The 72,089-nt window shown below is 32.6% G+C and overlaps 5 protein-coding genes across 5 annotated transcripts; 2 read left to right on the top strand and 3 right to left on the bottom strand.

Moving 5' to 3' along the window:
- Positions 1-1,552: 1,552 nt before the first annotated feature.
- Positions 1,553-2,822, bottom strand: LOC124921628 (60S ribosomal protein L10). The gene is made up of 4 exons (XM_047462301.1): positions 2,727-2,822; positions 2,010-2,511; positions 1,839-1,920; positions 1,553-1,750 (listed from the first exon to the last, which is right to left on the bottom strand). The coding sequence occupies exons 1-4, from the start codon at positions 2,734-2,736 to the stop codon at positions 1,682-1,684; spliced, it is 663 nt and encodes a 220-aa protein (XP_047318257.1). The 5' UTR covers positions 2,737-2,822; the 3' UTR covers positions 1,553-1,681.
- A 9,440-nt stretch (positions 2,823-12,262) lies between these two features.
- LOC124936999 (aspartic proteinase 36-like) lies at positions 12,263-14,269 on the top strand. The gene is made up of 7 exons (XM_047477550.1): positions 12,263-12,459; positions 12,538-12,586; positions 13,163-13,404; positions 13,479-13,728; positions 13,825-13,941; positions 14,017-14,052; positions 14,159-14,269. Exons 1-7 carry the CDS (start codon positions 12,263-12,265, stop codon positions 14,267-14,269), a joined length of 1,002 nt encoding a protein of 333 aa, XP_047333506.1.
- A 486-nt stretch (positions 14,270-14,755) lies between these two features.
- Positions 14,756-18,784, bottom strand: LOC124921776 (phosphatidylinositol/phosphatidylcholine transfer protein SFH2-like). The gene is made up of 11 exons (XM_047462478.1): positions 18,516-18,784; positions 18,346-18,374; positions 17,888-17,971; positions 17,737-17,790; positions 17,153-17,230; positions 16,785-16,838; positions 16,490-16,549; positions 16,306-16,401; positions 16,086-16,187; positions 15,923-16,003; positions 14,756-15,277 (listed from the first exon to the last, which is right to left on the bottom strand). The coding sequence occupies exons 1-11, from the start codon at positions 18,568-18,570 to the stop codon at positions 14,993-14,995; spliced, it is 978 nt and encodes a 325-aa protein (XP_047318434.1). The 5' UTR covers positions 18,571-18,784; the 3' UTR covers positions 14,756-14,992.
- A 1,569-nt stretch (positions 18,785-20,353) lies between these two features.
- On the bottom strand, positions 20,354-23,220 carry LOC124920051 (heat shock cognate protein 80-like). Its single transcript, XM_047460449.1, has 3 exons — positions 23,021-23,220; positions 22,505-22,646; positions 20,354-22,405 (listed from the first exon to the last, which is right to left on the bottom strand). Exons 1-3 carry the CDS (start codon positions 23,141-23,143, stop codon positions 20,565-20,567), a joined length of 2,106 nt encoding a protein of 701 aa, XP_047316405.1. The 5' UTR covers positions 23,144-23,220; the 3' UTR covers positions 20,354-20,564.
- A 20,292-nt stretch (positions 23,221-43,512) lies between these two features.
- LOC124922693 (uridine kinase-like protein 3) lies at positions 43,513-49,587 on the top strand. The gene is made up of 15 exons (XM_047463410.1): positions 43,513-43,740; positions 44,255-44,438; positions 44,727-44,818; positions 45,005-45,074; positions 45,433-45,551; positions 45,945-46,041; positions 47,398-47,477; positions 47,825-48,019; positions 48,191-48,274; positions 48,370-48,430; positions 48,574-48,634; positions 48,702-48,795; positions 48,901-48,973; positions 49,064-49,146; positions 49,265-49,587. The coding sequence occupies exons 2-15, from the start codon at positions 44,279-44,281 to the stop codon at positions 49,412-49,414; spliced, it is 1,419 nt and encodes a 472-aa protein (XP_047319366.1). The 5' UTR covers positions 43,513-43,740; positions 44,255-44,278; the 3' UTR covers positions 49,415-49,587.
- Positions 49,588-72,089: the final 22,502 nt, after the last annotated feature.

The raw sequence follows: 72,089 nt of genomic DNA on the forward strand, positions 1-72,089 counted from the left end.
TTTGCCTACTACACCTTCAAGCACATTCTCAAGAAACATAACATGCCCAACTCTTGCAGTAGTCTTAAGCACATCAAAATGAGTTGACCAACCATGTCTGACTTTTAAGACTGCAGCAAGACCACTTCTTATTATCATCAGCTGGTTCCAATTTTCCAAATGCGGAGAAGAGATGCTATTATCATTTTTTAACAAAGGGTGATGCTACAATGCAGAATATCCATGGAGATGGAGAAACACTTGTCCCAGGAAGAGTGATATACCATTTTGCATACATATAATACCCCAGGCAAACAAATGCAAGTGAAATAAAATACTAGTTTACCCACTAGTACAATAGACTGAGAAATATAGGAATAATAGTTTCATATGTATATATAGTTAATTAAAAGAATGACCTGTAAAGAGTAAAGACTGATCAAGTCCCTCATCAGTTCACCAACTAGTGAAAGCTTCAAACTGTTGAGTAACAAGATTACCTTCACCTATATATATATAGATAAAAGAGTAGTACAATCTAAAGGAAGGCAATGCACCATGCAAGAAGCTGCTTCAGGATGATCATATTAGGGAACTCTTCTCGAGTACAAGCCTAGAATTTGTGAAACTTGATAATTTGCATTATTTGATGGATGAATTGATTGATGGTAGGTTTAGTGGTCATTTGGATTCAATCAAAATGACCCTTCAATAAACAAGGCCGAAATTAAGCTTTGACATATAAGATAACTAGTTTGACCAAGTTTCAGAACTAACTATTGCATGTCCATAAGCGAGTACTAAACTCAAGACAAATGCAGTAGAGAAACTCTAACCTGTTATGCAGATAATGGAAAGTGTCATTTACAAGACCAGGGTCTTCCAGAACAATGACAAGAACATCATATACTCAAATTTTCAAAATTTCACATGACAATAGTTCCTGAAATTCAACATAATAGTCCATCTCGAAACATATTTAATTAGTGGACATATTAAGAGAGACTGATAGAGAATTCTAAAAACCATCAAAAGAAAAGTGAGCATACAAAGCTTTAGGATAAGAAAATTGAAACATATTCTCAGACACATATTCAGCAATTGTAACAGCACCTAATCCTTTACAACCATATTGTAACAGCACCTTATTCTCAAACACTGCATCTCCTCTCTTCACAACCAAAAGCAAAAATATCAGCAAATTTCTGTTGAATCAGGGAGAAGAAGCTGCATGACCAGAAAAGACTAGAGTTTTCCCTATCAGGAATTGGACCCCCCACATCATAAATAAGTAGGGAGAAAGAGTACTCAATGATACTAAAACAATCACAACCCTATTAAACAACTAGAGAAGATATTTTCTTTTACTAAACACAAAATTTAACTACAAACATTTTGACTAGTTAAAACACAACTATTATTGTGCAAAACTAACCCTCAAAAATATTAACAATAAAAAGAATATTCAAAATTTCAAAAAATTGTGATTTTGGAATCAAAGATACCAAGCAACTTTAAGATTGAATCACAATAGCTATAAAAAACTATCAAATACCAAAATTTATAATGACCATTGATAAACAGCATAAAAAGTCTAAATAAATAAAGATAGAATGTCGAAGACAATATTAAATCACTCAAATATCCATGATAAAGCACAGTTATGAACTGAAAATAAACATAATAAAACGTTTCAATCATCTTATGCAACTGCATCTATGAAGGCCTGTCCCGGTTTCCTTAAAGCAAGTCTTCCATGGCATCCAAGCAGCTGTATGATGTTCAAAATAATCAATTCAATTAGTATGGTTGAACAAATCCCTCAAATCAAAATCTTACAAATGCAGAAATGAACAAACCTTAGCATTAACACCATCGGCAACAATGCGGTTCTCAGACTTCCACTTCAGATAATCAGTGCGGTTATACTTGGTGAATCCCCTAAAAAGATGATAGTCAAAATGGTTGATTAGAAAAAAAACAACCAACAAAAACCTAATCTTTTCAACTGAGAGAACAAAAAAACGTACCACTTTCGGCTGACAATGATCTTTTGACGACCAGGGAACTTGAACTTAGCACGACGAAGAGCTTCCTGAGCATTATGGCTGTTGGAATCTTTGCAACGAACAGACAACAAAACTTGACCAATAGCAACCCTAGCACAGACACCTTGTGGCTTACCAAAAGCACCACGCATACCAGTTTGAAGCCTATCAGCTCCAGCACACGACAACATCTTGTTGATACGAAGAACGTGGAATGGATGAACCCTAACACGCAAATGGAAAGCATCCTTTCCAGCAAACTTGGTCATGTACTTGTTGCAGGCAATACGCGCAGCCTCAAGTGCTTCACTGGAGACGTTTTCCTTCTCCCAACTGACAAGATGAACACAGAAGGGGAACTCATCGACACCTTTCTTCTTCATGCCTACATCGTAGATCCTGATCTTAGGATCTGGCACACCACGGCAAAACCTTGACTTAGGGTAAGGCTTGTTCTTGATCTGACGGTAACACCTTGCTGGTCCTGTATAAGTAAAAAGAATTGACTATAAAACCTAAAATCGATTGAACTGAATCGCCATCAATAGATCAAGACATATATATATTGTACGAACGATAATCAAGAAGAATTAAACCCTAGATTAGAGATTTGAGAAAATTCTTCAACCAGATGCATAATAAACAAATTGACATACATTGTGATGAAGAAAAGAAAACGCTAAACGAGAGAAAACTTACTTCTCCCCATCTTTAAGCAGCGGCAAGAACAAGAACAGAGAATGAGAGAAAATGAGAGAATGAAAACCTAAATATGGGAGAGGAGAAGAAAGGTTTAGGGTTTACTAATGGGCGTAAGAGAGGCCCAATAGAATATGCGGATTGGGCTTATGAATTAATAAGCCTACAGCCGGTTTCGATTGGGCCTTTGAATTTGTAAGTATCAATTTTTTTAACTTGATTCAGTCCGAATTATGGACCAGCCCTTTTATTTTATTTATAATATATTATATACATTTTTTTTATTCTCTTTGCATTATAAGTTCTTTTTGTCACTTCATGTTTGGTTCTGAATTAAATATCTATTTTTTTTAATACAAATAATTTAGAAAAACATATTATATATATTTAAATAATAATTTTTAATTTTATTCTGGTTGACACTTTAAATAATTAAGTGATAAAAAATACAATTATTTCACAAGGTTTATCGTTTGAGTTATCTATTGGTTTGATTTCTTCACTTTTATATATTTATAAGGAATGATTTTTAATATATTTTTTATATTATATCAATATTTAAATTTGATAATAAAAATGAAAAAGATTATGAAGTTGATAAATGTGTGAAATTTACTTATCAACTAAATATTTTATTTATATATATTAATTTAATAAAAATAGGTCATATTTATTTAATTAATAAAAAAATTAAATACCAAATATAATCACCTCTAAATCATCACAATTCAATTCAAATACAACTATTACAATATAACTACATTTATATATAACCAAAAAACCACATCCAAATCATCAAAATACAACTATTACAATAACAATTTAAACTTCGTAAACATATCTCATTTATTAATTTAAAACTAACAATGTTATTGATTTTTCCTCCAAAAGTTTTACAATTTACAACTCCTTCTCAGTAAATTTTTTCAATTCATTAATTTTTATTGGTAACTTTATCTCTTGAGATTATTAATAATTTGCTTAGTTCTAACAATTTTGAATCATGCCATAAGAAAAACATTCATCTTCCTATATATCGAAATCAAAAAATGTCTAATAATTAAAAAAAAAAAATCAAAGTATTTTGTTTTAAAACAAATTTGCATAAAAAAATAAGTTTCATGCCACTCTTAACCCAAAAGAACATGTTATACTTGGAGTTTTACCTTATTCCTCATTTTCAATTTAAAAATGATGTGAAGAAAAACTCAAATTCATAAAATCTACATGTGTTTTAAATTGTACATTCAATTAAATTTTTAAACAACCAAAATATAATGATATTTCAGAATATCAAACATTCTCTATAATTTCTCATAGATTAAACTCATAATTGATGATAGAACTAGAATATATATATATTTTTATTTCTAAATACCGAGATTTTGTAATATTTACACAATTCTGTATATTTCATTTCCTATAGAAGTTCTTACGGAATGTTTTCAATAAAAAAATGTTATGAATTCATGAAAAAACGTCATTCTATTTCTAGTAATTAACAATTCTATGGTAGCAAGTAAAGAAATGAATTTCTAGGATGAAAGATGGAATGACATTTGTAGAATTCTCTAAACAGACTACCCAACAACAATATTATGGAGGAAGAAGTAGATTACAATCAAACAAATAACCAATTGTAAACATTTTTATTTTCTTGTAAGATATCTTATTTCAAATAAAATACAGAGACAAGAAGCTTCAAAATTACAAAGACAGTAGTGGCAAAGAAGAGACCTCGGAGATAAGAAACGGCGCTACTAAGGTGAGACCAAAGTCTGGCGAAGGCGAACAAAACATGCTTAACTGCTTCAGTTAAGTAAGTTGGATGATCCATAATTTTCCTATGGCAGAAGTTATCAGTTGTTGGTAGATCACATTCCACATAAATTTCAATCCAAATAACATTTTTTTTATTTATAGATTATACTTCTAAATTATAATGAACTCCCTTTGGTAAGTTTCTTTTGTCATGATCGGTTGAATTGCTCCATTTTTTAATTGTTTGTGTGTTTTTTTGTTCTTATCATGTAATTTTTTAATGTTTTTTTCTCCATGTAGTTTGATCATTGCCTTACTGTCCTTTTGTAATTGAAATAGTCAAATGCCTGATTATAATAAAATTTTGGTTTTATTCATTAGAAACAATTTGGACTAAAATGTGTAAAATAAGAAACAGAAATTCAATTAAAGAAGCATTATGATGAATGAGAGAAGTTTAAAAAAAGAAATGTGTTTTTGTTTCAAATTCAATAGTAACAAATAAACTAAATTTACATATGTTGTCTAAGAGAATATTAGTTTTGGTTGATTTTCTTTTGTTCAAAAGATATATTTATAAAAATAGTAGATCAGCCCAGTAGAGCAGACCAAAAAAGAAAAGAAATTGAGAAAAAAAAAAACCTAATTAACCCAAATTAAAGAACATCAATGGTTATATATGTTGGGAATTTTGAAATGAAGATTACTTTTATACTGTAATCTAGCAATGTGAGATGGGTAAATGCACAGGTTATCCAAGTCTAAAATAGAAGATCAAACACAGAACAAAACAACACCAGATTTACGTGGAAAACCCTCTCAACCTGGAGGGTAAAAAACCACGGGGCCAACCAACAAATTTCACTATAAGCAAGAAACAGATACACATGTTCTTCTCAACTTTAAACCCAAAGTTGAGGCATACAAACAGAGAAAACCAGATTCATTCAGACTTAAGCTAGTCTAGATATAAGATAACAAGAGATTGAAACCTGAAGGTGAAAATGTAAGAGATCTACTGCCTCCTTCTCTTATTCTTCCTCTATTTCTTCTCTTCTTTGCAGAATGGCTTCTCTCTCTAGAAGTGATAGAATGAGCAGCATTCTTAGGGTTTTGCTTGTTTTATTAAATGCCTAATTGGGTTGGACCCAAAGGCCCAACAATCTCCCCCTCCAGCCCACGGAGAGAGGTACACCGATCTTCAAGTCATCACTTGGTATTCATGCCGACAAGCCGACAACAGAGCTCGAGCTTGTCTTTTGGAACAATCTTCGTAAACATGTCTGACGGGTTCTTATCCGTGTGGATTTTCTTCAACTTCATCTGTTGGTTTTCTATTACATCTCTTAACCAATGAAACCTCACATCAATATGCTTAGTTCTGGAATGATATGTAGCATTCTTGCTCAAATCTATGGCACTCTGGCTATCACAGAAAACAATTGCATCTTCTTGTTGCATACCAAGCTCTAAGAGAAATCTAATCATCCACAATAACTCCTTACCAGCTTCAGTTGCTGCAATGTATTCTGTTTCTGTTGTTGATAAAGCCACACATTTCTGCAATTTGGATTGCAATGACACGGCTCCCCCTGCAAAAGTAAACACATAACCCGAAGTGGATTTTCTATGATCTAGATCTCCAGCCATATCAGCATCTGTGTAACCTTCTAACACAGCTTCACCATTTCCAAAACTCAAACACAATTTGGAAGTGCCTCTTAGATATCTAAGAATCCACTTCACTGCTTCCCAATGTTGTTTTCCTGGATTAGAGAGGAACCTACTTACCACACCGACTGCATGCGCTATATCTGGCCTAGTGCAAACCATTGCATACATCAAACTCCCTACAGCCGAGGAATATGGAACACTTGACATTTCATCATTTTCTTTCTCTGTTGATGGACACATCTTCTTGCTCAATTTAAAATGGCTAGGAAGTGGACAACTTACTTCCTTTGCTCCTTGCATGTTGAATCTTTCAAGCACCCTTTCAATGTACTTCTCTTGTGACAACCAAAGTCTCTTAGCTTTTTTGTCACGAGTAATCTGCATTCCCAATATCTGACGTGCTTGGCCCATGTCCTTCATGTCAAATGTCTTGGACATCTCCTTCTTCAACATTGCTATTTTCTCAGCATCATGTCCTACAATCAACATATCATCAACATAAAGTAAAAGGATCAGAAACTTTCCATTAGAAAATCTTTTGAAGTAAACACACGGATCTGCCTTGGTTCTCTGGTACCCATGACTCATCATAAAAGAGTCAAATTTCTTGTACCACTGTCTCGGAGCTTGTTTCAACCCGTATAGACTCTTCTTCAATTTGCAAACCATGTTCTCCTTTTCTTTCACTTCAAAACCCTCTGGTTGCACCATGTAGATCTCTTCTTTCAAGTTACCATGAAGAAATGTAGTTTTTACATCAAGTTCTCAAGCTCAAGGTCTAAGTTAGTTACTAGACCTAACATTGTACGAATGGAAGTCATCTTTACCACTAGTGAGAAAATCTCCTCAAAGTCGATGCCCTGTTTCTGTCCAAAACCCTTTACAACAAGTCGAGCTTTGTACTTCATAATTTCTCCATTTTCATCTCTCTTTAGCTTGAACACCCATTTGTTTCTCAATGCCTTTCGGCCCTTAGGAAGTTCCACCAACTCATATGTGCCCATCTCTTGCAATGACTTCATCTCATATTTCATTGCATTCTGCCACTTAGCTTTGTCTTTATGAACTTGTGCCTTCTGAAAACTTTTTGGCTCTCCTTCTTCTGTCAATAATATATACTCTGAAGAAGGGTACCTTTTAGAAGGTTGGTGCTCTCTCTCAGACCTTCTTAATGGGGGCTCTTCTGGCTCCTCTTGACGATGTTGCTCCCCCTGCTCAGGAACACCATAAACAGTCTCATCATCATTACTACCATTCATGTCAGAGGTTTCCTCAGTGGCTTCTTCATTTTGTTCATCTTCATCTGTAACTGTTGATTGTACATGTGAAGGAATTGGTATGAGTTCTATGGACTCATCAACCCTCTCTGACTTCTCAATGATTTCTGGATTTATCCCATTCTGACCCTCGAAGAACACAACATCTTTGCATCTAACAATTCTCTTCTTTTCTGGGTCCCATAATCTGTACCCAAATTCCTCATTTCCATACCCAAGGAAAATACATGGAATTGCTTTATCATCCAACTTGGATCTTTGCTCCTTTGAAATATGCACATATGCTTTGCATCCAAACACCCTTAGATGCGAGTATGAAATATTCTTCTTAGACCATACACTTTCTGGCATTTCAAACTTCAAAGGAACAGAGGGTGACCTGTTTATGCGATAACAGGCTGTGCGAACTGCTTCTCCCCAAAACTGTTTTGGCAACTTTGCCATCTTCAGCATGCATCTCACCTTTTCTACAATGGTGCGATTCATTCTCTCAGCCACACCATTGTGCTGCGGAGTTCCAGGCACTGTCTTCTCATGTCGAATACCATATTTGGTACAGTATGCTTTAAATTCTTTGGAGGTATACTCTCCCCCGTTATCAGAGCGAAAACATTTCAGCTTACTGGCTGTCTCTCTTTCTACCATGACATGGAACTCTTGAAAGTAATTGAATATCTTGTCTTTTATTCTCATAAAATAAACCCACACCTTTCTAGACGCATCATCAATAAATATTAAAAAATATCGATTGCCACCCAATGACTCCACTTCAAAAGGACCACACACATCAGAATAAATCAAGTCTAACACATTATGTTTTCTTTCTGATGTTTGACTAAAAGAGACTCGATGTTGCTTACCAAATGGGCAGTAGTCGCATAGATCCAGAACCTCATCTTTGGTTGAGGGGATGTGCAGCTTCCTCACCAGAATTCGCAGCCCTTTCTCACTCATGTGGCCAAGGCGTTGATGCCACAGAGTTAGAGAGCTTTCAGCTTGTACTGCATTCAGATCATCTTTGAGTACCTTCACATGTGTTCTGTACAATGAGTGCCACGACTTCCCTTTTGCTACAATCATTGATCCTTTGCTGAGTTTCCATTCACCACCACCAAGATAATGCTTGAATCCATCTTTGTCCAATGCATCACCTTATATCAAATTTAGACGCAAATCAGGAATATGCCGCACATCTTTCAGTGTTAACCGATGCCCCTGTTCTGTCTGCAAATAAATGTCACCAATACCCACAATGCTTGAGTGACTAGTATTACCCATCTTCACTGTACCAAGATCTCCAGCCTTGTACGTGGTGAAGAACTCTTTATTCGGTGTAGCATGATAGCAAGCACCTGTATCAACTATCCACTCAACTTCTTGGTGATCTTCTACATGTAGATATTGTTCATTTTCACAAGAAAGAATAACTACATCCTCTGCAGTTACTGTGGCTGTGGTATTTCTGTTTTCATCATCTTTCTTCTGATTTTTGTCTTCATTCTGTAGTCTTTTCCAGGCTCTACAATTTTTCTTCATGTGACCTTCTTTACCACAGTGATAACATTCTCTTCCCTTAGATTTTGATCTGCCTATGGACTTTCTATGGCCTCTTGATTGTTGTCGGTATTCAGCTCTTCCCCTGTTCTCTGTGACAAGGGCCTGTGCACTATTTGTATTAGTTGACTTCCTTCTTGTCTCTCATTGAACAAGCTGCTAGTAACTATACTCATAGTAAGAACACCATTCGGAGCTGCATTACTGACTGTCACAACCAATGTCTCCCAACTGTCGGGCAATGATCCCAAGAGCAATAAAGCTTGCAACTCATCTTCTAAGATCATCTCCATCACTGACAATTGATTAATCAAGCTCTGGAAATCATTTAAATGCTCAGCAACACCTGCACCTTCTCTGAATTTCAGATTTATTAACTTTCGAATTAGAAACGCTTTGTTACCTGCTGTTTTCTGCTCATACAATGACTCCAGCTTCTTCCACAACTCATGTGCACTCTTTTCACTTGCTACATGGTGGTACACGCTATCATCAAGCCACTGTCTGATTGTGTCAACTGCTTTCCTGTTCAATTTTGTCCAATCACTGTCAGACATATCTTTTGGCTTCGCACTATCTTCTTCAACCGGCTCATACAAGTCTTTACAGTAAAGGATATCCTCCATCTTGGATTTCCAAATCTGCCAGTTATTATTTGTCAACCTGATCATTGTGCTATTGTCTTCCATCTCAACCTACAAAAGCACTCTTCAAAATAAACCTAACAGCTCTGATACCACTTGTTGGGAATTTTGAAATGAAGATTACTTTTATACTGTAATCTAGCAATGTGAGATGGGTAAATGCACAGGTTATCCAAGTCTAAAATAGAAGATCAAACACAGAACAAAACAACACCAGATTTACGTGGAAAACCCTTTCAACCTGGAGGGTAAAAACCACGGGGCCAACCAACAAATTTCACTATAACCCAAATTAAAGAACATCAATTGTTATACATCAAACGTTTTAAAGTGAAATTCATTGCTAGACATGAGGTTTGTTTTTTTGGTAGTGTTGTTTGTGTCAACTCCTGAACAAATTATCCTATGAATGATACCTTATATATACATTATGCAAATTATAGCAAATGAAACAAATTTTGTAGTGATCCTTAACGTTTATTGTACACCCCTCTTTTATTAAGTTTTTTACGTCTTCAATCCTATAAATGATAAACAAACTTTGTTAATCTAAATAAAAATGAAAATTCATAACATATTTTGACCAATAAATGTAATGGTCTACGACTTAATTAGAGTTTTAGGTAATTATTTGTTTAGTAAAATACAATAAAGAAATTAAACTTGTAATAATTTAGGGGAAAAAAATAAGGTGAGGCCTAACCTTTATAATGTTCAGCTCCAAAGCCATCTGGAGTCTGAACAAAATCTTTTTTAAATATATATATATTAAAAACTATATGTTGGGACCCTTGGGGAAGGGCTTACCAACTATGGGAAATTTGACAAAATAATCCTAATAATGGCGGCAGACTTGATAAAGTTTAAAAAAAAAAACTTTTCGATCAAAATACAATTTCGTGTTACGCGACGACGCATACATTCTCGTGACACGGCGCAAATGTCGCCTTTAATATTTATTATATTTTCCCTATTTTTTTCTTTCTTTCTTCTGCTCTTCTTCCTATTCTCTCTTCTCTCTAAACTTTAAGAGGTGAACGAAAACGACGAGCACAGCGATACACAACAACGAAAGACAATCATGAGCGATGAATCTTTGGTGCTCATTTTCGTGAAACTTCCCAGATCCGGGAGCGATGGAGTCTTTGGTGCCATAGGTGCCTCCATTGGAAGATAAACATGCTTCAAGTTGGCGAAGAGAAACTATACTCATATGCTTTCAAACGTTGGCTTAGACCCGAGGTTTGATCTCTTTTTCCTTCTATCTATCTCAATCTACCATGATTGCGTGTTTTCAGCTACCTTGACATATACAATTCCAATACCAATACGTAGGTTTGTTAATACTTTTCGCTATTTGACTTTTATTATTAGCCTTTCTTTGTTTTCTAAAGAGATTTTCACATTAATACGTTTTTGTGTTACCATAATATAGGTTTATCCATTATTTCCAAGCTTCGCGTCAAGCAAAAGTTGGTTGGGATAGTTCCATGATAGAGTAGGCTCATCATGTAGGAGTAACATGGCTTTCTTGGACCTCTTCTATTCAGAAGCTGGTGTCTGGTGAATGTGATAATACTGTGAAAATATGAAAGCTAACATCATCTAGATTATGGGAGATAGATTGCTTTCCTGCCTTGAAGATGCATGATGATTGGGTGAGAGATGTTTTGTGAGCGCCTAATTTGGGGCTTGTTAAGTCTAGCATTGCTAGTGCTTGAGTGGCAAGAAAGCAATGTCAATGCTACTGGTGATCAATAGTTTTTAAGGTTCATATTTGTCTTTAAAACTCTATGAATTCTTCAATTTTCGAGTTTGAATACTTTTGTTTGTTGAATTTTTCTTGACAAATTTATTGGGCTCGAATTTAGGTTATTGTTGACCAGGTTTGTTCAGTTATTTGGCTATATATCGAGACAGTTCTTAATAGACCATTTTATTTTATAATATATCAATCAATTGCATCATATATAATAAGGTTGATTTGTCAATTCTTTATCTAATTTTGAAAATGTAAATACAAAATCAATTACATATAACCCAATACAAAGAATGTATTAAAAGACATAAAGGTCTTATAATTGAGAACACAATTGAATTGTGGATAAATGCAACATATCACAATATTAAAGAACAATATCAAGCCTAAAATAATAACAAATGAACATGCTTCAATCATTTTGAGCTACTTTATATTTGAAAAAAGAAATAATTCCATCCCAAAACTAATATATCTCCAATGCAGTCAATTTTGAGTTCATACGGGGAAAGATGCTTAAACCTAGGCTTAAGGACAATTTTGTTTTATTATGGTAAGCATAAAACATTGATTTTGATCTATCATTAAAATGCAATTACAAATGTAGAGGTACATGCATATAGCTAGGTTGTTGATATCAACTTAAATACAATCAACAAACCCAATCTCATATATTAAAATAACCAATCTCACCTTGAACACAATATTAACATCTTAGTAGTTAAACAAGATGTTGTCATTTTATATAAGAGTCATTACATGACACCATTAATGCATAACTGAACAAATGTAAAGTTTCTCTTATTCTTTAATTACAATCTTATCTAGGCAGTTCAACCACCTTAGATCCTAAGGTTGACTAACATAATGTCAACAACCATGATTACAACATTAACTTTTCTTATAGTCATTTATTCAACTGCCCTAGTAGTTTCACACAAGATTATGATTCTCGAACGAGTAGTTTTAAAGACAAACGATGTGGAGAAACAAGACCGCGCAAGGCATGCAAAGATGGGCATAGTTAATTTTACTGTTGTTGTCTATGATCCAGCCAAGCAAGGGTAAGTATATGTAGTTAATTAATTTCTACATTACTTAAAACACTCCATTTAGTCATTTACTAATTAATGTTCCTTCAGGTTGTATTACACGACGATAAAACTAGGCTCTCCCGCTAAAGAATTTCATGTACAAATTGACACGGGGGAGTGACGCGTTGTGGGTGAGCTGCCCCGTAAAATCTAAAGTGGGTGTAAGTTTCTATGTATTTTTATTTTTTTACTAACCAGAAAATTAATTTTTAAGTTAGACTTAATTTAAGTAATTAAACTAGCCCATGCATGCCCCAATTAATACTAAATTTAACTAGAGGTAAATAACAGTATATATTTATTTATTTATTAGAGAGTTTGAATTGTGGGTATTTTCTTTTTGTTAAAATCAAACTTAAATAATAATACAAAAATAAAATATTTCATGAAAGTATAACGACTGTTTTAAATAATGTAGAAAACTAAGAGGTTACAATTAGAATTATGTTTAGTATATAAAAGAAATAAAATTCAAATCCAGCCCTAGTTTATGCTATTCCCAAATCTTGTAAATCAAAATTCTTGTTCTTCTCCATTGTTTCCAATCAAATCAATGGGGGTGAATCGATTTTACTATTAGATTATATGTATGATTTTTTACTATTTGTTAGCTCAATTCAAACGGTGATATGGGCGAAACTCTTTACTAAGTTTAATCAAGGTGAATTTGCAGTTTGAGCCTAATTTCTATGATATTGCAACTTCATCTTCTGCTTCAACCATCTCTTGTTACGACCCATTATGCATTCCCGCCGGCGTTCAATGTGCCAATGAGAGTAATCCATGTCCGTTTGGGATTAAATATGAAGACGGGAATGTGGCGTTTGGTTACTATGTAACCGACTTGTTGCATTTCGATGCAATTAATCCACATTCTTTGGCGGTGGAAAACTCTTCTGCTAGAATTCTTTTTGCGTAAGAAGATTAATATGATTTTCACTTATGGGTTTATCTTCTTCTTCTCTTTACTGAATGTTTGTGGTTTACAGGTGTAGCACATTTCTGAAGGGCATGTTAACTAGGGAAAACCGAGCTGTGGATGGGATATTGGGACTTAGTTACGCTCATCCATCCACTATTTCACAACTGGAAAATAAAGGGATTATCCCAAGAAAGTTCTCACATTGTTTTGGAAGAGATAACCGAGGGGTGCTGATTATGGATGGAAACTTTAAGGAGACAACAGGAATTGTCTATACTCCCCTAATGCCATCCTCGTATGTAATCCTTCCTGTCTTTGTAATTAATATGTTTTGGTATCTGCTATTTACTTCTTGGTTAAATAACAAGAGCCACTGCCATTTCTATCTAGAACACATCACCGTGAATGGGCAGCCTTTACCCATCAATCCAAGTGTCTATAATGCATTAAGTGGTGTAAGAACCATAATGGACACTGGAACAGTTCTGGCATATCTTATTCCAGAAACCTACGATGCCTTGATAAATGCTGTAAGTTAACTTGTAAGATGTTCAATCATTTACATTGTTGGATGCTTACTTCATATTGTAATTTGAATTTTACAGATAGATGCCACAGTTACACAGCAAGAAAATGATGTGGTCTATAATTCTGTTGGAACCCGGTGTTATAATAGGTAGTCTGATCATTTCATCGCTCTATTATTGGGACCAAATTATTATTGACTCATTCTCATTTTTTATGTAGCGGATTGACATATTGCCACAAGTTTCATTCAACTTTGCCGGCAACGCTTCTTTGGTTTTGACGCCGCTTGACTACATTACAGATTTCCATCCCATTATTGTGAGATCTTGAATAGCAAATATGCAATACTCTTTTAACTTTTTCTCTCTTTTTTTGGTTGAAAAAATGCAATACCTAACTTATTATGTGGTTATCTTCATGGATATTTGTTTGTCAATGGACGGTGTCCCAACAATTTGCATTGGATTTCAGAAGCTTGTAGATGCAAAGTTGATCATCTTAGGAGGTTTGTTTAGAAACAATAGAATGTCATGAACAATTTAATTGTTTTTTCTTAAGTTTTGGTAGTATCATTTCTTGAGTTGTTGTATGTTTTACTTTCAGATCTTGTTAAAATTTGTTATTTGTACTTTTAATTACATTATCATGTTCACACCATCATAGTAAAAATCTAAGATTGTTTGCCATCTTTAGTGTCTTCATTAACTCATTTGATTATATTTTCACCACAGTTAATGGAAAATTACGTGCATATTAAACACCTTTTATGCTATCAAATTAAACCCTAAACTTTTTAGTTTCCAGTTTCTAAGGCTATCAATAACCCAACTGGTTGAAATGATATAAAATATTAATCGCAAGTCATAGAGTCGGATATGGTACATTATAGATACTTCTTCTTGGGTGAAAGGGGTGGTGGTGATGGTTAGATAAAAATGAATTGTTTATAACTTACAACAACTATATAGGTTATTTTCCGATTCGTGATATTCCATAAGAACTTGAGTAGGAAGGGTTTTCTCTCGCGGATATTCATACCATCTGCATTTTCACTTAGAAACCATTCTGGTGCCCTAGCCTTTGAAACTCCGACTCTATGACTTTGGCTATCTTTTTGTCGTCTGAATTGGGTTCTGGAAACTCCACGTGAATGGACCCTTGCTTGACGATGGGTGCTGTGGATTCAATTAGTTGGGCTTCATGTTTCAAATAGCTATACATCTGCTGCTGAAAGGGGTGATCCAGTGAAAAACAACTGACTGTGCCATTTTGTGAATGGCGTGCCGATCCAGAGCCTTCTTTTTTACAAAAATGTGGGAGAGATTCATAATCCATTATCTGCACTCATTAAATAAACAACAATAAGATCTAGTTATATATCTGATTTTGTAAAAATAATTAAAAATGATTCAAGAACATATTTCTTTCCTACACCTAACTTTTTTACTCAATCAATGCCTCATTATTTGGCATAAGCTGTCAATCAATCAGCCAAAAAGAAATACTGAACTTTTGTATTTTGACTAATGAAAAGGGTATATGATTCTCCAATATCACTAACTAATAATCCTATGCTTTATGTAAAATAATAATTTTGGGACTTGGGTTATTTTCTTTAAGAGCTTGTTTAATCTTGGGTTATTTAAAAAAAAAACTGTTATCACATCATTAATCTTTTCAATCATTAAATGATCAAAAGCCCCAGCTTTTCATCAAACAAGATTTTGATTTTATAACCTAATTCCTTTTCAAATAAACTCATATCAAACAAGCTCCAAGGAGGGTAACCCAACGTTACACCAGCAAGTACCTTTTTTTTTAAAATTGTCAACTTCTCAAGTACTAATATCTAGTCACATATAAAAATGAGAACCTGGAGAAAGTCACATATCTGGACAGGCAATCATATTCTATATGGAAAAGAAAGCTCGCTAAAGAATGCAGGCTTAAAAACTAACTTAGAGAATATTTTAAAAGAAGTACCTTCAATAAATCTTCTGTCCCACAGCCTTGCAGCACCTGGACTCTATTTCTTGTTCTTTCTTGCAAAAGTGGCTTAACAACCTGCGCCAAAATTTTAAGGTGTTGTAGGAAACTATCTAATAAATCAATCTTCAATTCTTAATCAAACAAAACACAAGTGAACCTTCCAGCATGCTGAAAATATGTAAGGTGCATTCACTATATAGTATATCTCTGTCTTCTCTGGATAGTTCAGGTCATCAATGGTAGAAACAACAGTTAACAGCTGAAAGGAAATGAAGAGGTAAATATAGGTTAACAGCTGAAAGGAAATGAAAAGGTAATTTCCAGAGCAAGCCATCTAACGTCCAATATTATATCAACAAATGTGTATAGCTTGGTACCTTAATTTGGTTTAGTGCAGAAAGCTTTAAACCAGTCATATCAAGAATCTTAACGCACGTGCCAATATATCGTCCAAATTTAATTGTTGCAGATGGCTATAAGACAAACAAAAAAACAATATGTTAGGAATGAGATATGCCAATAGGAAAATCAATAGAAAAATTTATGCAAAGGCATACTAACCAAGATAACACGATCCCTGTATTCATTCATTTGAATGTGTGATTGAACATAATAGTTCACCTAAAAGTAAGACATGAAAATAGGTCAGTTAAATCTTGTAAAACAAACATGGTTTACTAAAATTTCCCATTTATTTTCCTTAATCAAATTACACATCATTGTGTAGAAAACATAGAGAAATGGAAAGATTGAGGTGAAAGTTAGAATATTTGGAAAATAAACAATGATCCAGACATATCAGATGAGATTCAGGAAATTTAACCAGGCTAAGAAAATAGGTTGGTAGTCTTCTTACAGATGCTTTGTCGTATGTGCTGAGCCCTACACCAACAGCAATAACAGGAAGACCCTGCATACAAGTTAGAAAATGAGAAAAATTAAGAAAAACAAATATTGCATGCGGGAATAAATGGAGAGTTGGCTGTTTGTGATTGATTCTTGATGATGAGATATAGATATGGGTGTGCTTGAATTCGAATTATAGAATCAGTTTGTGCAAATGATGTAAACAGATATAATAGTTTTAATTCAAAAACGAGAGAATTGGTCTCAAGTTGGGTTCATGCCAAATAGAGCAGCTTGATTCAAGTGAATATACAAAAAAAAATTGGAAATGGACAATAATGACTGCCGTAAACAATCCATGCAATGAACAATAGTCACCTGCTTTGAGTAACCCGACACTCCCATTAGCTGAGAATCACGAATCGATCTGTACAATTGGGTAGGAACAATGGGTTTCTGTTGACATTAAGTACAAATTAGACTTAATAGCAAAACAAAAAATAGTACAAAATAAACATGAATTAGTAGGAATAAAAGGTCTCTGCATGAAGTACAGATAACTAGGAAAATGTACAGATATTCATGTAAACTTGAGCTAGCTTGCAAAGATCAAGAATAATACAAAAGTTTCAAAAGAAGGGTCATAGTCTGTCACATTTATTAAAAAATAATATTTAATGATAAAAATGAACTCCACTGACCAACTGGCAACACCATTAAGTCATTTTCTCTCTTTTTACAACCCATCATCTTTACAACCCTCCATTATAAAGCATCAATCAGATCAACAAATGCAAGAATTTCATTAAGTTTTGGCAATAGTTTTTTCTGAACTAGGTCAATAATAGAATCCCACTAGTTTGGAGAATATTTTCTTCCAATTTAGTTCAATCAACATGTTGCAAATACGCCAAATGTCATAAATAATGATACATGAATAGATCAGGGAAACAAGACCTCACCGACAATATACTGTCAACCTCACTCTGTATCCTCCAGTTTAAACAGTCAACCAGCTGTTAAAAAATAAGAAAACAAAAAAGAAAGACGTCCATAGGTTAATAATTAATTACCCAAAGCCAAAGACTAGTTGGAAGACAAATTAAAACTGACCATTTTGTGGGCTTTAACGACATTTCCGTCTCTTGCTAGAAGAAACCTCTTTAGGGTTTCAGATGGATATCCTTGCTGCAAGATCTGCAAAATCAGTCAAACATTCCATGAGCTGTTTTAATTAAAGCAAAGAGATTTAGGAGATATGACAAGATTATGATAACCAAGTATGTGCATTTTAGAAATCAATGTATTTATACCACATACGCTCCTACTAAACAAGTATAATAGACAAATTCCACATCTCAACCGGCGATTAAGCGAAATCGTTTTATCTTCCGCAAAGATCAGCTCGATTTAACGCGGCACAAAGAGAAAACAGACAATTATTAACTAAAGACAGCCGGATCAGTAAAACGGCTGTTCTCTGACTAATTTCTATGTGAAGATCCGTCGAGTAAGAGTGCAAAAAGTAGAGAGAGAGAGAGAGAGAGAGAGAGAGAGAGAATAAGAGGAACCTTGAAAGTGTTCTTCTGATCCTCGTCGACTGCAATGAGAAAGAAGAAAGTAACGAAACATAAGATCATCAGAATTAACGATCGAAGAAGAAATGAAGAAGAAATCGAGAAAAGTAAAATAAAGCATTGGAGTATGATCTAGTAGATGATAATCTATGAGCACTAATTACCTCCTTCCATTAGCTTGCATAACTGCTTGATCATATCTTCGGTGATCATATCCATTCTCTCTCTCTATCTCTCTAGTGAGTAGATTCGTACGCAGATTTGAAGAAGAGAGGGAGAGAATGGAAAGAGTCGAGAATGGAAGAAAGTGTGCGGTTGTGGCTTCAACTGGAAAATGTGAGCAGGGGTCCCTTTTTTCCTCCCTCCTCTTGACGAAGAAGAAGAGCTCTTTTTCTGATTCCTTTTGCCCCCAACCGCCTCTTCGATTCTCTCTCTATGAGATGTAATTTTATGGAGAAATTTGATGAAATGACCCTAATTATTATTTAAGTGTGCCGCGAACTTAATAAAAATTGCGTAAATGATCGCTTTATATTTTTTAACGGTGACCATTTAGGTAAGTTTTAGGTTGGAGGGTTCGGGTAGACAAGTTAAGGGGTTCGACGATTCTAACATAAACCTGACCTGTTTAATAATTCGGGTCAAAAATCTCTAACATAAACCTGACCTGGTTATTTGTGTTTAACCTGAACCTGACCCATTTGACCTATTTAACCAGATTTACCTAATTCAACTCGAATCAAACCCAATGTAATTAATTCATATCTCTATTTCAAATTAAAATGACATCACTACAAAATAAAAATGAAGTTAAATCACAAATTCACTTATACAAAATTTTACAAAAGAAAATGAGTGAGTGACTAAGAAAAAATAACACAAAACTCAACAAAAGAAACTTGTAAACGGGTTATCGGATCTACTTTGTGTCATGTTAGGTCGCCCCGATTTTGACCTATTTATTAATCATGTTATACATATCGACCTGATTTTGACCCGAACAAAAAAATACATAACCCTAACCTGATTTTTTCGTATTCGGTCCGGGTCGTGTTTTCGTGTCGTGTCTAAAATTGTCAGCCCTGCTATTTTTTGGACAAAAAATATCATCGTCGCGTACGCAACGGAACGAACGCATCACGAGCATGCCGTCGCGAGACGATGTATTTTTGTCTAAAAAATAGAAAGTGGTCATTTACTTAATTTTTGTTTGGCGCTAGTAATATGCAAATTAAGACAATTGTGAGTGTTATTTCATCCAATTTCCAATTTTAAAGATGTTTTAAATTTTATTATTTGGTCCATTTGATGGTAAATAAAATCAATGTGTAAAAATATTTAAATAATATTATTTGAAAAGGTTCATCAAAGACCAACTACAAGGGTAGGTCAATAATGATAGGTTTGACATTAAAGTATTTTCCATAAATGTAAATAAATACATTCTCCTCATGAAAAAAAATATTTAATTTTTATTATTTGCTGTCCTAATCTAATATAAAAAAATATGTAAATGAATAGTAAATTTTATTAAAATATAAGTAAATTTGTAATATTATTATTATTTGTCGGTATTATGTTTATAACATTATTGGAAATGATGCCACGTGAAACTTGTCCCTACACGTGATATACGGTGGAGTGGGGTTTGTTTGAATGCAAATGACGCAATTTGGGGGGAATATTTATTGGATATTATTAAAGTTTCTCTTCTAAATAAATATCTTAACCCAAATCCATATGAAAAAAAAGATTTATAATATTGTTTAGTTTGAAGCTGCTTTATTTGAATTTAAATTGAATCATTCATAAAAGAATAAAAGTATTAATGATTAATAAAAAAAAATTGATCAGACTTAAATAATTTAATATAAATGGTAGAGATCTGATCTCTGAATGTGCATTTTGGATCCACTAACCACGTTGTTCAATGTAAACTCCTCAAATAAAAAGCAAAAAAATAAGAAAAGATAAATTTGAATAAGGTTAAGCAAAGTAGGTCTTCAGTCAAAAAGTTTCCATTAACCCAAAAAAGCAGAGATCTTTCTCCAAAGTTGAAACAAAGATAGGTCACAAAACACAATAAAAATATATCAGTTCTCCACTAGTGCTAGTAAGAACACACTTAACCATTACCGGCAAAAAGTAAATAAAAACTCAAGTTTATAACCAAAACAGAACATATAGATAATGCAACGACGATGTTCGTCAAGTTAGTCTACCTCCTCCATCTTGCTGCCATCGGCATCAGCGTCGATATCTTCCAATGCAGGCATGTCAACCTCAGCATCAGCAGATTCATCATCATCAATGTTCAAACCAAGTTTCAGCATCCTGTGAATCCTGTTCCCGAAAGTGTTGGGCTCATCGAGGCTAAAACCAGACGTGAGAAGTGAAGTCTCGAACAACAATAGAACCAAATCCTTCACAGATTTGTCGTTCTTATCCACCTCAGCCCTCTTCCTCAGTTCCACCATGATAGTGTTCTCCGGGTTAATCTCCATAGTCTTCTTGCTCGACATGTAACCAGCTGAGCTAGAGTCCCTTAGAGCTTGAGCCTTCATGATCCTCTCCATGTTAGCCGTCCAACCATATTCACCAGTCACCAAACAGCAGGGTGAGTCCACAACACGGTCAGATACAATAACCTTCTCCACCTTATCGCCCAACACGTCCTTCATCACCTTACAAAGTCCTTCAAATTTCTCCTTTAATTCTTCCTTCTTCTTTTTCTCATCATCGCTCTCTTCCAGCTTTAGACCTTCCTTAGTTGCTGATACCAACTTCTTGTCCTCAAACTCCTTCAACTGACCCACTGCATACTCATCAATGGCGTCCACCATGAATAGCACCTCGTATCCCTTCTTCTTCAGCCTCTCCAGGAAGGGAGAGTTTTCAACAGCCTTCTTGCTTTCACCGGTTATGTAATAGATTTCGCTCTGTCCTTCCTTCATCCTGGTTACGTAATCCTTCAAGCTGGTCATCTCGTCACCACTCTTTGTCGAGTGGTATCTAAGTAATTCAGCAATCTTAGCCTTGTTCTGTGCATCTTCGTGGATACCCAGTTTGAGATTCTTTGAGAATGACTCGTAAAACTTGTTGTAGTCTTCCTTGTTCTCAGCAATCTCGAAGACTAGCTCAAGGCATTTCTTCACTAAGTTCTTGCGGATAACCTTGAGGATCTTATTCTGCTGTAATGTCTCTCTTGAAATGTTGAGCGGGAGGTCCTCTGAATCTACGATACCCTTAACAAACCCGAGGTATTCGGGCATCAGATCCTCGCAGTTGTCCATGATGAAGACTCTTCGAACGTAGAGTTTGATGTTGTTGGCCTTCTTCTTGTTATCAAAGAGGTCAAAAGGTGCTCTCTTTGGAACAAACAGAACAGCCTTAAACTCCAATTGACCTTCCACAGAGAAATGCTTAACTGCAAGATGCTCCTCCCAGTCATTGGTTAAGCTCTTGTAGAAGGCGCCATACTCTTCCTTAGTGATCTCTTCTGGCTTCCTCATCCAGATAGGCTTCTGCTTGTTAACCAAAGACCATTCGTGAGAGACCTCCTTGATCGTCTTCTTCTTTTTATCATCCTTCTCCTTTTCTTCATCAACTTCCTCTACTTTTCCTTCCTCGTCCTTCTTCTCCTCATCTTCATCCTCGTCATCAGAGATCTCCTTCTCAATAGTCTTCTCAGTCCAAAGAGAGATTGGATAACTAATAAACTCGGAATGTTTCTTGACCAAGTCCTTCAGTCTGCTCTCCTCAAGATATTCAAGTTGATCTTCTTTAAGATACAACGTAATCTTGGTACCCCTGCCTAGGTTCTCACCAGAAGTATCTCTAGTAACTGTGAAAGAACCACCAGCATGAGATTCCCACACGTACTGCTCATCATCGTTGTGCTTGGTAGTAACAATAGTCTTCTCAGCAACCAAGTAAGCCGAATAGAACCCAACACCAAATTGCCCAATCATACTCACATCAGCACCAGCAGAAAGAGCTTCCATGAACTCTTTAGTACCCGACCTTGCTATAGTTCCAAGGTTGTTTACCAAATCTGATATCATTTGTAAAACAAGTAAAAACAAAATTAATACACAATAGTTGAACGACCAACACTAATTCAGAATCATAACCTGCATATTATATTACATACCAGCCTTTGTCATTCCAATTCCACTGTCAATGATAGTTAAGGTTTTGTTGACTTTGTCAGGGACAAGGTGAACGAAAAGCTCAGGTTGACCATCTAGCTTGGTCTTGTCAGTCAAGCTCTCGAAACGGATTTTGTCTAGAGCCTACATGAAGCAAGTTGACAAACTATTACTCATATGTCCTTTACAGATCCAGGTAATGAACACAGTCGAATGAAAATACTTCATATTGACATCTAAACAAGAAACATTCAAGTAACTAGAATAACACTCTACATCGATCTACAATCCAATTAGAAAACAACCAAAGATAAGATGAACGGTTTATACGTGATTATATAAGCTACGCCATGATATAGGTCTGCACAACGACTGAACTAAACATAAACGAAGGATGTCGATAAAACAACATGAAATAGCATCGTATAACTAGTAAAGGTGCTAAAATGTGTATAGAAACGGAGATCGGTGGAAATAAAACTGAGTTACAGTCAAAATGAAAGAGAGAGGTGACTTACATCAGAAGCATTACTGATAAGTTCACGGAGAAAGATCTCCTTGTTGCTGTAGAAAGTGTTGATGATAAGACTCAAAAGCTGGTTGATTTCAGCCTGGAAGGCGAACGTCTCGATTTCCGCCATAGCTGATCTAGAACTGATGAAAATAGGGCAGATGAAACGATATGCGGGAGGGAATGGAGAATGAATAGAAGAGAAAGGCTTCTCTTATAAGGGAGACGAGTAGGGTTTCTCCTACTGTATCTTCTAAAGTTCTAGATCCTTCTTCTCTTCACAAATAACAACGCGGGTTTTTAGTAGGATTTGATTTCGGACAAAAATATATAAAAAAGCCCATCAACTTTTATTAGATTGTAATAAGGCTTCTTAATTTAAAATAGGCCCAATTGCTTATTTGGTGCTCGAACTTTGATAGTTTTCACTAAATGGAACTCAAACTTTAAATTGTTCCGTATAAAGATCTAACTATTAAAATTTAGTGATTTGAGGTTTTCATAAATGGACAAAACTCCTACATTTTATTATATTGTGTCAATTTAATTTTTTAATTAATTTATCACTTTTTTTAAAATCAAATTATATTTAGAGACGTTTTGGATGGGATGTGGAAAATTAGCGATATTATAAGTATATCGAAAATACCGTACCGCAATATATCGAAAATATCGATTTTTAAGTTATACCGAAAAAAATATAAGGTATGGTACCGATACCAAAATTATGTTTACGATAAATGTATGAGATTTTTAAAATTTTGATATATCTTGGTATATTGAGATATATAGAAATACCGAAATAATATTTATAAATTAAAATATATATAATACTTTTAAGTAAATAAATAAATTTAATATTAATTTCATTATAGATGAGTAATTTTTGAAAATCAAAAAAATATATAATTATATTGTAATATTAATCAATATATGTTATCTCTAAATTGAGAAAAGTTCCAACCAAACTTTCAATCTTTTGTGGTGATGAAAAATAATTGAAACTAGGTATCCGATCCTTTCAATTATTTTCAATAATATATTTTTGCAATCTTATCCTCAATGATTTCTACTATATCGACCCAAATATCGTCAAGAGACTCGACATTTAGTATAAAATTATTCTTAAAGGAACATGTAGGTTTGGTAAATATTACTTGTAAAAAAATGATTTTGAAACTTTCTTGTTCTTGTCATATCTCTTCACTCTTATCTTCTAATTTTCTCAAGGAGAAAAGTAAAAACATTCAAACTTCCCATAAATTATACTTTTAATTGCTTTACAACTTCCCCACAACATAACATAGCGAGATTGTATATTTTCTTACAAAATTTAATCCCAAAATATCTTTATCTAGTTGTCAATTACTATGACAATTACCAAAATACTTTGTTTGACGTATTCTACAGGTCTATAAGCCTTGCCAAGCACAAAATCACCACACGATCACTTATCTTTGACTGCACTTAAACATTAGAATACGATTTAGCATCCCCGCCTACATCAAAAGTTGAACTATTAGCATAAAGTTAAGTAAGCGATATAAAATACAAATATATACTTGCACATAATGAATCATGATAGCATCTTTTTATTTACTTACTTTTTACTTAACATATGTTAAGGGGTTTTAAAAAAAGTAGGCAATACATAACATAACGTGCATCCGACTAACGGAAGAAACATAACATGCATCCACTAAGTGGAAGGAACCCAACATGCATCAACTAAATCTTACCCCACACTTAATGGTTTTTACACATACTAATATAACTTGTCTTTCTTCACATTACATAGCCACAACATAAGAATCACCTAACGTTAAAACTACTCGCCACTTACCTCGACCAAATCAGCCTTAGTACTTTTGAATGTAGAGCCCTAAAGGCCAAATATATATACATTCACTTACCTGAAAATTCTTTTAACGATGTTGGGTGCTTCCTCCCGTTGTAACTCACCTTGTAGACTTCAACTTTGAAGAAGATAGAAAAAATTCAATTGAAATGGAGATGGAGAGGGTTGTTGGTTAAAGAACAAGAAAAATAGATGAGAAGATAATCCTAACAAAAGAGAGAAAAATGGGTGAAAGATTATGCATGCATCTTATTTTTGCATGATTGCCAAGTGGCACATAAATATTGTCACCCCTAATTCCTACTTAATATTAGGGGCTCAGATCATATGTTCTAAGTTTTGTTTCACTCTGTTCTAAAATCCAAAACGACATCGTTTTAATTAACGTGAAACTTTTAACTTTGCTTCTTTTAACTTTACTTTTTACTGTTTTCTTTTTATTTTATTTTTGTCTCTCATTTTTTGATCTATCAGCCCCATTAGCATCTCTCTCTTTTGTTGATCTATCAGCCCAATAGAAGACCAAGATCCCATCTTCAAAATTTCTAGCAAAGCCTCATGAAGTTCAAAATTTCCAGGTTAATGGATCTGAAATCCTAAAGTATCTTGTGTTTAATACGTCTTTACGAGTTCAAGTAAATCTTATTTTCAAAAAAAAGTTTAATAGGTTAAAATTAGGGTTTATCATCTTAGACGAAATTTAATAGGTTAAAATTAGGAACTCTGAATACTATTGTCCAAAAAGAATCTGATTATTCCAATTTTTTACATTTGTTCGGTGATAATTCCAATTTTTTTTATTGTTATTTTCATTTGGTGAGCCTTGTCATATTTATAACATTTATATATTGGGAAGACTAGAAACTTACTAATTATAAAATGTAGGGACTATAAATTTACTGTTGTAAAGAGTTTTTTTTATTAATTTTGTTAATGTTAATAATGAGTTCAAGTTCAAAACATTATTCATTTAACTAACTGTTCTAAATAAATATAAAGTATGTAACAATAAAGTATTTTTTTCAGGATTGTAGTAATATAATGGAAGGTGAATCTACGAGCTATCGGCGTTTAAATTTTGAAGAAAATGAAGACCGTACATAAAATGATGTTAATGTTATCAACAAAGGTTAGATTATAATAATGAGATTTATCCTTAATGTATGAATGATAATATTGTTTTTTATTTGATATAGATTTGGATAAAAATGATTCATTTATCATAAAAGACTTTGTACCACAATTAGGAATGGAGTTTGAGACTGAAGAAAAAGCGTATGACTTTTATTTGGCATATGTTAAGAGGGAAAGTTTTGGAATAAAAAAATCCCATAGTCATAGTGATAATTTGGGTAAAATATTGGATAAAGTCTTTTGTTGTAGTGCTCAAGGTAAGAGGGAAAAGGATAAATAATCGGTTTATGTGAATAACAGTCAGCCTGAAACAAGATTGAGTTGTAAAGCTAAAATGAAGATCTGTAACCGAACAAGTGGCGTGTTTATTGTGGTGCAATTTGTAAAAGAGCATAATCATCATCTTTAAAGTTCAAACAAGACTCACCTACATAAAAGTCGTAGAAGAATATCTTCTTTAGCTAAAATACAGATTGAAATGGCAAGTGACGTCAGAATCCCTCCAAAAGCATCTCATGATCTCATTGCAAGACAAATGGGAGGGAAACAATTTGTAGGTTTTATTCCTGAAGATTACAGAAATTACTTGCGTTCGAAAAGAACAAGAAGTATGATGGTTGGAGACACATGAGGTGTTTTAGAATATTTGCAAAAACAACAATCTAGTGATAGTAGCTTTTATTATGCTCTTCAAGTTGACGAGGATGATTTGATAACAAATATTTTTTGGACTGATGTAAAAATGAAAGATGGTTATTATAATTTTGGAGATGTTGTTTGTTTTGATACAACATATAGGAAGAACAATGAGGGTTATTCACTTGCATTATTTGTATGTATTAATCATCATAAGCAATCAATAGTTTTTGGTGATGTTTTATTGTATGATGAAAGTTCATTGACGTTTGAATGATTGTTCGATACATTTGTTGAGACTATGGGTGGGAGAAAACCCACAACAATTTTTACAGATCAAGATGCAGCAATGACAAAGGCCTTAGCTTCTACATGGCCAACAACACATCATCGATTGTGTATTTGGCATATTTATCAGAATGTCGCTATACATTTGAGTGGTGTTTTTTCTGTGTTTAAAGAGTTTGCTAAGGATTTTGCCACATGTGTATATGAATTCGATGAAGAGAAAGTTTTTTTTGAAGCATGGTCCATGATGTTGAACAAGTATTCACTAGAAAATAATGATTGGTTGAAGCGTATGTTTCAGATCAGAGAGAAATGGGCTTTGGTGTATGGACGAAACATGTTTTCTGAAGATATGACTACAACCCAAATAGTTGAAAGTTTGAATAGCCTTGTGAAAAAGTATGTCTCTTATAAACACAAGTTTTCAGTATTCTTTCATCATTTTGAAAGGCTTCTTGAAGATGGTCGATATATGGAGTTAAAAGCTGATTTCAAATCAAATCATACTGTTCCTTATTTACGACATCCTATTGAAATTTTAAAACAAGCAAGAAAGATTTACACTTCCGAGGTATTCAAGTGGTTTGAAAATGAATGATTCAAATGTCATGATTATAGCGTCGAAACTTGTGTTGAGTATGTTGGTTCATTGGTGAAATATAAAGTTATTCCTCGAGGTAAGGGATATCATCATATAGTTACACTTCATCCATCATGTGAAAGAGTTGAGTGTGATTGTAGAAAATTTGAGTTTGCGGGAATCTTGTGTTCTCATATTTTGAAAATATATACATTCATCAATGTCTATGACATTCCCAATGAGTACATATTGAAAAGATAGACACAAGGTGCTAAGGTTGGATATGTTGGAGTAAAAGATTCAAATGTTGATGAACAGTCTTTGGAGCCTAAAATACTTCAGAGTATCCGATATAAAGAACTGTGTGGGTTGTTTGTTCAGTTAAGTATCAAGGCAGATTTCGACATCTTTTTCATTCACACACCATAACAAACCAGGTATAATACTTTTAGCTCTTTGACAAATTTCTGGATCATACCATTGAAAAAAATCGACATTGAGAATCCTGCCCAAATAATTCATACAAAAATAAAGATTTACTAACTTACAAGATAAGAATCAACATATATTGAATACATGTACCGACCAATTAGGACATGACCAAAATCTCCTTCCTGGATTAGTATCCTTCCATGAAGTCACCAATATTGTTCTTTTTCTACATAAGCACATGAACTCCATTATACTATATAACACAAACCAAAAATATGATTATACAGTAAGTTTCATTTTACCTAATCACAAAAATATGATTTACAGTAAGTTTCAATATACCTAATCACAAAAAGTATTTTTGTTACAAGTTTTGCAAATCATTACAACAAATAAGGTGTGGAATAATCAGACTATTTAAAAATGTTATAAATATGACAAGGCCTCACCAAATGAAGGTAACAATAAAAAAAATTGGAAAATGGTAGGTTATCACCGGACAAATGTAAAAAATTGGAATAACTAGATTATTTTTGGACAATAGTATTCAGAGTTCCTAATTTTAACCTATCAAATTTCGTCTAAGATGATAAACCCTAATTTTTTAAAACAAATAAACCCTAAATTTTCTGAAAATAAGATTTACCTGAACTTGTGAAGACGTATTAAACTCAAAATACTTTAGGATTTCACATCCATTAATCTGAAAATCTTGAACTTCTTTGAAAATGAAATCTTTGTCTTTTGATATCTCTGTTGGGGCTAATAGATCAACAAGAGAGATGTTAATCGGAGCTGATGGGCTGATAGATCAAGAAGAGTGAGAGACGGAAATAAAATAAAAAGATAACAGTGAAAGGTAAAGTAAAAAGTAAAGTTAAAAGAGATAGAGTTTAAAGTTTCACGTTAATTAAAACGATGTTGCTTTGGAAAATAGTGAAACAAAACTTGGAACAGATGATCTGAGCCCTAATATTAGTATTCAAACCCCATTTTTATCCCAATTCAACTTTTACTCCAAAATCATAATTTTTCATTCACAATTTAATAATACTAAATCTTGATTATTACATTCTACCCCTCTTAAATAAAATTTTGTCCCCAAAATTACTTACTTGAAAAGCTTTGGATACTTGTCCATCATATCTGGTTGTCGTTCCCACGTTACTTCGTTAATGCCATGACTCTTCCATAAGACTTTTACTAGAGAAATTGACTTGCTGCGTAAGAATTTAATAGAAGATTCTAAAATTTGTACCGGTTATTCCTTATAACTCAAAGCTAGTTGAACTTCGATATTTCTTGGTTCCACAACATGAGTCAGATCACGCATAAATTTGCGTAACATGGACACATAGAAAATATTATGGAATCCTTCCATTGACACGAGAAATTGAAGTTTGTAGGCCGCAACACCTATCCTTTCCAAAATTACAAACGGTCCTACGAACCTTGGATTCAACTTTCCCTTTTTCCAAAATGCATGACACCTTAAATGGTGATATTTGTAAGAATACTTCATCTCCAATAGTGAACTTTATATTCCTTCTTCTTTTATCCGCATAACTCTTTTGGCGACTTTGTGTTGTTAGTATTATTTTTTTAATAATTGCAACCTTCTTTGTTAACTGTTGTATAATCTCTGGTCCAACTAGCTTAGCTTCTCCAACTTCATCCCAATACCAAGGCGACATGCACCTTCTACCATATAATGCCTTATATGGAGCCATTCCAATCGTAGTTTGATAGTTGTTGTTATAAGAAAACTCCACCAATAGTAGATACTATTCCACGAGCCTTGAAATTCTAATACACATGCTCTCAACATGTTTTCTAATATTTGAATTGTCCGCTCGGATTGCCCATCAGTCTGAGGATGTAATGTCGTGCTAAAAGTCAATTTCGTACCCATAGCATTTTGCAGACTCTTCCAAAATCTAGAAGTGAATCTAGGGTCCCGATCCGATACGATTGTAATAGAAATCCTATGAAGTTTAATGATCTCTTGAAAATATAAATCTGCCAACTGACTCATTGTGTAAGTCATTTTTACGGGCAATAAATGAGTTGACTTCGTCAATCGATCAACTATCACCCAAATATTATCATGGCCCTTGGTTGTTCTTGGTAAACCTACCACAAAACTCATCCCAATGTTCTCCCATTACCATTCTGGAATCGGTAAGGCCTGTAAATTTTCAACTGGCCTTTGGTGTTCTACTTTTACTTGTTGGCAAACTTGGCACGATTTAACATATTTGTCACTTCATTTTTCATATTCGGCCACCAATAAAGTTGTTTCAAATATCGGTACATCTTGGTATTACCCGGATGTATAGAGAAAAAAAAAAGAATGCGCCTCTACTAAAATTAACTTTCTTAATTCTTCATCCTTTGGAACATACCATCTTTGTCTAAACTTTAAAACTCCATCATTTGAGTATGTTAAGTCAATTAAATTGCCACTCATATTCTTGAGTATACTATTATTCTCCTCAAAATCCTTCTGTTGAGCTTCTTTAATCTAATCCATAATGGTTGGTCATAGAGATAGTTTTGCAAGTACGATCGACAACTCTGAAACGATTTTAAGTTCAAATATTTGTATCTCTTTCCTTAAATACAATGACATACAAGAAACCATATAATTCATCGTTTTTGGCACTGACATTCGCTTTACCTAGACGATACTTTATCTCGAAATCATAATCCTTCACAAATTTTAGCCAACGTCTTTGTCTCATGTTCAATTCAATAGGTATTTCAAACTTTTATGATCCGAGAATATTTCACATTGTCCCCTATACAAGTAGTACCTCCATATTTTTAATGCATACCCCACTGCTCCAACTCTAAATCGTGTATGGGGTAGTTTTGTTCATACTTTTTCAATTGTCTAGAAGCATAAGCAACCACCATTCCCTCCTGCATCAGTACACATCCTAAACCAATCTTGGAAGCATCGCAATAAATATTAAATCTTCGTTATCCACTAGAAGTATTAAAAGAGGAGCTTTGGTTAATTTTTGCTTTAAAGTTTGAAAGTTTTCTTCACATCTCGTTGTCCACTCATACCTCACTTCTTTCTTTGTCAAATTAGTTAGAGGTTGTGCAACAGTTGAAAATCCTTCAATAAATCTTTTGTAATAACCAGCTAGACCCGTAAAAATTCGTACTTCGCTAGCATTCTTTGGTTGTGGCCAATCTTTTATAGCTTGGATCTTGCTTGGATCAATTGAAATATCGTCTTTCGAAATCACATGACCCAAAATGTCAATTCGATCCAACCAAAATTCACATTTTGAGAGTTTGGCATATAATTGGTGTTGTTTTAAAACGGAAATAACTAACTTTAAATGCTCAACATGTTCTTATCTATTCTGGGAATACACTAAAATATCATCAATAAACACAATTATGAACTTGTCTAGAAAAGTTTTGAATACTCTGTTCATCAAGTCCATAAAAGTTGTATAAGCATTTGTTAACCTAAAAGACATTACTAAAAACTCGTAATGTCCGTAACGAGTTCTAAATGTTGTCTTAGGTATATCCTCAACTTTAACTCTCAATTGGTGATAGCTTGAGCGTAAATCAATCTTCGAAAATACTTGAGCTCCTTGCAATTGATCAAATAAGTCATCAATTCTTGGTGGTTACCTTATTTAACTCTCTATAGTCAATGCACATACGTAAGGAACCGTCCTTCTTGACAAATAATATCGATGCACCCCAAGGAGAGAAACTTGGTCGTATAAAACTCTTGTTTACTAGTTCTTCCAATTAAAATTTTATTTTTTTCAACTCTATTGGTGGATTTGGTGCCATTCTATATGGATTCGTTGATACTGATTTTGTACCAGGGTAAACATCAATTGCAAAATCCTTCTCTCTACTTGGAGGTAATCATAGATCATCGAAGAATACTTCTGAAAATTATTGAATGATATGAATGTCTACCCGTTTTCTCTCATTTTGCCAATGTGTATCGAATATGCTAGCTAGAAAATAGACGCAACTTAATTTTAGCATATATTGAGTCTCCATGGAGGAAACAAACTCAATCTTGTAGTCGCTTGATATGAATATTCCTTCTCTTTCGGAGGTCTAAAATTTACTACCCCATTTCTATAATTTATAGTTGCGTAATGCCTAAACAAACAATCCATCCCCAAAATCACATTATATCCCTTGATACCGACTATGATTAAACTTGAATATAGCTTTCGACCGCTAATGCATACTATATCTCCTTGTACTACTTGATTGGAATGTACCTACAAGGGAGCATGACACTATAATTTCTATGGGATGATTCAAACTCCAAGTTCCACTTTGTCACATAATTACTTGCCACAAATGAATGAGTGGCTCATGTATCTATCAATGTATAAACAAAGAATTTCAGATAAGAATATTACTAAAGACAACTGATGGATGTGCTTCATCTTTGTCTTTAGTTAGGGCAAAGATAGGGGTAGCTAATGGTGCCTTCGATCTAACGTTGCACAGTCCTTAACCTGATGCCCTTCCTTATTGCACCTAAAGCATCGGCCAGTAAATAGTATACACTCCCCTGAATGTGGCCTCTTACAAATAGGACATATAGGAGCAGAAGGGGCTCTTTGTGACTACTTGCTTTTATCCTAGTCATTCACCACCTCACTTAGTCTTCTTACTCCTTTGTGTGGCTTCCACCCTTGGTTTAGTTGTTGTGATTTTACTTCTCTAAAAAACTTCTTTGGTGAATCTTGTTTTCGTTGCATCTTTATCTCAATATCATCCAGCTCTAAGGCCTTAGCAATAACAATCTAATATGGAATATGAGCAATTACAACAATCATCACCCCTTTATAGATTTCTAGCTTTAGTCCTTGGACAAATTGATACACTTTGTTTTCTTCTTTATCTACTAAGTTACATGCAAACCGAGATAATGACTCAAATTGTCGAATATAGTCTGTCACTAATTCAGTTTGGCGCAGTTAGGTAAACTCTAACATCTTGTTAATCTTGACTATTCGGCTAAAATAGTTATCATAAAATGCTGTCTTGAATTTCTTTCACGTCATTCCCTCTGTATTAGTTGTAGGCTTAACTGATTCCCACAAGAAACTAGTGTCTTTCTCTAGGTGAAATATTGCACAAGGAACCTTCTGAGTTTCCTCCATTTGAGCATAGTCAAACATATTCTCAATCTTCTGGATCCACTCCTCAGCATGAGTAGGATCCGAAGATTGTCCACCAAAAGTAAGAGGCCTTAATCGCCTAAATCTTTCCCCACATGAATCAGGTAGAGCATTCCCTTGTCCGTTTCCTCCTCTGTTTATAAATTCCGTCAATAGTTGGGATTGAATCTCTATCAGTGATGTTAGTAGCTGAATATAATCATCTCTAAGTTTCATACCTCGTCTAAGTTGTTAGGGCAATTCCTTTTATTCCTGGGCATAATTAAATAATAATTGAACTTCTAGAAATTAAAGTTAAACGTATATACTTAAAGTCGATGAAGAGTTCTCGTGCGGCTATTTTGTGTTGGCTGACAGTCTACATAATTGTTTTTAAAACTCGGGCGCTCTAATACCATAATTGTAACGACCCAAAGATCGTCACGAGACTCGACATTTAGTATAAAAATATTCTTAAAGAACATGTAGGTTTGGTAAATATTACTTGTAAAAGAAATGATTTTGAAACTTTCTTGTTCTTATCATATCTCTTCACTCTTATCTTCTAATTTTCTCAAGAAGAAAAATAAAAACATTCAAACTTCCCATAAACCTTATAATTTTTCCACAACATAACATTGCGAGATTGTCTATTTTCTTACAAAATCTAATCCCAAAATATCTTTACTTCATCTAGTTGTCAATCACTATGACAACTACCAAAATACTTTACTTGACATATTCTACATGTCTATAAGCCTTGTCAAGAACAAAATCACATCACGATCACTTATCTTCGACTGCACTTAAACATCAGAATGTGATTTAGCATCCTCACCTACATCAAAAGTTGAACTATTAGCCTAATGCCAAGTAAGCGTTGTAAAATACAACTATATACTTGTGTATAATGAATCATGATAACATCTTGTTATTACTTTACTTTTTACTTAACATAGGTTAAGGAGTTTTAGCAAAAGTAAGCAATACATAACATAACGTGCATCCGACTAACGGAAGAAATATAACATGCATCCACTAAATTTCTTAGTGGAAGAAACATAACATGCATCCACTAAGTGGAAGGAACCTAACATGCATCAACTAAATCTTACCCACACTTAATGGTTTTACACATGCTAATATAACTTGTCTTTCTTCACATTACATAGCCACAACATAAGAATCACCTAATGTTAAAACTACTCGCCACTTACCTCGACCAAATCAACCTTAGTACTTTTGCATGTAGAGCCCTAAAGGCCAAATATATATACATTCGCTTACCTGAATTCCCTTAGTGATGTTGGGTGCTTCCTCCCGTTGTAACTCACCTTGTAGACTTCAACTTTGAAAAAGATATAAAAAAATTCAATTGAAATGGAGATTAAGAGTGTTGTTGGTTGAAGAACAAGAAAAATAGATGAGAAGATAATCCTAATAAAAGAGAGAGACATGGGTGAAAGACCATGCACGCGTCTTTCTTTGCATGATTGTCAAGTGGCACATAAATATTGCCACACCCTAATTCCTACTTAATATTAGTATTCAACCCCCATTTTTATCCCAACTTTAACTTTTAATCCAAAATCATAATTCCTCATTCACAATTTAATAATACTAAATCTTGGTTATTACAGTTATTGAGTTTGTTTTTAGCTTGGTAAAAGGATAAAAGATCCTTTTAGAAGTAATTTAAGTTCTAAAATGGTGGAGGCATTGGTGTGCACAAGTAATTGGCTAAAAAGATAAGAATTTAACTTATGAAAAGATCATACAAATGATGAACTTGAATTGTTTAAGAAAAATGAACAAATTAAAAAGAGTGAGAGTTTTTTTATTAATTAAGTCTAAGGCTGTGTTTGATAACTTGACTTATCACTTAATTTAATATATTAAGAACTTATTAAAACAAGTAGGTTTGATAACACATATTTATAATCACTTATTACTGTAGATGTTAGGATCTAGGTAGCCGCTGGAGGACCGGGGGTTGGACCGGTTAGCGGTTCTCACTCGAAGGGTGGTGATTAATCCGGTTAGAGATTAACACCGGGGTTTCAATACCACACAACCTGTCACAAACCCTTGAACTAGGTTCAAGTGCGGAAGGGGTTTGCTTTCATGTTGAAGCAGCACACTTGTATAATAGGCAAGGCCGGTTTCGGATGATGAAGGTTTGAAGAATTGTGGGTCGGTTTAGGTAACTTGGTGGTTCGGTATGGATAATATAGAGTCAGTTTAGAGCAGTGTAGTTAAGTTAGTGTAAATCGGTTAGACAATGGAGCCGGCAGAAAGTAAATAACAAGACCGATGTTATGGATGTTCGGAGATAAAGCTCCTACGTCACCCCTTCCTCTCGAAACCGCGAGAAGGATATTCACTAAGGAATACAAATACAATCCGATCGAGACTTATTTCCTGCTCGATAACACTCTTACAATTTGTACCGGAATTGTAAATTAACCACTTCAACTTTAACACTAGGCTTTCCAGAGAGAGCACACTGTTTTCACTTGTAAATTAAATGTTCGCTATATGTCACACTTGTCCCGCATTTACTCTTCTTCAACTACCCCTTTTATAGGTGAAATATGTCAACGGTCATATTTCACTGCCTTGAATCTGATTGGTTGAGCAGGGGTGCAGATGTTCAGTGATTCAGGGATTCAGATCTGCGGTCGTTTCCTCAGACCTGATGGTCAACCTCAGACTTGGCAGTCTGTTCTTCCGGTATGTAAGACAGACCTGCTAGGTTTGTCTTTTACTCAATGTAGGCACTGTCTGTTGGACAGTTGTCTGTACTTGGAAGATCTTCTTTCTGACTTATCCCGAAGTGGAAAGATCCAGTAGTACTGTCTTCTGCAGCCTGCAGACTTTCCTCAGACTTGTATGGATATGGAAGTGTTCAGTCTGTTCCTTTGGTATCATTCTCAACAGATACCCGAATTGTCTTCTTGTACTGGTCGGTCATTTGACTTAACCGGATTGCTTCTGGTATGGGTGATATAACCGGACTTCTTCCGGTTATTCCTCTGCCTTGTGGCTAATCGGCTGTTTGATGATTCCGGTTTTAAGCTTTGGCCGATCCTTTCTTTGTGCGGTCACGTTCCAAGTATTCTTGGTCGGTTTACTAACTCGATCGGCTAGTTATCTTTAGCCGGTTCTTTTGTTTATCCGATCCGGTTCTTTGTTCCTGCATGGAAAGTTTATTTAAGTTAGGTTTATTTGAACCGGTCTGATTTTATCTAACTTAGACTTAAGTGAAAACAAGTTAAAAATAATAATCTCAAATATGAAACTTATTTTAAAAGATGAGAAAAGTTTAACGCGCTACTCTAAAAAAAATCATCAAAAACCACTATATCCTTTTAAATTTAATAAAATTACTGTCATATATTATAAAATTGTATTACATTCTCTATTTTTTTTTTCTCCTTTTCTTTTCTTTGATGACAATTCATTTAATTATTTTTACAAAATTATTTTTAAATATCAAAAAAATAAAAATATGATTACATTTAAACTAATTGTTAAATAAAAAATTATATATATATATATATATATATATATATATATATATCATTAACTCATATTTAATGCTATATATACAAATTCATATTATTTCCTTCTTTTCCATATTATAAGAACAAGAAATTTCTTCTTTTCTTTATCATAATTTATTTAATTATTTTTTACGAAATTATTTTCAAATATTATCAAATAAAAATAGAATTATATCTAAACTAATTATAAAATAAAAAATAAGAGAAATATATATATATATATAATAATGATTAGACGAGGGAATTTGGTGAGAGAATTTGGTGAGGGAATGACTTAGCATAATTATTCGCTGAAAAAATTAAATAATTTCTCTCTTTTTTCTCTTTCCTCTCACTTCTACATTTTACAACATGAAGGTGATGTCAAGTCATTCCCTCACCAAATTCCCTCTCTCTATCACTCCTATATATATTTTCAACTTTTTCTCGTATACAAACTTCCTTCTTTTTCTGAAATAAATATGTATATTTTTTATTATCTCTTTTATTATTTTATTATATATATATCACGTTAAAAAGTTATAATTTAATTTATATACTATAGTTAACAAAATATAATATTAATTTTAATTTTTTTTATTTAATATATTAAACTATATACTTCAATATATTATATTAAGTTTATTAACTAATATAAGTAATATATAAGGATATAATAGTCTAGATGTATTTATTAATATATTGATTTTAGATATTATTAAATTTATTGAAATATTGAATACTTAAATTTAAGATGTTCCTATTTGTTAATTTAATTTTTTATCTCTTGATATTTAAGTTATTAAATACTTAAAATTTAGTATTCAGTGTTCAGATCTTAATTTTCAGTTTTATAAAACACCGTCTAAATTAACTGTTACTTATTATTATTATTATTATTATTATTATTATTATTATTATATAACATGAATTATATTATTAATTTATAAATTATTTTCCCATTTTTTTTCTCCCACGGATCATCGAAGGAAAAAAGCACTCCCATCGCGTCTCACTGATCCTCTCCCTCGGATCGAGCGTCTTGGAGATCCTTGACGAATAAAATAAAATAAAAAAGGATTTAGGTGCCAGCTCTTTCGTCGATTGCGCGGTCATGACAAGACTCGAGGAAGAAGCCCCAGGTAACTCAATGACAGTCGCGGTATGAAGAGGGCAAGTGTTCTTCGGAATGACTAAGCGTAAAGGGCACTACAGTGGTGAATTGGGTTTCAAGTTCAAGTCGTCAAAAATAGTATTTTGTGTAACGTTTATGTATTAACTATATTAAATTGTTTTTTTTTAAGTTAATATGTTTTTTAGGTATGAAAGGTATAATACTAATACCGTACCAAAATTAAAGTATATCGAAATTAAAGTAAGGTAAATGTGTGAATTTTTCTATACCGAAACTTTTGTTGAGGTATAAAGTATGGATAAAAAATTAAGGTATACTATATCGATCCACCCTTATTTTTGGACGTATTTTTTTAAATTGAATATTATTTTTGAAATTTGCACATTTTAATTTTTCGAAATTGGTTTGGGTGGCCAAACAAATATGTAATCTCAATAAAGATTTGATAAAATTTGAATAAAGATAGTTTTTCAAAACGAAATAACTTTGTGTCCGGTTTACCAATTTAAATGTATTTGTGTTTTAAATTAAGTATTTTTCAAGATATATATTTCAAAACTGCTGAATACGGTTTGAAATGTCTTCATGCCTTAAAATATTGATTGTGCAAGAATAATTGGAAAAAAAAAAAAAAGAATATTATTTTATTTTTATAAATATGATAAATTAATTGAGAACATGAAAATATTATGTTAAAACAATGAGATATACGTTCATTTATGATAAAACTTTAAATGATTAAAATTGTGATAGTCGAAGACTCATTTAACCTAATTCAAAGTTTGAACCAATTTAGTAAAAAAAAAAATGACTAAGTTTGATTCACAAATAACCATACAAAATAATTTAAATTTTTGTATACATGACTATAATTTTTTTTTCATGCCTATTCCTACTTTAATTTTATATTATTGCATTGCATTAGTCAATATCTACCAAATATCAAAATTATGCTTACAATATTACACAAAACCTTATAAGTTAAATTTAAAAATTAAATAATAATAATGAAATTATATAATTTAATTTTGACTCAAAATGTCTAGATTGAAGTTAGAGTGACGGTTAATTTTTAAAATTAAATTATAATAATAAAAAAAATAAACTTTGTTATAAAAACAATTATTACAAAAGCACTATAAAATTAAATATTTTATATTTGTAGTATAATAATTATATCTAAATCGTGGGGGACCACCCCACCCTGATCTTGGGCCATGCCTGTTTGGCTAAAGTCATTGCGCAGTCTGGTCAACTAACGCCTGTTTGGTTCACCTATGAATATTCAAATTTGAACTTATCCTCCAAGGCTCTCGAATATCGTGTCCTTGAAAATAAATATAAAGTCTCTCCTTTGAACTCAACTTTTATATTTAAACACTAATCTAAATAAATCTTTAATTTAATTTATATAAAAAAAAATGTTCTTATAATTAGATATATTGAAGAATAAACACGGGTTTAGCGAAAATATAACCACTAGTTATATATATATATTTTGTTTTAGAGAAACAAAACAATTATTATGACTTTTTGTAATAAAAAAAATTATAAAGGAAAATAATAGCATTAGGGATATAATTGAGCAAATCAAGACGAAAAATACATTTATCATATACATCTGGTTTTATTTTGAAATTTTTTTATTATTATTGATTCTGAGGAATTATCACGGACACGTTTATTTATATTTTTTATATAATAAAATTATATAAACGAAATTTTTATATAATATATATTTTAATATATTGAAAATTCATATTATTACAAAGAAGAAATAGCTTTAAATTTTTTATAAAATATAAATAAATATATTAGTGATTTTATATATTTAATTGTGTTTAGTGTTCATGACAGAATTTAAGTGAAATCGGGACGAAAACACAAATATCATATTCGTTTCATCCATGTCTACTGTTAAACTAGGAAAATTCTCGTGCGATACATACAGATAAAAATATAAATAAAATAAATTTATTAAAAAATTAATAATATGTATTCAATGTTTAAATTTTTTAATAAATCACGAATAATAGATTATAATAAAAAGTAGAACGCTCTCATTCCACGTTTTATTCACTTCGGTAAAATAACTTATATTCTCACAAATCTCATCACATATTTTTTCCGAATGAACCTCTCATCTCGTAACCTTACACTTTCACTTTGGTCAATCAAATATTCAAATCATATTTTTTAATATTTAACATCGTGATCTTACACTTTGGTCAATCAAATATTTGATTCATATTTTTTTAACCACTTTCAATTGATACTGACCTATTATTCCTCAAAAAACCACATTCCAATCAAACTTGGTTAAAGAGTTATACTTGTTTTATTAGATTGCAAGTTTAAAACATACATATAACGTTTTTAATTTTATCTTTAACCGTTTTAAGTTTATGGGTGGGTCAACCCACAATCCGACTCAAGTGTGCATTTAGTCTCACATATATATCCAAATTAATCATAACTCTCGACCCGGCAATCCGGACACTTTAAAAATTAAGCATCATTATATATATATATATATATATATTAGTTAGTCAAAAAATGAAACTTATATTATTAAAATGTCCCGCGTTCATCAAATTTTGTGTTGAATTTAAAATATAAATTGTTATTAACCTAGTTAGTTAAAGGTTGTACTTGTTTTGTTAGGTTGCAAGTTCGAAATATACCTATAGTATTTTAAATTTAATTTTAACCGTTTTAAGTTTATGGGCGAGTCAACTCATAATCCGACACAAGTATTAATTTATTCTCACATATATATCTAAATTAATCACATTTCTCGACCCAACAATCCGGATACTTTACAAAATATATATATATATATATATATATATATATATATATATATATATATATATATATATATATATATATATATAACGCTCCCTAAATACAATAACTACTAACAATCTCTTTAATAATATATTTAATATTTTAAACTTAAATAATTAAATTAAAATATTAAATATATATTATAAAAATATTTAAAATTACAATAATGGATTGATAGTATTTTAGAAATATGGATGACAGTGAGTTAAATTGGAGTGGAAAATGTGTTTATCTGTCTCATTATATATTTGGGATGTTGTTTTATTAACATTACTACCCGAGTTTGATGTCGTCATTATATTACATTATCTAAAATAAAAAAATTATTTGATAAAATTATATAAATAATTTTTAATATTATATATATTAAAAATTTATATTATTATAAATAAAATTAAAACACTTAAAAATAAATACATTAGTTATGTTATATATTCTATTGTGTTTATTAATATTTAGGGCATCTCCAACCTTACACAATTCTCATACCCATAATGTATGGGTTTCAACTTCAACCATGCACCAAAGCAAACCCATTATGCGTTTTTCCTCATTTTCTCCCTCCCAAAAACGCATATTTCTACTATTCACATACCCATAATATTAATTAAAAATTAAAAAGTTCCTTGAAGTTTAAACATGTTTTAATTTGAAAATTTAACTTTTTTATATAATTTATTTTAAACATTTAATTTGGTCCTTTCATTTTAAATTAAAATGAATTATTATATTTAGTTTTTTATATATAATTTATTTATATGTTTAATTTTTATTTATCCTATATATTTTTATTAATATTTTTACATATCATAAATTTATAATAATAAATAATATTAATAAAAAATAAAAATAATAAAATACAATAATTATATTTCTTAAAAATATTTAAAAATAAAAATTAAATTTCTTATTATAAGTATGTATAAGTTATTGATATATAATTAATTTTATCATAAATATTAGAGGTAAGTTTGAAAATGTATTAGGGTTTAATTTGTAAAGTTGATAAATATATAGGTAATTATTGAATAAATAAAAAAGATGGTATAAAATGGAATATTCATAGAATATTCTTTTGAGTTTGAAAATGAGTTTTTGGGTTGGAGATTAATTACTATTTGATATGACATTTATTGCATTTTGGGTTTGAGAATGGATATATGGGTTGGAGATGGTCTTAGGGTAGAATCGGGGTGATCAGGGCGAATGACACAAATATCATTCCGGTCAATAGGGGACGGACCCAAAATTTGGTGGTGGGGTGGACTTAAAAAAAAATTATGGTTGGCTTAAATAAATAACGAGAAAATTTTGAATAAAACAAATAAATAAAGGTAAGTTTTACTATTTTTTTAATAATAAAATAAACAAAGAATTCTATTGAATTTTTTTTAAAAAAAAAAGATAATGTCACCATTTAACCATAAAAAAATGTTTTTTTTTTCGGGAATGATTCAGCCCACCCGAGCCCCATCCGTCCCTGCCCGTCAAACCCGAAAAATATCCACCCTACCTGAGCAATTTGGATAAAAAAACCTTGAAAGTTTAATATTGTTATCCCTCTCTGAATGTTAAGTAGTTGAATATACCTTTATTAGATTTGGAATAAAAAACTTAATAGGTCAAATATGATATTATTTATCAAAATTATATTTATATTTAATATGATTATGAATTTATGATCAAATAAGACCCAATGATACTATGTTTTTTTTGTGAACTTCTTTATTTGTTAAGAATGTGATTGATTGTTCCACTTACAACAAAATAATAATTACTTAATATTTTATTGACAAGGATGATCTATCTAGAATTGCAAGTCCAACCACCTATTGAAGATAACATCAAATTGACTATTTTACCCTCCATTGAAATCCTAGTTAGGTAGGTACATAATCATATATAAGTCTGAATTCATTCAAATTAATTTTATTTAGCATACATAATAAAATTCAATAACCATCCTAGATATTGCAATGATAAAAAACTTAAGAAAAAAACATTATTCTTATGTCTCTTTTTAAATATTATATTGAACTTTGAAGCCTCAGAATTAAAAAAAAAAATTGATATCACGATGGTGGCCTTAGTGGGTTATTGTGAATCCATGTGAGTCTTATATTTTATTATAATTTTCAATCTTGTGTTTGTTATTGTTGTACTTTTTTTATTTATAAAATTAAGTCTACTATTTAATTTTTAAAAATTAGACACCACTATCAAGACTTTTTATATGGTCTATTTCTATGCTTCTAGATAAAATTGTTGAAAAAATGTCCTTAAATTTAGAAAATAGAGAAACAATTCTAATTTTTCAATGAGAATTTTTATTTATATATATATATATTATAAAAAGTTAGTATCAAATCTCACTGTTACAGTCTTTTATTCAAAATTTTCAAATAATTAAATCATGTCTAAAAACTATCTGACGTGAACTTAAGTTCACCCCAAAAATAATTTACGGTAGAATAATGGCTTGACGTCTTAATTTTTAATTTAGTTCACTATTTTTTTTTCTTAATTTTAAAAAAAATGTTAATTCATTCCTTCATTAATTTTCATTTATTTCATTTAAGTTTATTATATATATTTTTTTAAGTTCAACCTAAATATAGCCTGACTATAATTAATTTAAGACATACATACCCAAGTTATATTTTGATAAAAAAAAATTACTATAAAACTAAAACTAATAGAAAGTGATATTAATTAATTTGATATATATCTATCAAATTATATATAAAATTAATTTGAATGTAATTAGAGATTATTATTTAGATATAAGTTGATAATAATAGGTTTATTTGAAAATAATGTATAAAAGTGAGTTGAAGCATTAAATAGATATGGGTGCCAGCCATTGGTGCAAGGTCCCAATAAGTGGAACCCAGAACACAATCAAGCGCCCAAGGTTCTATACTCTTCTCGAGTCTCTCTCTCTCACACACAAACACTGACTATATATTGGATTGATATATATGTAGATGAAGCCATACATGCAAACCTCAAGATTATAGAATAGTGGAGGCCGCCGCGAGCGTTTAAAGTGTTCTAAAAGGAATCACTTTTTTCCAGACTGAATCGAGAAAGCCGCAAAGGTATATACTGAAGAATCGGCATTCATGTTTTGTGATCTCGCTACATTGTCGTTCATCATTAGTATATTGGAGGATTGTTGATTGATCTTGAAAGTTGTGAACTTTAGGGTAGATATTTAGATCTTGATTAAAACTGTAGTTAGATCCGCTTATCGGTTGTTGTCGGTGATGTTCTCATTGGAGAAGATGTAATATTTTCCTTATTTTTAATTTTATCAGATTTATTTCGTTTTCTTCTTTCAATCCTGTAATTGCCGATAACCTTTCTCAGATTTCTAGTGCAGAAGCCGATCGAGAAGTAGGATTGTTTTAGTAGGATCGGGAGATGTTTTATATATATGCAATTTAGTCAATTGAGATAACTAAGTAGATCTTGTGTTGATTTGTGAATATAGTGAGTTTAGAATCATACATTGGCTGACTTGGGATTGACATCACTTATGAATATTTAAATACCCTGGTTTTTCTTACTTATTATAAATTCATGTGGGTTGTCTTTGCTTTGAACTTACAGGGTACACATTGCACAATCATTTATATGGGTTCTCATCCTGGACCAGTTGTTGGTATGCTTGAAGCTGCCTCAGGAGTTCATTTTTCAGGGTTGTATTTAGATGGACTTGCGACAAGAAAATCAAAGGTTGAGGAACCCACAACATCTACTACTGAATATGTGCATAATCAGCCTTTTGTAATTGGTGAGGGTTGATATAAAGGCTTGCAATTTTCTTACGAGGCCATGTTCTTTTAAGTCGAATAATTCATTTCAAGTAGAATTATTGAAGGATTACTGTTTTTTTAGGATCAATTCAATGAGTTCAAAATGAATTGCATTCCTTAAATCAAATAGTTCGAATTAGAATCGTAGAAATCTCATTATCCTACTCCCTAAACGAATCAATTAGGAAATTAAAATTCTATTTTGGTTTGGATCTTGTTTACACTTACAAATTTAAACATATTCCTTGCAAAATGCTGTCTTGTAGGAGTTGCTGGAGGGGCTGCGGCTGGAAAGACTACTGTTTGTGATATGATTATTGATCAGCTTCATGATCAACGTGTTGTTCTTGTTAATCAGGTATAAAATTAGAGAACCCTCATGATGATCGGAGAAATCCATTGTTTATATCTTTTCCAATGAGAATCATTTTCCACCCAAAGAAAATAATAATAACAAAATGAGTTTTGCTGTCCCTATAGTTTGAAAATTGTGGGAATATTATTCTGTGTCTTTCTTTTCTTAGAATTTAGTGTCCATTTTCAGGATTCTTTCTATTATTGTTTGACACCAGAGGAACTTACAAGGGTTCAGGATTACAATTTTGATCACCCTGGTAAGATCCTTGTCTAGAAGTATTCAATTCCATGTGCTTCTTAGCATTTTCTGTTAAGAAAGCAAGTTCTGTTTTATATGTTTATCTTTTTGATAAATGAAAATGAGAATTATGTGCAGGTGCAGTGTTTCTTACCCATAGTCTTTTCACATCTCGTAATATTATAATGATCATCTTCAATCATCCCTAAAAGGAGAAAAGCTACTTTGATAAATTTTTTAGACCTCGACAGTTAACAACTTAATTGTTGGATTGAACATGGAAGAAGTGGTGACTTTTTGTATTGTCTTCTAGTTTGGGAATTCTTTCACAATGAGATAGATTATTGCATATTTGATAAGTTACTTTACATGATCAGATGCATTCGACACTCAGCAGCTACTGTCTGCTATGGAGAAATTGAAGTCTGGGCAGTCGGTAGACATTCCAAGATATGATTTCACGAGTTATAAACACAATATCTCTCCAGCTCGCAGGGTAATGTAAATTAGTAACCAAACTATTTTATTATTCATATAACTTTTTTTGGCTGAGCAAATTGAAAAGGTTTTGTTGTGGCCTGAGTGCCTTCTGTTTGTCATTTGTGGCAGGAAGATGTGTATTTTATTTCCTGTATGATGTCATGATTACACACTTTATCTAATAATTGATCCTTCCATATTACCCCATCTCAAATTTTTGTTAAGGATCTAGCTATTTATGCCCATTGGTTTTCTTTTCAACTACTTATCATAGTCTAAGTGCACGTCAGCATACTAATTTTGATTTGATTATGGCATTGAAAAATTGAAGTGCAATTTCATGGAAACTTGCTTATGTATTATCATAGTTTTCCTGGCTCTATTAGTTTATGCTAAGAGGTTTCTACAGGTAAACCCATCAGATGTGATCATTTTGGAAGGCATATTGATTTTTCACGATCCTCGTGTTCGGAATTTGATGAATATGAAGATTTTTGTTGACACAGGTTACTTTCTTTCTTTCTGATTCATCGTTGCATTATGTATGGTGCCTACTTTTTTATTTTTTTGGGAAATAACTTGTAGCCATTAAAAATGAAAAATAGTACATGGTTTTAAAATTAGGACAAACCAACCCTTTGTCCTAATTTTGAAAGAAACAAACATGATTTATCCAACAAATGAATGCAAAACAACACAAATCAACTATCTCGCTTTATACAAACACAATTTAGTGACTTCTTCAAACATAATGTCCCATCTTTGACATAGCTCCCAATTACCCGATTTTATGGGAATTCGCCTCCATGTGTGGATAAGGGCTTGACCATAAAAAACAATATCATTCCATATTTGCTCCTCACTTCTAGCTCTTGAGAAGACTAGCATTTCTTTCCGTCCATATTTGGTACACAATCACTCCAAAATAACACTTCATGACGTTCACAAAAAACGAATTACTCTTGGCCTTTCCAAGCACCTACTCCTTAATTTGATTCCAATACAAGGGAAAATTCAGCAAACTTATAGCACTCGCGAACCATTTCCATATTTTACTGGTAAAAGGGAAATCACCAAACAAATGAGCTATCGATTCTTCCTCCATTGAGCATAACACATATGTACTCGGGATTGTCATGTACTTGCTGATTCGGTCCCTTGTCATAAGCCGATTACGGAACGCTAGACATAGAACAATTTGATGACATGGAATAATCTTGGTAGACCAAACTAAGGGAGCCCACTCTACAATCTGCCTCTTGTTCGGATAGTCTGCCACACCATACATGTATTCAGTTTCCCATTAACCTCAGCCTTCCACATGTGTGAGTCATTGCATTCATGGAGCTGAAGTTGGTTGACATGCTCAAGAATTCGCTCTCCTTCTGAAATTCTCCTCAGAAGAGAGTTCCACATCCCATTCTTAACATCCCTAACCGTCGCATTTTGGCATTCCCTTCTAATTCGAACACTTTGAAACTCTTGTTTAGTAAGAATTGATTGACCTTCAAACCATGGATAATGCCTGCTTTGTTATTCATCATAGTAAACGTCATTTGGTTACTTTGTCACCATGGAAATTTTGTGACTAGTTTTTCCTGTCCATTTTGCACCAATTTTGATTACTCATCATCACAATTGGAAGTTTGGCACAACTTTTTATATATAATTTAAGTAATTTGGCATACAATTCATACATATCTGTGTTCATATATACAAAATCAAATTCTCTTACTCATCTTACAAATCAACTTGCACAAAATTATCATTTCATCGAAGTGAAACCTGTGTCTATCACTTGACCAATTAGGATGTGTTTTGCATTTCTTATCATTTCTTATAGTGTAGAGTTTCTTGAACAGATCCCGATGTGCGCTTATCTAGGAGAATAAGGCGTGACACATCTGAAAAGGCTAGAGATGTTAATACGGTCCTTGATCAGGTCAGCAATAGTTAATAGTTTTTCTTTAGTAAAGACCATTTTTTTAAGGAATAATTAATCTGATAGCAATATAATATGATAATTTATGAGGAAGTTCAAGACAATGACATTCAAAGAGAATAGAAATTGTCATAAATATTTTTGAATTTATGTGAGGACCATTTGTTTTACTTGTTCACCAAGGATATAGAAGTTGTCTGTCCTCTTGATCCCCAAATCTTGAGAGAAAATGATTCACTAGATATGTTTTAAGATTTTCATAGTTGGAGGTGCTAATCATTGTTTGTAAGTTTAATTACATACATATCTCTCTTAATTGAGTATTTTGTGTCATTGTTGTTGTGCAGTACTCAAAGTTTGTGAAGCCTGCTTTTGATGACTTTATACTTCCGACCAAGAAGTATGCAGATATTATTATTCCCCGAGGAGGAGACAATCATGTAGCAATTGATTTGATTGTCCAACATATCCGAACAAAACTGGGTCAACATGATCTTTGCAAAATATATCCTAATCTTTACGTCATTCCATCAACTTTTCAGGTATTATTATAAATTTTTCTCACTAGCTCCAGTTGAAATGGTGCTAAATCTCACCGATATATCTGTAACTGTTAAAATCAATTGTATCGGTTTATTATGATATGCCACAATATATAAGAATAATGAGTTATTACAAGCCATCTTTTTAGCCTATTTTTTCCATGTAATCAGATACGGGGAATGCATACATTAATACGTGATTCTCAAACAACTAAACATGATTTTGTCTTTTATGCTGATCGTCTGATTCGTCTGGTGAGTACACTTTGATCAAAAGTTTTCACAACGGTATTTTGGATAACCAATCTATTTATAACATAAGATTATCTCATTACTCTTTTTTTGTCCAGGTTGTTGAACAAGGTCTGGGTCATCTACCATTTACAGAAAAGCAGGTGATCACGCCAACTGGTAAGCTTTCATGGATTGATTATCTTCACCTTAATTATGTTGGAATTGCATCGGGAAAGTTCACCATGCATGTTATCAATCTTGTAATTTGATATTCGACAGATTAAATTAGTCATTTGTTTGATTTTTGTCATTTGGACCAGGATCTGTCTACACTGGTGTAGATTTCTGTAAGAGGCTGTGTGGTGTTTCTATAATCAGAAGGTACTAACTACTGATTCTTCATAGCAAAACAAAAAACACAACTGATTCTCGTTTCTTCTCTTTGCAGTGGGGAGAGTATGGAAAACGCTTTGCGAGCTTGTTGTAAAGGTATAAAGATCGGGAAGATTCTTATTCATAGAGAAGGTGACAATGGCCAACAGGTTCTCTCTCGAATCTCGATTTCTCACCATCCATTGTTTTTATTTATTATACATCTATTCATTCTAATACAAGTCTTGTTATTTTGACATCTATATACCAAACAGCTTATATATGAAAAATTACCTAATGACATCTCAGAAAGAAATGTACTGTTGTTAGACCCTATCCTCGGCACAGGTTCGTTAGTTATATACTCTTCTTCCTATAGTTTCTTCGGTTCATACATATGATTATTCATTTTTTGTTCGGTTGTGGTATATTTTTCAGGAAATTCAGCTGTTCAAGCTATATCTCTATTAATAAAGAAGGGTGTTCCAGAATCCAACATCATATTCCTTAATCTGATATCGGTATGTATCCATCATTGCCTTATCTTAAGTTTCTAAAATTTTACCCAATTCAGTCTTTTGATTTCTCTTATGGACCTGTAACATGTTTTTTTATTTTTTCACCTTTTCTGATCTTCAGGCTCCTCAAGGAGTCCATGTTGTCTGCCAAAGATTCCCGAGATTAAAGATTGTCACATCGGAGATCGATACTGGTTTGAATAACGATTTCAGAGTTATTCCTGGAATGGGTGAATTTGGAGATCGATATTTTGGAACAGACGATGATTGACCCCAACAAACATAGTATAAAATGTTTTTTACCATTACAAACAATCTCGGGAGAATATTATATTATAATGAGCTCTTTTTATTTTATTTTTTTTATGGTCAATAAACTATTCCAGCAGTTTGTGCAGACTCTGATTGAAATATTTAGTGAAATTTGGATAAGTTTTTTTTTTTTTATTGATTGTAAGTGTTGCAGGATGGATCTGAAACAAATGCAGACAATAAAAGATTTCTTGTTCAAAATAAAACACAAAATACACTTTCAGAATAAAAAAATGAGGACAAACAATTGGTAGAATGGATAATTCAGCATCATGAATATCTTTAATTTTTTACAACTAAAAATCTTAGAACCAATTTTGAAGTCTTGAAGTTGATTAAAAATAACATCGAGGAGTCTTGAAGTTGATTAAAGATATCATCGAGGCGAGGAATAGGAAAACGATATTGATCGTGATTTTATTCAGCCCTATTATCAACACACATACGCTACGAACCATTTTTTTGTCTCAAGTGCTCAAGTGCTGGCACAGCACAAGAACTCTTACTTTCTTGTATAAGACTCTTGCCAACAAGTCTTTAACTTGTTGCTGCAACTCTTCATATTCCTTAAGATTCATTCTATAAGCAGTAACAAGTCTTTAACTTGTTGCTGCAACTCTTCATATTCCTTAAGATTCATTCTATAAGCAGTTTTATTTGGGATTGTTGCTGCAACTCTTCATATTCCTTAAGATTCATTCTATAAGCAGTTTTATTTGGGATCGACGGACGAGGGATTAGATCAACACAATGTTGAATGTTTCGCATGGAAGGAAGGCCCGTAAAAATCTCTTTCAGGTATGATATCAACAAATTCTTGTAAAAGAGGCAACACTTGTAGCGGAATGATATTATCTTCCTTGTTTCCTTCCAAAACCACCAATGCAAACGCCTCCAATGATTCATTCATTACATCCTCAAATTGTGATTTGGCGAGCACATTATTTCCTTCTTTCTTTGATGGTTTAACAATGTACTTCATTCCTGAAGGTTCTAAAATTATTTTCTCGCCATCTTTTACAAAAGTATATGTATTTTTGAATCCATCATGTTGCGTTTTCCTATCAAATTGCCAAGGTCTTCCAAGAAGCAAATGACAAACATCCATAGGGATAACATCACATCACACCAAACTTCATCTTTGTATTTGTCTCCAATAGAAAATTGAACAAGACATCGATTATTTACCTTTACTTCATTACCTTTCCGAAACAACGATAGCTTATAAGGTCGAGGATGATTTTTGATTTTTAATTGGAGCTTCTCCACCATAGCTGTAGCCACAACATTTTCGCAGCTTCTCCATCGACAATGACATCACACACCTTGTCATTTGACGTGCATCTAGTGTGAAAAATATTATTACGAAGGCATGAATTATCTAGAACATAAGTGGTGTTGAGTCTATGCCGTATTACTAAAACTTCCCCATGAAATGATATCTCCTTCCTTGTTACATTCATTGTAAATGGGTGTTGTCTCCTAATTATCTTCTTCATACTCTTTCTCAACGAGAGTAATAATTCTTCGATTTGGACAATCGGAAGCAAAATGTTCGAATCCTTTGCACTTGAAACAAATTTTTTGATTAGTCGGACCACTTGATTTTTAAAACTTGCACCACCATCCTTGTAAAAATTTATGTTTAACGTTTTTTACAGTTGGACTGTTCTTGAAAGTAAAAACACTTCTTTGGTTATAGGAACCACCACCCGATGAGAAACTTCCCCCAAAATGACTCGATTTTATTTTTTTGTTTTTTAACTCTGAGAACCAACTGACATACATCATTATTTGTTAAATATTGTTGCAATTGGACCATATTTCCAATTTCATACCGTAGCCCTCCAAGAAAACAAGCAATAGTTTGTTCTTCCGGCTCCAAAACATCGCACTGCATCATAAGATTTTCAAATTCATCCACATAGTCTTCCACAGATAGATCCTTCTACCTGAAGTTGTGATATTTGAGAAAAATATCTTAGCAATAATTATTCGGCAAAAATTTCCTCTTTAACTCCTTCATTTTGTTCCATGTTCTGATCTTTTGTTTGCCATCACGCACACGTTGTTTCTTAAGGTGTTCCCACTAAATGGACGCATATTTTTTAAACTTGATAACCACTAGCTTCACCTTGTTATCTTCTTGAACATCTTTGAACTCAAAAATTCTCTCAACGGTATTGAGCTAGTCAATGAATTCGTCGGGATTATTTATTCCTTCAAAATCTGGATTATCAAATTTAAAATCCAAAACCTATGGCGGACATTATTTCTTTGGAACCGTTGACCACAGGATCCACGGTCACTTGCGTTATCATGAAATGGATAGAAATCCTCATCATTATTTCTAAAACCATCATCTGAATCATGACCATCAACATCATGTTCACGATGTTGCTGCACTTGTCTCCTTAATTCTTCTAACTCAATATCACGAAGGTCTTTTTGACGAGCTTTAGAATCTTTATCGTTTGGTCCTCTTCTTCTCCAACCAGTCATTGTAGACCAAAGCTTTGATACCACTTTGACACCGAAAAGTTAAAGAAATTTGAAGTAACACAAGAAGTCACTTGACACTCATCACTCTAAGAATCTACCAAAAGAGTTTAGAGAAAGATAAATAGAAGATAACACTTCTAAAAAAGTTTAAGAGCTCAAGGTAATTATTAATCACTGAGTTGTCTTTCACGATTACAAAAATGCCTATTAATAGACAAGACTAAGAAGTTATATTAATAGACAAGACTAAGAAGTTGAAACAACTCCCCAAAAAGAAGTAAATAAACTTTAATACTATAAAGTTTGAACAACTCTCTAAAAAGAAGTAAAATAAACTTTAATAATAGATAATTAAATACTCTCATAAAACTTGTGTTACATGTGTTATGTTTCAACTAAAAAAAGGACTTGTATTTAAATCTCTATTTTATTTTTTTAGCTTTGTTCTCCCCTCCCATAACCTTTTGCTAGGCTTGAAAAAAAATCAGCCAGTTTAATTGAGTGTTTAGGATCAAATTGTCTTTTTTTTAATATAAAAAACTAGTATAAGTTATGATTAAATTGTCTATCATATCAATAGTTGAAATCCAAAATTTGTATGTGATTTATTTTTCTCTTTTCCTAGGATATTTGAAGAGTGCTAGTTTCTTCAATAATATTAACTGGGATTTAGGTATGTTGTGTATTGTTTAAAGGAAAATAATGAAATTTTTTATTTGTATCTCCTATCCCAAATTTCTTTAAATTGATATTTATTTTTTAAAGATTACTCAGCAGATTTTGCATCGATGAAAGTAGTTGGGTCAATCAAGAACCTGCAAAACAAGATATTAACTTAAGAAGTGAAGAGAATGGAAGTCAATCTTTGCAAAGTTTTAATAACTATTTCTTAAAACACAATTGAAAATCTATATCAACACGATAGTTTGTCCAAACGGTCTAGGCGCCAAATTTAGGCTCGGGTCCGAAAAGGTCTCATAGTTGTCATACATTTTTTGTTTTTAATAATGAAATTTAAAGAATATTTCTTCAAATATAATTGAAAATCAATATCAACAATGACAGTTTGGCCGAGTGGTCTAAGGCGCCAGATTTAGGCTCTAGTCCGAAAGGGCGTGTGTTCAAATCCCACAGCTGTCATGTTATTTTTATGTAATTTGGCTCCATATATACTTTCTAATTAATGTAAAATTACTTTGCCTAGAGTTTTAATTAATATGAACATATTGTTATGTTATAATTTTTTATTTGCATATAAACTCTTTTATTAACCTTTCAAAATAAGAAGAAAGGAAATGATAAATCCAAACTCCAATATAGGTGAAATTAAAGGAAATGATAAATCCAAACTCCAATATAGGTGAAATTAATAACACAACCAAACCAATCGAAATCATAAGTTACTACAAGGCTACCCCACATTGTAATTGTCCCTCAATTAATATTGATCTACCGTTTGAATGAATGAACTATGAGAGCAAACTCCAACTGAATTGAAAAAATAGAAGAATGCAGTAATATCAACTCCAATCGATCTTCAAATTTAAACCCATTTTGAGTTTTCGATTTTCAAACGAAACGTAAAGATATGACCTACATTTCTATTTCCAAATTTCTATTGATATTTTTATAAGCATATAAATAATTTTATTAATAATATTTTTTTAATAATTTCATTTTACTTTAATATATATATATATAATTATAAAAATTACAAAATACATTCACATTAAATAAATTATAAATTTATCCCATTAAAACTATTATTAAATTAATCATTACACTTTAAAATAACATAACATATATTTGAAATAAAGTACTTCATAAACTAAAATAATACACAAATACAAAATAAATAAAAATACCTTACAAATTATGAAACAAACAACCAATATTTAATAATTTGGCAAATCAACATTGCTTCCTCCAATATTATTGAAATATTTATCAAATGTATTAATTTGAAATGCATTCGATTAGACTTGTTGATCTCTTTTCTCCAAGATGCGGGTATTTTGGCCTTTTTATTACCATCTTAAAATTTTTCAATTTTTTTAATAATATTTCAATCATGATCGTATTTCCATCTGGACTTGAATTTAGGATCTTGTGTAATATTTTTGCTCTATGCATCTACAAGTTATAAAAAGATTAATCAAATTTAATATAAATAATAAAGTGAGAAACAAAAATTACATTATATAAAATGTGGATACTTACTATATCTTCATTTGAAGTATCGCTTTGATGCATATTTTGTACTGCTTTTATGCATGTACGTAGTCTTTTAGTTACTTTCTCGATTGTTTAAATTCGTGTTTGCATAGATCTTTTGGTGTGAACCTCATAATGCTCAAGTTTTTCTTCATTGAACGATTGTTTTATACGTGACCAAAATCAACTCGATGATTGATATACCCCAACAATTGGGTCTTGAGAAATTTCCATATAAACTCGACATAAAAGAATATCTTCATCGTGGTTATATGAAGCTAATCAGATCAACATTATGTAGCGTGCTGCTTGTGGATGATCAGTGCCGTTCCTGAGATTTTTTAGGCCTTAGGCGAAAACACGAAATTGGGGCCCTACGCATAAACTTCACTTGTGTTTCACCGTTGATCTTCAATAACCTTCCAATATCTACAAAGATGTAACATAAATTGTCAACGAAAGTGACTTCTTCTTGCATTTTTAGATGCAAAATCATTGATAATTGTATCGTAATCAATATATTCCAAAAAATCTTTTTCAATACATAAAATAGCAAGTCCATTCAATCTATCTTGAGACATCGAAGATCTTAGATATTTTTTCAATAATTTTAACTTAGAAAAACTTCTTTCAGCAGAAGCTACCGTAACAGGCAATGTTAGTAAAATTCGATATACAATAGAGACATTATGATAACAATCTATTGACATTACAAAATCAAGAATTTCAGCAGCGGACATATATCCTTGACCACGAACATCATTAACATTTAAATCAAAAGACTTTAGGGCAACAATAAGTTTGTTAAAAATACCTAATCCAGAGGTATCATCAATTTGCAAAAACTCTAAAAAATATTCTTCAACTTTACATTTCGTACCTGATATGTTCACACACCTCACTAGTAGAGTCATTTGTTCCTGATGACTAGTATCAGGAGTGCAATCAAGAATAACAGAAAAATATTTGGCCTCTTTAACATTCTTTATAATAGAATTTTGTACACTATTAGCCAAATTATTTTTTGTAAGACATTTAACAATAGCACATATTCTTACTAGTACTTGCCTCCACCGGTCCCTTTCTTTCTTGATCTCAAGTTGCAATTCTTTATCAATAGTTTCATCTTGTTCTAACCTTTTCTTCAAGTCCCACCAGGTTTTCATATTTTTGTAATGTTCAGCGCTGCACTCATGCTCTTCAAGAATCCTACTAATATTTTTCCAATCCCTGCATCCTTCATTTGCAAGTGAGCTGCTATTGTGATTTAATTTAAATAACTTACAAAAAAAAGCAAAACATATTATCCACTGATTTTGAATAAACCAACCATTTCCTATCCCTTTTTTCTCCATTACTTAACTTTTGAGAATAGTGAAAATAAGAAAAGCGCCTAAAAATATGATCATAAGGAAACTCAAGATTTAATTCCCGTCTAGGACCCTTTTCAACCAATAAATCTCTTGTTTTATTATCAAGATTATCCCAATTTATAGGATCATATATATATATATATATATATATATATATATTATATATATATATATATATATATATATATATATATATATATATATATATATATATATATATATATATATATATATATATCTACTAGGGGTTTATCCACGAGAGAGATAGAATGGTTGTTCGTTTGACTATCGTTTTCGGGAATGATATTTATTTCCTCCACATTCTCATCTACATTAACTATATTAATTTCTTCAGCATTTATCGCTTCAGTGGAGTCTAAATTTTCAGAAGCTTTTGTTCTTTTAACAAACCTGTCAAGCGCACCACTTTGAGATTTAACAAATTGTTCTTCTAATTTTTTCCTTTTTCGTTTTTCATATCCAGATAAATATTTTTTCGGCGCCATCAAACAAGTAAACTATTTTCAAAGATCTTTACGGCTTAACCACACAAATACACAATCTCAAAACAAAGCATAAAAATAAATAACAATCAAACCCTGATGTTGAATTTTCACTTTTAATGGTTAAACCTTACCTCAAGGCTCAACCCAGCGAAACAGAGCCACCGTCGAAATTATTTTGTTGTCGGTTTCGTTGTGAGTTTCGTTGTCGGTTTCGTTATCGATGTAGGATACAGATTCTGAGAGAGACAGACAGTGAGACAGACAGTGAGACAGACAGTAGGGTTTTCAATTTTTTGTTCTGATAGTGTTAGTTTGTTTCTCTATTTGGGCTATAGAGCCACGGGCCAAAAAATCTAACATAATAATTTTTTTTAAAGAATAAGAAACTAAAAATCCTTACTAATACCTAGCATATATAAAAAAATGGGCCCCTTTTTAGTCTTAGGCCCTAGGCCGTGGCCTAGGCTGCCTACCCCTCCGGGCCGGGCCTGTGGATGATGTCAAACAGGAGATGAAGATGATGAAATTGAATTAAGGAGGAGATGAGATAAAGACTGAATGAGAAAGAGATGAAATCAAGAAGTAAGAAAGAAGTAATTTTTTTCATTAAATCAAAAGTAATATTGTTTTACATGTTTAATCCTTTTATATATAAGAGTAAGGGTATTTAGGTAATTATTGAATGTTTCATTAATTAATAATAAACAAATTAATTATAAATGTTATGTTATGATTTCAGCCGTTGGGTTATCTTGTCCTCATCTTGATCGCATATTCTATTGTTATGATTTCAACCGTTGGATTATCTTATCTTCATCTTGACCGCATATTCATTGTTGAAACTCTTTAGACATTTAGGTTTAGACATTTAGGAGACATACCGTAACACTACTCCCTCCCTGAGATTGAAGACGACTGCGTCGCCTCCTACGAAGCCCCTTTGATTTCCATCTGAGATTAGGGAAATCCGTATTGATTATAGAAGCGTCTTCCCAACAAGCCTCAGATCTATCTTTCCCCTCACTTTGGACGAGTAACTGGCGCACCGTTTCTCCATCTCTCAAGGTAAGTCTTTCTTCTAAAATCGTCTCTGGTTCAAAATCGATTTTTTCTAGATCATCTATGTTAGTCTTTGATGAATGATTTCCAATAAATGTTTTGAGCTGCGACACATGAAAAAAATTGTGAATACGAGTATAAAATGGTAATTTTAAACGATACGATACCTGTCTGATTTTGCCTGTAATTTCGTAAGGCCCATAGAACTTAGGTTGAAGTTTTGTGTGTTTGTTTTGTGTGAGCGTGATTTGTCTGTAGGATTGAGCTTTTAAGAACACCATATCTCCTATTTCGAAAAATACCTCTTTATGCTTCTTATCATATTGTTGTTTCATCTTGTTTTATGCTCGTTGGAGATTTTATTTAGCTAATTGGAGATGATGTTCCCTTACTTGTAGAGTTCTATTCAGATTGGGGTTAATTGCATCTCCAGTCAAATACGGGACATGCACTAGTGGTTCCTAGTTATATACTAGCTGATATGGAGACATGCCACTTGCAGAATGAAAATTGGTGTTATACCACCATTCAACTAAGGGTAACCACTTACTCCATAAGTGCGGTCTTTGGCTAATCATTCATCTCAAGTAAGTTTCCACACATTTATTGACTATATCTATTTGTCAGTCTGTTTGAGGGTGATAAGCTGTAGATAATTTTTATTTTATGCCCTGTAATTTAAGCAATTCTTTCCAAAAAGCACTTAAGAAAATTTTATCCCTGTCGCTAGTAATACTTTTTGGCATACATGCAATTTGAATATGTTATCAATAAAATCATAGCAATTGAATAAGCTATATACGAATGTGTAATTGCTATAAAATGGGCCATCTTAGACAATCTGTCTACTATAACGAAAATTGCAGTTTTACCTTGTGATTTTGGAAGGCTCTCAATAAAATCCATAGAAATGTCAGTCCAAACATGATTAGGAATTGGAAGGGGTTGTAATAATCCACTGGGGAGATGTGAGTCAGGTTTGTTTTGTTGACAAACTTGACAATTACGCACATATTCTCGAATGTTTTTTTGTCATACCCTTCCAAAAATAGGCGAGTTGTATTTTCTTTGTGGTTACATTTATTCCCGAATGTCCTCCCACCGATGATGTATGAACTGTTTCTATTATTTAATTTCTAAGATCCGTGTCAAATCCTATTACTAGTTTGCCTTTCCTTCTAAGATGATTGTTGATATAATAATAGTAAAGGTGAGTGCCTGGATCTTTCTGAATATCCATAATAATATTTTTAAGATTTGAATCAGTATTCCATAATGATGAAATAGTATCTATAAAAGGTGAATGAATAGTAGAAAGAGCCCAACAATGACCCTCCACTCTTGAAAGAGCATCTGCAACAATATTTTCTTTACCTTTTTTATAGGTAACAAAAAAATCAAACCCTATAACCTTATATAACCATTTTTCATGACTAACTATGTGTATTCTCTGCTCCAATAAATATTTTAACGGTTCATGATTAGTTTTAACTATGAAAGGCTTAAATTGTAGATATGATTTCCATTTTTTCACAGCCATAATTAACGTAAGTAATTCTTTCTCATATACAGGAAGAAGTTTATTATTAGGAGAAAGAGACTTGCTTATGAATGCTATGGGTTGCCATTTCTAAATTAAAATAGCCCCCATACCAATATTGCTTGCATCTGTCTCTACAATGAATGTATCATTAAAATCAGGTAATGCCAAAACTGGTGGGGTACACATTGCTGTTTTTAATTTGTCAAAAGTTTTTTGTGAGATTTCAGACCATACAAAACTATATTTTTTCAACAAATTAATTAGTGGTCTAGCAATTAAACCATAATTACATATAAATCTTCTATAATAGCCTGTTAGTCCTAAAAACCATCTTAGCATTTTAATTGTTGTAGGAATAGGCCTGTGTTTCATTGCTAACAATTTATCAGGATCTACTTCTACTCCATCAATTGAGATAATATTACTCTATTTTTTTTGAGACAAAAGAACACTTAGATTTTTTCAGGAAAAATGTATGTTGTTTCAGAATATCGAAAACTAATCGAATATGAGATAAGTGATCCTTCCAATTTTTGCTATACACAAGTATATCATCAAAAAATACCAAGACAAATTTTCGCAAATATGGTTTGAATATTGTATTCACGATACATTGAAATGTAGAAGGAGCATTAGTTAGACCGAACAACATGACTAGAAATTCATATAACCCTTCATGAGTTTTAAATACTGTTTTGTGTATATCTTTTGGGTTCATACAAATTTGATGAAATCCAGCTTTTAAATCCAGTTTGGTATATATACAGTTAGCATGAAGTTCATCAAGTAATTCCTCTATAATAGGTATAGGAAACTTATTTTTAACTGTCATGCTATTTAGTTTCCTATAATCTATACAAAGTCTCCAACTCATATCTTTTTTCTTAACTAAAATGACAGGTGCTGCAAATGCACTGTTACTAGGTCTAATTATACCTTGTTTAGACATTTCTACAATCAGTTTTTCAATTTCTGTTTTATACAATGCAGGGTACCTGTAGGGGTTGAGGCTAATTGGGATCGCTCCCTCCTTCAGAACAATCTGATAATCTTGCTATCTAATGGGAGGCAGCTTTGTTGGATCATGAAATAAAAAGTTAAACTCATCCAAAAGTAAGTTTAATTGTTCTATTGGAATCTCAAAACTTGTGTTAGTATAGATTGAAAAAATTGAGGAGATAGTGAAACACAATTTGTCAATGATGTAGCTTTGTCAAACTTAATTTCTTTTTTGAAACTTGTCGTTTGTTTTCCCTCATTAGGCATAGTAGATGTAAGATTATTGATCATAAACCTTTTATCATGGGAAGAAAATGACATTGTTAATTGTTTGAAATTCCATGAAATATCTGACAATTTAATAAGCCACTCTATTCCTAGAATCAAGTCATACCTAGTCATTTTAAAAATTCTCAAATTCGTGTTAAAATGGTAGTCTTGTATTGAACATGGTATTTGAGAATAAAATTGTGTACTCTGTAATGTAGACCCATCTACTACTGAAACCTACAAAGGATTAGTAACTGAAACAGGGTGATTAATTAAAGACATTAGGTTAACATTTATGAAATTATGTGTACTGCCTGAATCAATAAGAATATTGACTGTTACTTCCTTGATATACCGAGGTACTGTCATTGTTTTATAATAATTTATTCCTGTCAAGACATTCAATAAAACTGCAGATAAGTCTTCTATTTTTGTATCCGTAACTTCTATTTCTTCGTCATTAGGCAGTTCAATATTTTCGGATGCTTCCAATGTATAAACAATTGCCTTGCATTTGTGTGTAGAGTCAAATTTTTCTGGACAATGATAGCATTCTCCTCTTTCCCTTTTTTCTACTGCGACTTTAGGATCTATTCTTTTGAAATTGAATCTGTTAGAATTATTGTTAAATGGTCTTTTGGCCGAAGTTGGGAGCAATGGAGGACCGTTGTTGTACAAATGTGCTTGTTTAGCATAAGACGTATATGTTGCTTATTGAACTCGGGCCATTGCCATAACATTATTGATATTTGTAGGATTGATGATGTTTTGTTATGAACTTATTTCGGTTATTTTTGGAACAACGTTTTGTGTGTTTCTTCTAAAAACACTCATATTTATGTGCTTATGAATTTGATATTCTGAATGCTGTGTGTTTGAAAATATTTGCATGTAAACAGGGGTTTGTTTACATTTATATGATGGATACGCTAATCTGTTGTCTATATAGGATTTCAATTTCATCATCAAAAAGGGGGAAATTGTTGGATCAAATTATTTTGACCAAGGGTTGAAATTGTTTAACTATTGGAATTTTGATGATGAAATGATGAATGGATTGTATATGCGTCTAATTGTCTTTGATGTAGGAGTATCGAAGTCAGATTTCATAAGACTTGGTTCTAATAAGGTTCATTAGACCGATTTGGTATTAGATGCATGATGTTAGACGTGCAGTCTAACTAGCGAAGTTAGACGTGTAGTCTAACTAAGCGGTGTTAGACGTGCAATCTAACTAGAGAAATTAGACGTGCAGTCTAACTCATGGAGTTAGACGTATAGTCTAATAGACTCGTAATTAGACTTGTAGTCTAATAGATTTGGAATTAGACGCGTAGTCTAACTCGTGGAGTTAGACGTGCAGTCTAATGGATCAGTAATTAGACGTGCAATCTAACTCGTGGAGTTAGATGTGCAGTCTAATAGATCAGTAATTAGACGTGCAATCTAACTCGTGGAGTTAGACGTGCAGTCTAATGGATCAGTAATTAGACGCGCAGTCTAACTCGTGAAGTTAGACGTATAGTCTAATGGATCAGTAATTAGACGTGCAGTCTAACTTGTGGAGTTAGACGTGCAGTCTAATGGATTGTGAAAGTTAGACGTGCAGTCTAACTCGTGGAGTTAGACGTGCAGTCTAATGGATTGTGAAAGTTAGACGTGTAGTCTAACTCCTTCAGACTAGTCTGAAGTGGAATCGTAATTAGACGTGCAGTCTAATAGAAAGAGAAAATTAGACGTGCAGTCTAATTGGTGAAAGTTAGACGTGTAGTCTAACTCCTTCAGATTAGTCTAAAGTGATTGTAATTAGACGTAAGTCTAATCCCATTAGACCAGGTGGTCTAATGGATTCTATTATTTGACGAGGACGTTTGATTTCATTAGACGAGGTCGTCTAATTGAAATACGTCCAATGCCTTGCTTAAGCAGTTGCTTGAAGCTAGCACCCGCCTACCCACGTGTTATAGCTGTATTCTACTCTTGCTCCACTTTCTAGTGAAGATTAGTACGACAGCCCTAGGCAACCAATCAACCAATAACACATAAGCGAATATCCTTCCCACCACTTGTTTTACAGGTAAATCTCTAAAGAATATTCGGCGCACTACCTGTTGTGTACGGCCACAATCCTTGTATTTAGAGTCTGTTGTGTACAGTGGATGCGTTCCAATGGAAGAGTGCCACGTATCATTATGAAGATTCAACTGTTGGTACCTACTCATATTTAAAGATTCTTAAAGACAACGGACAAACTTCTGGAATCACAGAGAGAATTCAATCGATCATTTTTTGATATCCAAATTACTGAAACTGTCAGCTGCTTTCTTACTTTACTGTGTGTTAATCAAGAGAGAGTCAGAATCAGAACATTGCATTAGCTGAGTGATATTCTTCATCATACTGTAAGTTGAACAGAGTCAGTTCTGTTCATCAGTGAGCTATTCGTGCAAACTGTATTTGATTCAAAGTATATTATAGTGAATCCTTCCGGTGGTTGGAAGAAGAGGTGATGTAGGAGAGTTTGCTCTGAACATCCATAAACAAACTGCTGAGTTGTTCTTTTCTGTCATCTTCTCATTCTTGATCTGAAGCTTCAAACCTAAGTAAACATTTTCGCACTTGATTCTGTTTCAAGTGTTTACAAGGGTTTGCGTAGAATAGAAAGTGAATTAAATCCCTAATAAGATTTCTTTCAAACCGTTTTTTCATATGCCTTCATCAATCGCCAGACCCCGTCTCTATTGATAAAGCCGATCCTATCATAGGTGTATCGAAAACATGTTTTATTAGACTAAGTTTGAATGAGATTCATTAGACTGATTGACTATTAGACACATTGAGTTAGACGTACAGTCTAACAAATACGTAGTTAGACGTGCAGTCTAATAGATACGTAGTTAGAGGTGCAGTCTAATAGATACGTAGTTAGACGTGCAATCTAACAGACGTAGTTAAACGTGCAGTCTAACAGATACGTAGTTAGATGTGTAGTCTAACATATACGTAGTTAGACGTGTAGTCTAACAGATATGTAGTTAGACGTATAGTCTAACATATACGTAGTTAGACGTGTAGTCTAACAGATACGTAGTTAGACGTGCAGTCTAACACAGACGTAGTTAGACGTGTAGTCTAACAGATACGTAGTTAGACGTGCAGTCTAACAGAGACCTAGTTTGACGTGCAGTCTAATAGATACGTAGTTAAACGTGCAGTCTAACAGAGACGTAGTTAGACGTGCAGTCTAACAGATACGTAGTTAGACGTACAATCTAACAAATACGTAGTTAGATGTGCAATCTAACAGGTAAGAGTTAGACGTGTAGTCTAACTCCTTCAGATTAGTCGAAGGGATGCGTAGTTAGACGTGCTGTCTAACAGAGATGAAAGTTAGACGTGTAGTCTAACTCTTTCAGATTAGTCTGAAAGGAACCGTAATTAGACGTGTCGTCTAATTCCATTAGACCAGGTGGTCTAATGGATCCTGCTATTAGATGTGGGCGTCTAATTTCATTAGACTTGTCAGTCTAAGTGAAAAACGTCTAATGCCACGCTTAAGCAGTTGTTTGAAGCTATCATCTATCTACCCACGATCAACTAGCTGTATGCTACTCCTGCTCCACTTTTCAGTGCAGAGCAGTATGATAGGCAGTTGCAACCAATTAACTAATGTCACGTAAGCAAATATTCTTCCCACTACTTGTTTCTTGCAGGAATATCGTAGAAGAATATTTGGCGCACTACCAGATTGGTACGACCACGATCCTGGTGCTTAGAGTCTGCTGTACTTGTGTACTATGGAGGCGTTCCAATGGAAGTTCGCCACATGTCATTATAGAAGATTCGATTGTTGGTACATGCTCTCTATTTAAAGATCTTCAAAGACAACGGAAGAATTGCTGGAATCATAGAGAACTCGATCGATTAGAATATACGCGAACATACAAGCTGATACACGAACGAACTACTTTCTTGCTTTTACTGTGTGTACATCAAGATAGTGTTAAAATCAAAGTATTGTCTAGCTGAGTGATATTCTTCAATATACTATAAGTTGAACAGAGTTTGTTCTATTCAACAGTGAGCTAGCTTTGTAACTGTATTTGATTTTAAGAAACGTATAGTGAATCCTTCCAGTGGTTAGAAGAAGGGGTGACGTAGGTGTCACGTCTCGAACCGAGTCATGACCCGCCGCCGCATGTCATCTCCTTGAAATACACTTAAATATAACATGCAAGGCTAACATAATTCTTTACTAACTTTTTTAATCAAAATATTACCCTTCTTTCATTAACCAAAAATCCTTTCAGTTACAATATGTTCTTGCCACCTCATCAAAAGTCCAAAAATACAAGGTGACAATGCTACCATCTTAAGGTTTACAAAATATATCGTTCTAACTCTCCCTTAATACACTACTCTAAGGAGAGGGCTAATTTTTCTTACCAAAAGTAGATCGATATCCAAGTCTTCACTGTCTAGTAGCTTCTGTTACTTGATTTGGATCCTTCTCTGAAAAGGGGACCCATTAAAATGGGTGAGCTAAACTTGCCTAGTAAGAAAATCATAATCTCATTACAGTTGGATCAAAAGACATTTAATAATAGTATAGAAAGATCAAACCTTTATTAAAAATATAATACGTACTGTTAATAACCAATATATTTTTTCTATATAAATCTGGGATAGTGATAATGACTACATTATTGTGATAACTAATTACCATCAATTAGGACTTTAATGTCATGCGTTGACTCATTAACTATCAATGAGGATTTGGGGGTCCTGCATTGACTCATTAGCCATCAATCAAGATTTGAGAGTCATGCATTGACTCATTAACCATCAACTGGACGTGACTGTCACACGTTGACTCATTACCAGTATAAGCACTCGAGGCATTAATAACCATTATCAAATAAATAAGTACAAAATCCTATCTAGAATAATAAAATCATTCTTGTATTATTCACATAATCAAATCCATACATATGTATCAGTCTTTCACAAAGCATTTAGCATAGGCTTATCAAAAATACTTTATCAACTAGTTTCGCAAATCATTTTATAAATCACATTATCAAGTCACTTCTGTCAAACGTTTTATCAAATCATTTTATCAAATATTTTATCAAAACATTTCCATGTCAACTTGATCCATAAGTTTAGAAACACATTTTAATAAAACCATTTTATCAACATAATCACATTTTAGTAAAATAAACTGTAAGAATGTATGATTTCTTACCTAACCCCCAATATCTAGTTATTTCCACTCTTAAGTTATACCAAATATCCATTGCTATTTTTAAATGGACCTTTGACACTTTCTTCCTTCAATTATCAAATTACACTCAAATTATTCTTTATATTTCCACCTACTAATAATTCATATCATTTACTTCCTTAAATCCAACAATCATTTTCATTCTCTTCCAATAAACATTCAAATTTATACATAAACCCTAAATACCTGTTAGAAAAATTAAGTAGATTAATTTTAAAACCGGCCATAAATTACAAGTTTTGAATATTTATTCTAAATAATCAAAAAGGGAGAAATTGTTAGAAAAATTAAGTAAGTTAATTTTAAACCGGCTACACATTACAATTTTTGAATAATTATTTTAAATAATCAAAAAGGGAGAAATTGTTAGAAAATAATTGTTAGAACTTATGAAAGATTTAATAAATAGATAAATTAAGTTCAAATAAATATGTTAAACCGCTAAGTCATATAAAGTATATTAATTGGTTTAAATATAATAAGAAGCTGTTGTAGCGTAGTGGTAAACATCTCTGCCTGTCATATAAGTGACTAGGGATCAAATCTCACCGACTGCAAATAATATTTAAAGTTTTGCTATTTCAGGGAAATTGAGCACGGTTGTTTGACTTCGGTTTGATCCAAGAAGCTTAGTCGGAGTTTAGTCAGCCGGTTGGTCAAACATGCATTTAATGAAAGAAGACTCCGGTCAAACCGTATCGGTCAACCGGCATTTAATGAAGCATGGCCGATCATAAATGAGTTCCGGTTTATTAAATGCTCTGGTTGATTATCATTTGCCCTCAACTCCGGCTAATAAATACTCTCAGGTTTGAGATGAAATCCGGAGGATAATTTAGAATATCTTGAAGATAACGTGTGGGGCAAGATAATGATTACAATATTCCTTGGGAATATGTAAGAGAAGACGTGTTAAGACAAACAAAATATTCTTTGGGAATATGTAAAAGAAGAAACCAGATATGGGGCAAGATAATGATTACAATATTCCTTGGGAATATGTAAAAGAAGAAACCAGACATGGGGCAGGATAATGATTACAATATTCCTTGGGAACATGTAAGAGAAAAAAACGACCTGCTTATGCATGTCTGCCATGTGTCCAAACCGGCTAAGTGCATGTCTGCCATGTGTCCAAACCGACTTATACATGTCTTCCATGTGTCAACCGGCACGGCTTCCAGTGACCAATCTCCTGGAGAGAGAAAATATGACCGTTGTCATCTTTTCACTATAAAAGGAAGCTGGATCATTTCAACAAGACTCTCTCTCATGCGAACACGTAAATACGCGTGAAATCATTACAAAAAAGATCATTCAAGAGAGAAGAAACAGAAAACGAAAGATCTTATACATAAGTGATTGAAATTCCGAAAGTGTTTGTGTATTGTGTGTGTATTTTACCAAGTGTAAAAAGTTATTGTATTACATCATAGTGAGTGGTGTAACCGACGAGTAGCGATTAAGGCTCGTTCGGCATTGTGTGAGTGTTGTAACATTCAAGTTAGTGGAGATCCTTCTCATAATCTGAGAAGAAGGGGTGACGTAGGAGGGTTTGCTCCGAATATCCATAAAAAATCTTGTCTTGTGTCATTTCCTTTATTTCCGGCTTACTTACCCTAAACCGAACCATCACTCATTTCAAACCAAACCGAAACATAATCCTTCTTTTTAATCAAACCGGTCTATATATATATATATATATATCTTCTCTAACCGACTCCTTATTAATCTCATCAAGTTAAACGTTGTGTGTTGCTTCAAGCCGAAACAAACTACTTCCGCACTTGAACCCGGTTCTAATCTCTAACTGGATTAGTTCCAGTTTATGTGTTGTGTTGTTTAAGCGGTTACCCTTCCAAAACCGGAACACCCCAGTCCTCCAAGGGCGACCCCGATCCTAACAATACCTTTTCTCATCTTCAAGTTTATCCAAACCCAAATAATCCATATTCCTTCATTCTTTATTTTTTCTTCCTCCTTCCTAAATAATAAACAACCTTAAATCATTCAAACAAATCAACTTCATTATTTTTACCAACAAACTCCATTTCATTTATAACCCTAATTCATCCATAACATTATCAAATATCCTTTACTTACCTTAAATCAAATAAAATGTTGATGATGAAGATGATTTGTTGACGGTCATAATGATGGGTCTTCTGAGTAAATAAAGAAGAATCGGTTGCTGAACTAATGAAGATCTGTTGGAGATGAGGATGTTGATTTGATGAGTTGAACTGATGAAGAGGATCGACTGAAGAAAGATAAGGTAGGGAGGCTTGCTGGGTTTCTGAAATAAGGAAGACAGAGAGAGATGGACTGCTGATCAATACATACCTTTGATAATTAATATACCTGCCACCTACGTGGCCCATTTTCAACCACTTCCTTTTTTTTAATTAAAACTTAACTTTACAGTAGGAGAGTTTTGCTCTGAACATCCATAAACAACTCTTGTATCATTTACATTTTGTCATCATCTCCTTCTTTGGTTCTTAGCTTCAAACCCAAGCAAACGTTTCTGCACTTGAATCGTTCAAGAGTTTGCAAGATTTTGTGTAGAATAAAAAGTGATATAAATCCCTAACAAAATTTCTATGAATTCATTTATCCAAAGCCATCATCAATAGCCAGACCCCCGTCTCTATCGATTACGCTGATCCTATCAATCTTCTTCACGGTTATGATCCCTTCTTTCATTTATATTATCCGGCTGAACATTGTTTGTATTAGGAGTTTGAACGTTACTTGTATGAGCTCCTCTTGTATTTGGATTAATGTTTAATGTTGGATTGTTATGATGCCCCCGATGTTCTCTTGGATTGCCCTGATTGCTGTTAGTATTATTGTTGTTAATCTGTTGTATCAATGTTTCGATCGCCGTCTCGAATCCCTTTGTAAATTGTTGAATTTTTGATCTATTCGAGCATTAAGGTCATCGAAACTCTTTTTCGGAATACTTAATTGCTCATTGATTTGTAGAACAAAATCTTCTAAGCTTTGGATTATAGAATTGTGTTCCTCCAAACATTCGTTGATGTGATCCAAGTTTTTCTTGGAATCTTGATTCTCCATTTTCGATATTTTTCCAACCATGACGCAAATAACTAGTTCTTGTTTCTTTTTCTTCGGTGAAAGTGGGAAAAAATTGAATTTCCAACGGTTAGAAGATCGTTGGCTCTGATACCAGTGTAGCGTGCTGCTTGTGGTTGATGTTAAATAGGAGATGAAGATGGTGAAATTGAATTAAGGAGGAGATGAGATAAAGATTGAATGAGAAAGAGATGAAATCAAGAAGTAAGTTTTTTTCATTAAATCAAAAATAATATTGTTTTACATGTTTAATCCCTTTATATATAAGAGTAAGGGTATTTAGGTAATTATTGAATGTTTCATTAATTAATAATAAACAGATTAATTATAAATGTTATGTTATGATTTCAGCTATTGGATTATCTTGTCTTCATCTTGACCGCATATTCCATTGTTATGACTTCAGCCGTTGGATTATCTTGTCTTCATCTTGACCGCATATTCATTATTGAAACTCTTTATACATTTAGGTTTAGAAATTTATGAGACATGCCGTAACACATTCTTACAACAAATTAGATATGTTAAAGATTTATTCTAGAGAATAAAAGGATGCTGTAAATCTTATTTACAACATCATATCTTGTTTTATAGTGAAAAATCTTCCACTATCACACCTCTCAATTTTTTGAATTAAAATGAGCATTCACCACAAAGATTCTCACCTCTCTTAATTTTCTGGATTGAAATGAACATTCAATACAAAGATTCTCACATCTCTCAATTTTTTGAATTGAAACGACCATTCACCACAAAGATTCTCACATCTCTCAAATTTTCTAAATTTAAATGACCGTTCACTACAAAATTTCTCACATCTCTCAATTTTCAGAATTGAAATAACCATTCACCACAAAGATTCTCACATCTCTCAATTTTCTAAATTGAAATGCCCATTCACTATAAAGATTTTCATATTTCTCAATTTTTTAAATTGAAATAATCATTCACTACAAAGATTCTCACATCTCTCAATTTTCTAAATTGAAATGATCATTCACTGTAAAGATTCTCACACATTTTAAATACACTACTATAAATACATCTCAAACTATTGATACATCTCTCAATTTTTCTGATCATACTTTTTAATCTCTCTAATATGAATTTTGAATTTGGCAATTCATCTTCCTTTTATGATGATGATAATATGTTAATTATAAATACTCTTAAAAAAAGAAGAAATGATATGTTATGTTATTGCTAATAACAACATGATCATTCAACAATTTCACCAACAAAAAAACCTCCAAGCCTTGCATCAAGGTTCTGTTCCTGGTCATATATTTATCAGCCGTGATCGAGAGGCTGCTCATAGTATATTGTACAATGATTATTTTTCAGATAATCCATTGTACAATGACGCCATATTTCGTAGAAGATACTGAATGTCTCGATAGTTATTCCTTTGGATTGCCGACATAATCAGAGATCATGATCACTACTTCCAACAACAAGCGGATCGTGCTAGTAGACCTGGATTATCTCCAATACAAAAATTGACTGCTGTCTTTCGTATGTTGACATATGGTGTCCCATCAGATGCTACAAACGAGTATATTAAAATTGGGGGTCTAATACTATTGAAAGCATGAAATTTTTTTGTCGAGCTATAATTGAGGTATTTAGTGAACGATATTTGAGGAGACCCACCACTAAATTTATTTATGGACTTCTTTATATTGGTCAAAAACATGGTTTTCCTAGAATGTTAGGGAGTTTAGATTGCATGCATTGGATATAGACAAATTGTCCAACAGTGTGGTCGAGGCAATATGTAGGCCGTAGTGGAAAGCCTGCCATTATTCTTGAAGCCGTAGTAGATTATAATGATCTTTGGATATGACATTCTTATTTCGGCTTGCCTGACTCCAACAATGATATCAATGTATTAGAGTCATCTCATCTTTTCTCGGATCTAAATCAAGGTATCGCTCTTCCAACTCATTATATAATTCAAGAAAAAGAGTATAACATGGGTAATTATTTAACTAATAATATATATCTAAAATGGTCTACCATTGTGTAAACAATTCATGAATCACGTGGTCAGAAAAAAAATATTTTGCAATGAAACAAGAAGTTTATAGAAAATATGTTGAATGTGCATTCGGAGTTCTTCAGGCACATGTTGGCATTATAGCAGGACCAATGCGTTATTAGAAAAAAGAAGTGTTCCATGATATAATAACTACGTGCATAATTTTGCATAACATGATTGTGGAGGATGAACATGATCTAAGCGTACCAATTGAGATTGAGTTGGAAACACTACCACTAAAGGTTGAAATGATAGTAGATGAAAATACTCGATTTGAAGAATTCACATCTCGATAAAAAAAAATTAGAAATAAAGATGACCACATTACACTTCGAAATACATTGATTGATCATTTGTGGGAGGAATACACTAATTTCAACATTTGAAAAATTATCTCATTTTTATTTGTACGAATAATTTTTTTATTCAATATCAGATGTATTTTTTAGCTTGTGTATTGTAATTTTAGATTTTTAGTGAATTTTTATTTATAAAATTTTTATGTATAATTTACTATTATATAATTAATTTACAATTAAATTTAAAATAATACTATGGTGTAATTTGTAACATTGTAAAATATATGAGTGATATTAAAAAGTTATAAAAGTTGATGTAAGGAAAAATATTATAAGAATATTTTTTTGGGTTTGAGAATGAGTTTTTTGATTAGAGAAGAATTAATGTTTAATGTGACATTTTGATCAAAATGGATTTAAAAATGGAGTTTTCGGTTGGAGATGGTCTAAAAATTAAATAATCCGACCAAAAATATAACCAATTCCCCTATGATGACACACTCTTATTTTAAATAACGTTTTACTTAATTATTTTAATGTCATCGTGGATGACTATATATATCATCTGACATATTCTCTTATTTTAGCAGGTTTTGGATATTTGTACTATTGTACGATTATGCTTTCTTACTTATTACGAATATGCCTTGAGTCTTTAATATTTCATTTTATCTTTATTGTTCATCTGTTTCTAATCTTAATCTTCTATTCTTCTTTATTATCATCTACATTCTTCTATCTAGTTACATTTACTTATCTCTAATTATCAAAACACTACAATTGCTATCAAATTATCAAAATACTTCACTTGGTATGAGATCATCTCTTTCCTAATGACAAATACAAGATCAATGAATTCAAAAGAGGGTGGGGATAAAATTCTAGAGCGGTTGGAGGCAAACAAAGAAATGACCAAGAATTGAAGAAATGGATCAAGGCTATGGAAAATGAGCAGTTAAAAAACTCGTCGGATCTTAGTGAAATCTCTAAGAACATGGTGAATTTGAATGAAACAATGTAGTTCTTTCTAAAACAGCGGTCAACAGAATGTTCTAATGATAATGTTAGTGAAGGTCCAATAACACAGATACCAAGTGAAGGTGTACTCAAAAGTTCAAGAAATGAGATGCCAAGGGGATCGAAACCTACTTCTTCGGGGATTCTGTCAACGCCACTATTACATGATATATTTTCGGGATAGTCTAACCGAACTCAAGATGGTTCTATACCAAAATAACCCAAGATGGAGTTTCCTCATTTTGATGATATTAATCTCAAGGAATGTATAACCAAGGTTACTAAATTTTTTTATCCCCTCTTTTAGTCTAGCGGCAATAAGAGGTGGATACTAACTCTAAGTTCCTGGATTCAAGCTCATTAGGCGACAAGTTCTGCGTTTATTTAAATGGTTAAGTGTGTTTGCGAGCTATATACTTAATCCG

Source organism: Impatiens glandulifera, chromosome 1 (genome assembly GCF_907164915.1).
Source record: "Impatiens glandulifera chromosome 1, dImpGla2.1, whole genome shotgun sequence".
Classification (NCBI taxonomy): Eukaryota; Viridiplantae; Streptophyta; class Magnoliopsida; order Ericales; family Balsaminaceae; genus Impatiens; species Impatiens glandulifera.

Coding starts and splice junctions, on each gene's coding strand:
- LOC124921628 (XM_047462301.1), bottom strand. Junction 1,921..2,009: donor ATCATTGTCAGCCGAAAGTG/GTACGTTTTTTT, acceptor TCATCTTTTTAG/GGGATTCACCAAGTATAACC. Junction 1,751..1,838: donor CCGATGGTGTTAATGCTAAG/GTTTGTTCATTT, acceptor AACATCATACAG/CTGCTTGGATGCCATGGAAG.
- LOC124936999 (XM_047477550.1), top strand. CDS start 12,263: ATGTCAACAACCATGATTACAACATTAACTTTTCTTATAGTCATTTAT. Junction 12,587..13,162: donor CTCCCGCTAAAGAATTTCAT/GTACAAATTGAC, acceptor GTGAATTTGCAG/TTTGAGCCTAATTTCTATGA. Junction 14,053..14,158: donor CACAGCAAGAAAATGATGTG/GTCTATAATTCT, acceptor TTTTTTATGTAG/CGGATTGACATATTGCCACA.
- LOC124921776 (XM_047462478.1), bottom strand. CDS start 18,570: ATGGATATGATCACCGAAGATATGATCAAGCAGTTATGCAAGCTAATG. Junction 17,791..17,887: donor TCGTTAAAGCCCACAAAATG/GTCAGTTTTAAT, acceptor ATTTTTTAACAG/CTGGTTGACTGTTTAAACTG. Junction 16,550..16,784: donor GCACATACGACAAAGCATCT/GTAAGAAGACTA, acceptor TCTTACTTTTAG/GTGAACTATTATGTTCAATC.
- LOC124920051 (XM_047460449.1), bottom strand. CDS start 23,143: ATGGCGGAAATCGAGACGTTCGCCTTCCAGGCTGAAATCAACCAGCTT. Junction 22,647..23,020: donor TTATCAGTAATGCTTCTGAT/GTAAGTCACCTC, acceptor TGCTTCATGTAG/GCTCTAGACAAAATCCGTTT. Junction 22,406..22,504: donor AATTGGAATGACAAAGGCTG/GTATGTAATATA, acceptor AAATGATATCAG/ATTTGGTAAACAACCTTGGA.
- LOC124922693 (XM_047463410.1), top strand. CDS start 44,279: ATGGGTTCTCATCCTGGACCAGTTGTTGGTATGCTTGAAGCTGCCTCA. Junction 45,552..45,944: donor ATATCTCTCCAGCTCGCAGG/GTAATGTAAATT, acceptor AGGTTTCTACAG/GTAAACCCATCAGATGTGAT. Junction 49,147..49,264: donor TATTCCTTAATCTGATATCG/GTATGTATCCAT, acceptor TCTGATCTTCAG/GCTCCTCAAGGAGTCCATGT.